Consider the following 72,089-nt stretch of genomic DNA (forward strand, 5'->3'; position numbering starts at 1 on the left):
TTCACTCCCAGTAGGCGGCGGCTTAGCGTGTGCAAAGCTGCTAAAAGCAGCTTGCGAGCGAACAACTCGGAATGAGGGCCAAAATTCTTTAATCAGAGAAACTCTAGAGAGCTCCCCTGTAGTGCACCCAGTCTCCTCTGGCACAAAATCTAACTGAGATCTGGAGGAGGGGCATAGAGGGAGGAGCCAGTGCACACCCATACTAAAAGCTCTTTATAGTGCCCATGTCTCCTGCGGAGCCCGTCTATACCCCATGGTCATTGCGGAGTCTCCAGCATCCTCTAGGACGTAAGAGAAATATTGTAGTTACTTATATTTTTTGGGCTGACGTTATCAACACAAGCATCCAAGTGCCGCCCCAAAACAAGTGCCGCCCATATGCACATACCTCACGTTCATAATGGGAAATGTGGCACTGCCGGCACCTACTACCATACCGCTGCCACCTGGCCCCCTCTTTGTCCAGACCCAGATGGGGGCCCTGAGAGTGTGTGTGTGTGTGTGTGTGTGTGTGTGGTTTTTTTTACCACACATTCTTACATAGCTAATGTAATCTCTTGTTGTATTGCATTTTTGGACAAAGGGTGACACTTGCAGCAACGTACACTAAATTTTGCTAATATGCCACAACGTAAAGTGACCCATAACGGCCAAAGCAATTAGTTTACATATGTCTTGTTCAAATTACATAATGAATGGAAAATAAATGCCTAAAAGCGTATTTGCCCCATGTTATGAATAAATCATTAGGGAAACAAATGTTCAGGTCTGTAATTACACGCCACCTCCTCCATGCAGAAGGACTGGCAGATGATACATGAGATGAGAACACATCATCCAATGTGCATGTAACACTAGCAGCAATGATTACAGGTGTTCTGGCCATTCCCTTCTCAGTGCAGCAGCAGCAGCAATCTGCAGACATCCCCCGCCCGCTGCTGCTGCTGTATAACACGGGGGAGATAGAGCCGCCCCCTGCCTCCAACCACACCCGCCATCGCTATCTATCTCCTTCTTGGCACACCCGCTTCTTTGGCCGCACCTCCTGCATCCCATCTATCTCACCCGCCCAGCAGTTCTATCCTTACCATAACCATTCATGTTCAGCAGCGCTGGCCGGAGCTAGGGGAGCCCCCTGTCTTCCCTCCCCAACACCCACCTTCCCAGGGCACATCGCAGGGGTCACCACCGTCTCGCAGTCTCTGACAGGCAGTCTGCCGTGAATCTGCCTCCATCTGTATGTTATCCAGGGATCTCCCGCTACTCGGTCCTTGTCTCTGTGACATCTGTGGAACCATGCCGCAAATGTGAGGTGCTCCCTGTGATCGTTCACTCATTAATATCAGACATCCTCCTATATGATCCCTGCAACTACCCTGCTTCATATCAGGCTGTGCATATCTGTGATCTGTACAACTGCCCTCTAATAACAAGAGCATCTGAGACCGTGATCTGTGGAGCTGTACGCCTCCTCATCAGGAACCCCCTGGAATTTTTGGATCTACTCTCCTTCATACCAAGAGTACCCTGTGATCTGTGGAACTGCCCTCCATCATACCATAAGTACACTGTGATCCGTGGAACTGCCCTCCATCATACTAGGAGTACCCTGTGATCTGTGGAACTGCCCTCCATCATACTAGGAGTACCCTGTGACCTGTGGAACTGCCCTCCATCATACCATAAGTACCCTGTGACCTGTGGAACTGCCCTCCTTCATACCATGAGTACCCTGTGATCTGTAGAACTGCCTTCCATCATACCATAAGTACCCTGTGATCTGTGGAACTGCCCTCCATCATACCAGGAGTACCCTGTGATCTGTGGAACTGCTCTTCATCATACCAGGAGTACCCTGTGATCTGTGGAACTGCTCTTCATCATACCAGGAGTACCCTGTGACCTGTGGAACTGCCCTCCTTCATACCAGGAGTACCCTGTGATTGTGGAACTGCCCTCCATCATACCAGGAGTACCCTGTGATTGTGGAACTGCCCTCCATACCAGGAGTACCCTGTGATCTATGGAACTGCCCTCCATCATACCAGGAGTACCCTGTGATCTGTGGAACTGCCCTCCATCATATCAGGAGTACCCTGTGATCTGCGGAACTGCCCTCCATCATACCAGGAGTACCCTGTGATCTGCGGAACTGCCCTCCATCATACCAGGAGTACCCTGTGATCTGTGGAACTGCCCTCCATCATACCAGGAGTACCCTGTAATCTGTGGAATTACCCTCCTTCATATCAGGATCCTCCTGTAAATTGTGGCATCACCTTCCTTTCCTTTCGGGAACCTCTGCTGGATCCCCCTGTGATCTGTGGAGCCAGCCTACTTCATATAAGGAACCCCCGTGATCTCCCCCGATATGTGGCTGTGACTTGCTAGGCTTTCCAGGAACTGCACGTTTCTCCTTTACATACCGCATATATAAATCCTCTTCCCTGCCATGAGGAAGCACCTCCTGATACCAAACCGTTCCCTGCTGGCCGTCCTCTTTCTCTTCTCATTGTCTTCTTCCTTCCTTTATTTCATCTACGCTGCTCCAGGCATAGGTAAAAGCCGTATGGTTTACATTTTCTTCTCTATAGTGCTGACATGAATATTGTGTGTGTGTGCATTAATGGCAGACTATGCTGCTACTGGAAAGAAGGAAGCATTTAACAATTGCATTTAATATTACTAGACTCAGAGCAATGCTCTTTATATGCTGCATGAGTATAAACCTCTATTATAGGTAGACATAGAACCCTTTCCTGCAATATAACTAGATGTAGGGCCTTGCACATTACATACTGCTTGTCAAATAATTGCCCTTTGCAGTATGTACAGCTGGCAGTGTGTACTGAATGTTATATATTGCCTGAATTATTGTTACGGGGAACATTTATCAATAACTACATTTGCAGTGTGTTCTGGGCACAATATCAGTGTCCAAAATTGCATTACAATTTGCGATTATACCGCTGGAATTTGTGAATGAACGCATTGAGGGGCAGGGCCTCAGAAAGGCGCCCGACTCGGTGATGTGCTCACTCCTGTGCCTGGACTTCCTATGCGGTCAGCGGACCACGCACGACCAGCGTTCATTGCAGGGACGTGCGGTGAGCTAAATAGCTCAGGAGGCACTGACTAGCACCAGAGCCAGATTTACATGCAATATATGACCCAAAGCGTACATCTGGGCATTATACACAGGTGCAGCAGTATAAACTCCTGGAAATTTGGTGAGTTTTGATCAGAGATGTGCGGAAAAGTTAGCCAGGTGAGGCACTGCCTCACCTGCCATAGAATTTTTACTCCAGAGTTTTGGCTATAAAAATTATTACAATAATGCAAAGAAGATATTTCAAACATATTCTTTGTATTTTTTATATACTTGATGTAGTCAAAACTCTAGCACAAACGTTAGTATGACAGGATAGGTTCTGCCTCACCCCACCGCACGTCACTGGGCCATGGGAGGTCTTTTGGAGGAATCCCTTAAAGTGACTTCTGTGAATTGTAGCCCATAGGCCACAGTAGCACAACTCCATCTTCAGATGGCGTTTGTTGTGGAGCCACATTATAAAATGCTTTGCATTTCGGAGCTTGGTAAATCTGATCTCATTGCATCTCCCATAGAAACCTATGGGGTATGCAGTGAGGTGCTTCAAGATACAGACAGCAGCATCCCGGCTGTCAGAAAGCCCTTCGTGCTCGCTGCAGGCCCAGGCTATATTTTCCCTCTTTGGGTGTCTTACGGTGGGTACACACTAATAGATTTATCTGCAGATCAATTGATCTGCAGATATATCTATGGACGGATCGGGCAGTGTGTTAAGCATACACACTGCCCGATCCGTCGGGGACTGACGTCATGAACTGGGCGGGCGTGTACACACGCCCACCCAGTTCAGCTGTCAATCACCGCCGGCCGCCGCAGCATGTGTACGGCTACACACAGCGATGCGCCAATATATCGGTAGATATATTGGCCGTCGGCTGTGCTGCGGGGACGACGCGATACGTCTGTGAACGACGGAGTTCACAGACGTATCGGACGTACACACTGGCTGACCGTCCCGCGATATATCGGCCGTTGAAGAGAACGGCCGATATATCGACCAGTGTGTACCGGCCTTTAGATACCCACAGAGGGAGAAAAGCCCGTGGTGCCAGTATTCTGGCAGCAACTTTTCACCGCCTGTTGGGATTCTGGCATCGGCATTGTGACCGTCGGAATCTCGACAGGCTGTCTCGTGATTGCCTCTCATATCCTTCTGTGGGGGCTGCGACTGCTGTCAAATATGGAGGGACCGATGCAGATATCGGAATCCTATGGGGACTGTAGCTGTTGTTGGTTATGGAGGAACCGTGGCTGATGTCCCTCTGCCATACATTTGGGTGATACTGTACTTAATTCTTGCTGGTATCTCCAAAAACTGGTGTTTTTGTGGAAAATGCCACAAATACTTAATGATAAATATAAAGTCTGAAATATTACCAGATGTGGTCATGATATACTGTCTATAATTTAACAAGGGTGGTCTTCAGTATGCCGACTGTCGGGATCCCGGCGCACAGTATACCGGCGCCAGAATCCCGACAGCCGGCATACTGACACTTTTTCTCCCTCGTGGGGGTCCACGCCCCCCCTGGAGGGAGAATAAAATAGCCACCGTGCCCGCAGCGTGGCGAGCGCAGCGAGCCCGCAAGGGGCTCATTTGTGCTCGCCATGCTGTTGGTATGCCGGCGGTCGGGCGCCGGTATGCTGGTCGCCGGGAGCCCAGCCGCCGGCATACCATACTACACCCATTTAACAAGACATAGTGTATAACCATGCGCATTATGGCCCTCATTCCGAGTTGTTCGCTCGTTGCCGAATTTCGCTATATTGCGATTAGTCGCTTACTGCGCATGTGCAATGTTCGCAGAGCGCATGCGCTTAGTTATTTTACTCAAAAGTTAGGTATTTTACTCACGGCATTACAAGGATTTTTCTTCGTTCTGGTGATCGGAGTGTGATTGACAGGAAGTGGGTGTTTCTGGGCGGAAACTGGCCGTTTTATGGGTGTGTGTGGAAAAAACGCTGCCGTTTCTGGGAAAAACGCGGGAGTGGCTGGAGAAACGGGGGAGTGTCTGGGCGAACGCTGGGTGTGTTTGTGACGTCAAACCAGGAACGAAACTGACTGAACTGATCGCAGTGGCAGAGTAAGTGTCGAGCTACTCAGAAACTGCTAAGACATTTCTATTCGCAATTTTGTGAATCTTTCGTTCGCAATTCTGCTAAGCTAAGATACACTCCAAGAGGGCGGCGGCTTAGCGTGTGCAATGCTGGTAAAAGCAGCTAGCGAGCGAACAACTCGGAATGAGGGCCTATATACTGTCTAATTATATAACTAGACGTAGTGCCAAGCACATGATATCTCATGTATAATATTACTAGAAGTAGAGCCATGCACATTATATACCATCTATGATATTACTAGACATATAATATAGCGATGCACATTATATACCATCTGTAATATTACTAGACGTAGTGCCATGCACATTATATACCTTCTATAATATTACTAGACTAGACACATAGCGATGCATATTATATACCATCTATAATATTACTAGTCTTAGATCCATGCACATTATATACCATCTATAATATTACTAGACATAGAGCCACACACATTGTATACAATCTATGATATTAGTAGACGTATAGCCTTGTACATTATATACCATCTATAATATTTCTAGTCGTAGAGCCATGCATATTATATACCATCTATAATATCACTAGACATATAGCGATGCACATTATATACCACCCATAATATTAGTAGTCTTAGATCCAAGCACATTATATACCATCTATAATATTATAGGGCCAAGCACATTATATACCATCTATAATATTACTAGGCGTAGAGCCAAGCACATTATATACAATCTATAATATTGATAGACATAGAGCCAAGCACATTATATACCATCTATAATATTACTAGTCGTAGAACCATGCACATTTTAAACCATCTATAATATGACTAGACGTATAGCCATGCACATTATATACCATATATAACATAACTAGACATAGAGCCATGCACATTATATACCATATACAATATCACTAGACATATAGCGATGCACATTATATACCACCCATAATATTACTAGTCTTAGATCCAAGCACATTATATACCATCTATAATATTACTAAACGTAGGGCCAGGCACATTATATACCATCTATAATATTACTAGTCGTAGAACCATGCACATTTTATACCATCTATAATATGACTAGACGTATAGCCATGCACATTATATACCATATATAACATAACTAGACATAGAGCCATGCGCATTATATACCATATACAATATCACTAGACATATAGCGATGCACATTATATACCACCCATAATATTACTAGTCTTAGATCCAAGCACATTATATACCATCTATAATATTACTAGACGTAGGGCCAGGCACATTATATACCATCTATAATATTACTAGGCGTAGAGCCAAGCACATTATATACCATCTATAATATTACTAGACGTAGTGCCTTGTACATTATATACCATCTACAGTATAATATTACTAGTCGTAGAGCCACGCACATTTTATACCATCTATAATATAACTAGACGTACCTGTGTAAGACACAAGCACTTATTTTTGTAGAGTTTTGTCACGTTTCGTTTTTTTGTTTGGGGTTTAGGTGAGACCCTTATGGGCCACCCTCTCCCCTAAGTTGCTGAGGTCCTCTCCATTTGGGGAGGACCAGACGCTGTTTTCGGTCCCAGGGGGACGCTTCGGCCAACCCTGGGGATACCCGAGGGTCCCTCTGCGCTTCGGCAAGGGGGGACCCACAGTCCCTTTTTCCAATCAGTAGACCTTTTGGCTCTGAGGGGTAGGGGAGTAACGGGGCCCTTCTCCTTTCGGAGAGGGTCCAAGAACCTATGCCCCCAGCACGTTTGGTCACAGACACTGGGTGAAGAAGCACCGCACCTCGGGCTTCAAGTAAAAAATGAAATAAATAACTAGACGTAGAGCCATGCACATTATATACCATCTATAATATTACTAGACATATAGTGATGCACATTATATACCATCTATAATATTACTAGACGTAGTGCCATGCACATTATATACCATCTATAATATTACTTGATGTAGAGCCATGCACATTATATACCATCTATAATATTACTAGACATAGAGCCATGCACATTATATATCATCTATAATATTACTAGACATATAGTGATGCACATTATATACCATATATAATATCACTAGACATATAGCGATGCACATTATATACCACCCATAATATTACTAGTCTTAGATTCAAGCACATTATAGTGTTCACTCTAGCGGACGGGCAGGGCAGGGCGCGGGTCCGTTAGGGGCACAAGCGCGCGCCAAAAAGGGGTGTGGCTATGCAACTAGGGGGTGTGCCCACTTGCACGTAATGCAAGTGGGCGGTTCAGTCCACAGACGGGGGCGTGGGCGGCCGGCGCAGTCACTGTTGGGGGCGTACCCAGCACCTACGAAGGTGCTGGGCTTCCCCCAAGCTCTCTGACAGCATCAATGGATGCCGCGCGCATGTGCGCGGCATCTTTACACGCTGAGAGGGGCAAAAAGCGGCGGCTGTTTTAGCAGAGCGCCGCAGAAGGGCAGGGCGGGTTTTGCCCTTAAAAAAATCGGGCAGGGCATGGTGCCCTGCTAAAACAGCCTAGCGTGGACACTACATTATATACCATCTATAATATTACTAGATGTAGGGCCAAGCACATTATACACCATCTATAATATTACTAGGCGTAGAGCCAAGCACATTGTAATAGGTAATAATAGATTTGATGGCTTCATTAGTTTAATTATATAAATCATGTTGAATAGAAATATTTGACATTGTATTAGTCAATCAACAATGTTAGCTGAAGATAGTTTGACAATGACTCAGTGGCGAGTTGAAAATATGCTGGCTGTGCGTTTTTGACATATTTTTTTAAAAACTTTACATGGCCATAATTTGGAAACTGCATTGTGCGGAGTTTGTATATTCTCCCCCGTACTTGCGTGGGTTTCCGCTGGGTACTCCAGTTTCCTCCCACAATCCAAAAATATACAGGTAGGTTAATTAGTTCCTAACAAAAAATTAACCCTAACGTGAATGTGTGTGTACATGTGGTAGGGAATATATAGATTGTAAGCTCCACTGGGGCAGGGACTGATGTGAATGGCCAAAGATTCTCTATAAAACGCTGCGGAATATGTGTGCACTATATAAATAACTGGTAATAATAAACTGCATGAGATATTAAATAAAATTTTGTATTTTTCTTAGACTACATATATACTCTCCATAAACCAAATCTGAACAAAATCTGAGCTGGTGAGGTAAAATTTTAACAAAAAGTGTGTTGATTTGACACGGAATGACCTCACTACTGTATAGTGTAATGTGACTAAGATTGCACTATTGTGCGGTGTAATTTTAATTGGGGGTACTATTGCATGGCCATGCCCCTTCCAGCAAGACAAAACACCTTTTATGGCGGCATGTGCCCCTGTCCCGTCGACTCTGTAATAATACATTTGGGTGATACGGAATCCTTAATATTGGGGGCTGGCCACATACATTAATAAATATTATTTTATAATGTCTGGCTATCTCTTTCGTTATATCTCTATTTTGCTTGTTTTACACTGCAGCCTCCACATTTGTAGACTTACACACCCTAAAATTACGACTCGCTCCCTGCCCTTTCACAACTACATTTTAGGTTCACATAAAGTCAGCAAAATACATAGAGGCCTCACAGGTTAGGGTCATCCTTTGTCCACTTATACACCTTTCAGACATAAACCTCGACTTTAACCTGGCTAGGACCCCGGACACTGAACATCGGTTAAAGCCGGGGTTTTAGTGCTTACCCCCATCACACCTGGCTGACAGACGCGGGCTATTCACGGATCATCGCCGTTTACACCAGACTGGGTCTTCCAGTGACACGGGTCTTCTGTCTCGGTGGACGTGGGCACAGTGGACAGATGATGTCACCTCCAAGCGCTACTGTCCCCACTCATCAGCTCCTTTTAGTCATGATCCGGGTCATGACATTCAGACCGCAGGCGACAAGGTTCTGTTCACACGTAATAGGGCCATTCATTATTAGGAGCCTGATAGGGCCATCTAGTATCCAGCAAACTCTAGAAACAAAGTGCGAGAACCAACAATATCTTCAGATGCTGCTGGTTCTCTGAGCCCTACTCCTTCCCATGGGATGGAAGTTTGGGGTTGCAAGAGCATACCCTCCAAATGTACCTTTTTGGCAGGTACAGTACCTTTTTTTTATGGTCTGTACCGATTTTTGGCTCTCCAAGCTTCCATTGAAAGTATAGGAAAAGGGGCATGGCCACATCCCCTTTACCTGTGGCCACGCCCCCTTCCCTAATTTGTATCGATTTTTAGGTTTAAAATGTTGGAGGGTATGCAAGAGGGACCCAAGTGGATCCAATACTGGGATCCAAGTGGATCCAAGAGCATGCCCTCCAACCGTACCTTTTTGGCAGGTACAGTACTTTTTTTATGGTCTGTACCGGTTTTTGGCTCTCCAAACTTCCATTGAAAGTATAGGAAAAGGGGCATGGCCACCCCCACACCCCCTTTACCTGTGGCCACGCCCCTTTCCTAATTTGTACCGATTTTTATGTTTAAAATGTTGGAGGGTATGCAAGAGGGATCGGGATTCAAGTAGATCCCTCTACAGGCACCGCACTGTGCTACCTTTGGCTATATGCGTGCGGGACCTCAGGGCACAGGTAAGTATCTGCAGCTGTCCTTGCACCGGAGGAATACTGAGTTGCTCCACTAATGTATCCACTTCTGCAACTCACGGCGAGTTGTATACTTAATAAACGGTGCCAGTTCAGCCCCCAGTGATGAGTAGCCCCTAAAGCATGATCTTTACAGTATTTATACACTCTCTCTCTATAATCCTTCAGTCTGTTTCTCCCCACCTCTCTCTCTCTCTCTGGGGGAGATGTACTAAGCCTGAAAAGTGATACATTTCACAGTGATAAACTGCAAGCCAATCAGCTCCTAACTACCATGCCACTGGCTGTGTTTGAAAAATGACAGTTAGGAGCAGATTGGCTGGTACTTTATCACTGTGATATTTATCACTTTTCAAGGCTTAGTACATCTGGCCCTCTGTCTCTGTCTCTCTCTCTCTCGTGTTCAGGAGATCACTTTAGTATTTGTACAGTCTTCTGGACATATTTCTTTTAATATATACACTCAATACATAACACATACTGTATGTTTTTAATCCTCCTCCCTCCCACCACCAACAAACTGGGGATGCTTGTAGATGTCTCTTCTTGCAGTTGCAACAGTGTACAGTTACCCTTCAGTATAGGCAAACATGTTTGAGGTCTGTGTTACAGTCTGCATGTACACAACTCTCACTTTTTAGATGCATTTACTATGATTTCTGGCTATTTCAATACACTTTACGTGGTTTCCGTCTTTTTTCAATGTATTTACTATGTTGCTGGCTTTAACCCTCTTTTCCGTTAGGAAGTCTGTGACCTCGGGCTATCCCTGCAATAACTTCTTCTTGTTTTATAAGGACAACACACATGACTTTGCTGTCACCCCCTTCATTCTGCTGGGAAACATATTGTTAGAATTGTCAGTATGCCAGCTTGTGGGCTCCTGCGGTCTGAATGCACCCTGCAACAGCACAGCAGAGAGTGGCATGTTTCCTTCTGTGCAGAAATATACTCCCTGACAATGGTCTGTATGCAGGAACATAAAATCCAGGGCACCTTCCCTTAGTATCCTGAGGGGCTTTATGTTGGGTATGACCGTACTCTGACTTTCTGTGACTAACTGTTCACTTTTTTATTCCTTTGTTATTTTCTTTTTAAAGGGCTTGTGCAGGACTGTCTTTTCGTATGGGCTCAATAGGCAGTTGCCCAAGGGCCCCGGGAGTATAAGCTGATAGCTGCGGGTCCCCTTTTACCAGAGGTACCAGATTTTTGAAAATCAGCCCTGGGAAACCAGAGATATCCGAATTCAAAGCAGTGGTCCCCATCCGAGCCTGTTACAGGTTGAGAATCCCTTATCCAAAATGCTTGGGACCAGAGGTATTTTGGATATTGGATTTTTCCGTATTTTGGAATAATTGCATCCCATAATGAGATATCATGGTGATGGGACCTAAATCTAAGCACAGAATGCATTTATGTTTCATATACACCTTATACACGCTGCCTGAAGGTCATTTAATACAATATTTTTTATAACTTTGTGCATTAAACAAAGTGTGTCTACATTCACACAATTCATTTCATATACACACAGCCTGAAGGTCATTTAATACAATATTTTTAATAACATTGTGTATTAAACAATGTTTGTGTACATTGAGCCATCAAAAAACAAAGGTTTCACTATCTCACTGTCACTCAAAAAAGTCCGTATTTCGGAATATTCCGTATTTCGGAATATTTGGATATGGGATACTCAACCTGTATTTGCTCTTCTCATACAGATATCTCAGGTTCTGTCTGTAGAGTTTTTCTGACAGTATACTCCAAAAGCTGGGACTCTCCCCTTTTGGTGGACACTGTCAGTTTGTCTCTACTATGAACCAGAGATATCAGCCTTCCAGCAGTTGGTCCCTGCCACCACAGATGTGGGTTCAACATGCAAAATTTCTAAAGAAGTGGAGACAAGAAATCTGTATTGGTGCACAGAAATACTTTCTGCATAACAATTACAGTATAACTTTTATAAGCAACATATTTTTAAGTTTTTAGAATATTTCAATGGGTTATGATAATAAATGTTATATTGTAATTGTTAAGCAGAAAGTATTTATGTGCACCAATACGGATTGCTTGTCTCCACTTCTTTGGAAATTTAGCAAGAACCAGTCCCCTCCAGCCATTACTGCAGAGTTCGGCAGTTGGCATGTGTACCCAGCTTAAGTGTAAAGACTGGGATGTTTTATACTGAATGTTAGTGGCACTCCAACCTGCCGGGAAGTGGAGGATTACAAAAGCCGCTGCTTCTTAAACATAGCCCACAGAGCTGCCCTCTGGATACTCATTCAGTTATATCCCAGGCAATGAAATGAGATCAGTCTAATGCTATAAAGACATGGCTGAAAAATGCAAGCTAGACAGACCTCAGAGGATTCATTGCACAGCATTTTATCGATTAGAACCTTCACATTTTTCATTCACAATAATTATGACAGTATCTACAGATGCTGTGTATCAAGACTGCATACTGGTGGGTAGCAGACTACCAGCAACCTCTTTCTATAGTCCTTAAACTTTCTGAAGTTCAGTGTTCCCTTTCTGTCAGTCGGCTATATCTGATTTTAGCCAACGGAGCTGTATATATGTGGTAACAAGTGATATGACCTTCACAGAATTGATTTGCCCATTTTCATGAGGCAGATTAAACAGATTAATATAGTGCGGATTGCTGGCCTGTCTGCTCGACTGACGTCAGCCTTCTGGAAGACCTTCAAGCATGACGTTTTGTGAATTAATATTCAGTGAGTCAGTGAGCGGATGCAACTGACCTCTCACTCCCTGCTCTCTATATGATACTTTTTTATTTGTTATTCTATTGCCCTGTGTAGTGTTTCCCTACAGTAAGTGTGCATTCTTTAGTTGATAAACACCACTCTGTCCTCTATACCAGGCATAGTTCTACACATCTACTTATTCAGTGTTTATGGAAGACAACTTTTATTCCGCATGCACGATGTCATTCTTAGTATCTGTTCTTGTAGGATGTCTTCTGTATGCCTGGCGTAATTCTCAGTAACTATTCTTATAACATTTAAGGTTACATAAATATTTGTACTAGATATGATTCCAGATTCTGTAAAATAGTTTGGTGCAAGACCCCTTACAGCTGTTTCAGTTTTGTTATTTGAATGTATATATATATATATATATATATACACCGTATATACTCGAGTATAAGTCGACACGAATATAAGCCGAGGCACCTAATTTTACAACAAAAACCTGGGGAAACTTATTGACTCGAGTATAAGCCTAGGGTGGAAAATGCAGCTCTAGCCGTACACAGCCCTCATAGTGCCAGATATGCCCTCATGCTGCCAGATATGCCCTCATACTGCCAGATATGCCCCCACAGGGCCAGATATGCCCTCATGCTGCCAGATATGCCCCACAATGCCAGATGTGCCAGATATGCCCCACAGTGCCAGATATGCCCTCATGCTTCCAGATATGCCCCACAGTGCCAGATATGCTCTCATGCTGCCAGATATGCCCCACAGTGCCAGATATGCCCTCATGCTGCCAGATATGCCCCACAGTGCCAGATATGCCCCACAGTGCCAGATATGCCCTCATGCTTCCAGATATACCCCACAGTGCCAGATGTGCCACATATGCCCTCATGCTGCCAGATATGCCCCACAGTGCCAGATATGCCCTCATGCTGCCAGATATGCCCCACAGTGCCAGATGTGCCAGATATGCCCCACAGTGCCAGATATGCCCCAGATATGCCCCACAGTGCCAGATATGCCCTCATGCTTCCAGATATACCCCACAGTGCCAGATGTGCCACATATGCCCTCATGCTGCCAGATATGCCCCACAGTGCCAGATGTGCCAGATATGCCCTCATGCTGCCAGATATGCCCCACAGTGCCAGATATGCCCCACAGTGCCAGATGTGCCAGATATGCCCTCATGCTGCCAGATATGCCCCACAGTGTCAGTTACTTACCCTCCGTCACTCCCGCGCTGTCTTCTGAAGGAGGGACACGGAGGGCACAGTGCGCGGCTCTCCTGTGTCCCTCCTGCGTCTCCGGCGGCAGCGGCGTGTGTGTGTTAAAGGAAGTGCCGGTTCGTGCACTTCCTTTAACACACACACGCCGCTGTCGCCGGAGACGCAGGAGGGACACAGGAGAGCCGCGCGCTGTGCCCTCCTAAATACTGACTCGAGTATAAGGCGAAGGGGCTTTTTCAGCACACAAAAAAGTGCTGAAAAAGTCGGCTTATACTCGGGTATATACGGTAGATATCTTTTAACCTTTTGCTTTATTAACCACTTAACTGGCATGGTCATATCACATGCAACCACCCGACCCCTCTGTGTCCCCCAGTTTTTGAGGAGGAGATCCGTTCTGCAGATGTGCATAATGTAATATTTAAATATTTAAAAAAATACTTTTTAACTATATGAAATTAATATTTGAAAAACAACCATGTTTTGAAGGGAAAAATCATCAGTTACGTGGTCAAAGCTTGTAATACTTGTGACAAGCAGTGTATATTAGAGAAGTGAATAGGACATTTGTGCCTATAATTGTGCACGAAGACAACTGATTATCCTGGGGTACTGTTGAATCTGTGAGTTCAGATTACACAGAGAGTGTCAATCACATTACGCTGGGTTAGCCTGTGCGATGCCATATAGTAGAGCAGCGGTTACCGTGACTGATGTGAATATTATAAGAGGAACCTGTTTACGGAGGCCCCCCATGATACCTGTGAGGTGGTGTGCCCCCCGCCACCTGTGATACCTGTGAGGTGGTGTGTCTCCGTCACCTCCCAGGGGTCTCCACACTGCCCACACGCCGGGAAGCAGCAGCAGGCTGCCCCCGGCGCCTCCTCCTCCCCCCTGCACCCGGAAGGACCTCCGGATACGTTGCTAGGGGTAGGAGGAGATTACCTTCCGGGACCAGGGCTGCCTGGAGGAAGGTATGCCGGTGGGGGGGAGGCGTCTGTGGTGGGTTGCGGCGGGCATCGATAAGAAGCCCATAGGCTTCTATAGGGTATCGCCATCCAGAGATGGCAATACCCTGGGCGGCGAAAAACCGGCGGTGGGGTCTTAGTACATTTGAAAATGCGGTAAAACCCCTGAAAACGGGGGTTTTACCGCATTTTCCCCTTAGTACATCCCGCCCTCAATCTTTAGATAAGTGTCTATAATGATCAAAAACACTATAAGGAAATGCTGAAAATATGTACTGTAAAATAATGCGGTGGTAGCCTAATTGTCAGTAATCAAGTTTGGGCAGAAAGGGTCCAACACTTTGCTATGTTTGATCAATGCTTTATATGTAAGCAGATGATGCTTATATTCGGTATAGTCTGTACCTGATGAGCAAATTTAAATTCCTACTTTATCCCTTAGGAGCTTCTGGTACTCGGTACCTATATATGGGATCTAAAGAGAGACGTATTGCAACATGGGAAGGGTTAAGCATTTTGACTGTATAAGGACAATTGCTGCAATAGTTTTATATTAGTCTTAGATTATTGTATTACGATGATTAGAGATTTCCTTGTTAATCTGGGTGACCGTTTGTAAACATGAATCTGTATTTGTGTTAAGATTCTTATTTTTAGAGGTCTTTTTAAAAGTGAACAATGCAGCTGCTTTTAGGGGATTGCTACGTTTTACAGTACTAGGGTTATGTAAGAAGGAGATGGGGGCCGCTCTGTTTTCATTTGCAAAATTTGTCCCCACAGCTTATTGTGCCCAATTTACCAAGCTCCTGAAAGCTCGCTTTTCGGTGTTTGCCCATTAGCCATTGTAGTATATAGGTTTTTTGGGTTTTTTTTCCAGCATTTTTTTTTCTTCAGGAAGATGCCCATTCCCAGCACCTTACATGATGGCTCTCCGTGTGGTCTCAGCAAGCCTGATGTAAACCTGGCAGTAAAATAACAGCATATTGAAAAAATAAATAAGGGGTCTATTTTCTAAGCCTTGGATGGAGATCAAGTGCATGTCAGCTCCTAACTGCCTTGTTACAGGCTGTGTTTGAAAAATTACAGGAGCTCATTGGCTGGTACTTTATCTCCATCCAAGGCTTAGTAATTAGACCCCTAAGTTACAAGGGAAGTTTGTGAACCTTTATAAATCAGCCCATAAGGCAAGATGCAATTAGGCTTGATACTTACCACGCAAGAAAAAAAGATTATAGCCTCTGACCTTTATCCCAGTTATTGTATTCAATCAGAAGTCATTTTCCTTTGGCGATCTGTCCATGCCTAATGCACGTTAACCCATAGATTCCGGGAGGGGTGCCCCAAGCAATGCATGGATGTGATAAGGGCAGAAATCCCTACTTACAGTAAATCTCGGTTTGAGCATCAGGAGGTGGTGAACAGAAATCCATGTGCTGCCTGTGGGTTTATTGCAGACTGCAATTGAATAGCCCTGGGCATTGCTGTAAGGCTTACTCAAGCTTGAAGGCTAACTTTATTTGGCCCTTAGTATCCCAATTCAATGATATAATAAAACCTATAGTGTCCCTATAGTGTCCACTCTGAAACTGATATGCATGGTTATATACAAAGCATGTATCCATGACATCTACATCAGGCAAGTCCATTACCTACAGAACAATTCATCTCTCTCTCCTGTGTAGCGCTTTGTGTAATCTGTTTTGCTTCGCTTTGTGTGTTGTATGAATCCTGGAAAACAGGTTGATGATCACGGCTGTGGGATTACACTAAAAAGAACAGGTTTCCCCGGAGACAGGCTTGTTTTGTGTCCTGGACGTAAGTTTCCATTACTATGCTATGCAATCCCTTGTGCCTGTCAGTGTCTTTAGGGTAATAAATAGTTATGAGAAAACCTTTCTCATCCAGTTACTGTATTGTATTATAGAGTACTTGACAGGCATATTTTGGGAAACTATCTGTAACATGTGGTTTAAGGGATCTTACAGACAGAACGAACACACAAGTTATAGCTTTACACAGAGGCTAATTCAGACCTGATCGCTGCTGTGCGTTTTTGCACAGCGAACGATCAGGTCTGAACTGCGCATGCGTATGCACAGCAATGCGCAGGCGCGACAGTCCGCAGTGACGAGGAGCACCGGGAAGCCAAGGGATGGTGCGAAAAATCAGATCGCACCAGCAATCGCAAGAAGATTGATAGGAAGAGGGCGTTTGTGGGTGGCAACTGACCATTTTTAGGGAGTGTCCGGAAAAACGCAGGAGGGACCCGGCATTTTGTGGAAGGATTCGTGACGTCAGCTCCGGACCCGATCATCGTAGTGGCTGAGTAAGTAATGGGCTGTGCAGAGACTTCTGTTTGTGCAGCTCTCCTGCACATGCGATCGCACACCTGCACAGCGAATTCCCCGTCCCCCTGTGGGCGGCGACTATCTGATCGCAGGGCTGCAAAAAACGCACCCAGAGCGATCAGGTCTGAATTACACATCCTATGTATATTTCTTATCAACTATTTATGGCGACTTAGGGATAACTTGAGATAACTGAACTTTTTTCCTGTTAAGATTGAATTACTTTGTGCCCTGCATTGGTAATAAGGCATTAATTTTAATTCATTGTTCCCACCCCTCACTATGGGACCCATATAGTGTTGAATGTAATGCAATTTTTTCCCACAAATTGCATTTTTTACTTCTGTGCATCTATTTTGCTCTTACGACTCTGCACTCAGAAAGGCAGAATGGACGCTGTAGGAGGCTTGTAGGCTCGAAAACATCTTAATCTGACCTCAAGAAATGCACGTGTGCCTATCAGGAGACAGATCACTTGGGGATGCTGAAAACTATTTGCAAAATATAAAGTGATGATCGGTAAATGCATATGATTACTGAGTGCATCTGATACTCTTATCAGGGTGTCTTCTGCAGTCTATTTGAAAATTGATACTTGAAATCAGCCTGCAGCACAAAAGCAGATTCTCATTTTTTTTTTATATGGTAAAATGTACTCTCTAATTTATTAATAAAAATGTCCAGACCTCGACAAACTATGTTGTGCATGAACAGAGCCACCCATAACAATTATGGCCCTCTAATAAGGGGGGGGGGGGGGGGGGAGATGTACTAAGCAATGAAAAAAGTGGAGAAGTGAGCCAGTGGAGAAGTTGCCCATGGCAGCCAATTAGCATTGATGTAACATTTGCAATTTGCATACTATAAAAGTATAGAGCAGCTGATTGGTTGCCATGGGCAACTTCTCCACTTTAATCACTGCTTAGTACATTTCCCCCTAAATCTTGAATCCCCCAACTGCCCTCCTTTGACATTTCCCTCGGATTGTAGTTTTGATAACCGTATTGCATTACCATCCAAACCCTGTGCCTAGGTCCTATTTGTAGTATTATGGCATTATTACACTTGTATAAAAATCACAACAGTCTGTTGTAGAAATCTACAGCCTTTACCTTTATCGATGATGCAACAAAATTCTGGATACCTTACTGTTTGATTACAGTTAATCATTGGGACTTAAAGTACTATACTATATACATTTACTATATTCTTCTTCTGGTAAGCCTGCTACCAGTGAGAAGTTCTGGTTACTCTTGAGTCTATTCATGAAGCACTGAAAATAGTGGAGAAACAGACCACTGGAGAAGTTGCCCATGGCAACCAATCAACATCTACCTTACATTTTATAGAATGTACTTGATAAAGGCTTCCCTCAAAGCTAATTGGTTGCCATGGACAACTTCTCCACCGGTCATTTTCTCCACTCTTTTCACTGCAACACGAATAGACCTATCTATGAGAGAACAGTACTATAGGCACCTGATTTACTCTAGGAGAGAACAGTAGTATATGTGCCTAGTTTGCTCATGGTGGAAACAGTTGTACTTTTACCTTGTTTACTAAAGGAGAGAACAGTCGTCTAGGTGCCTGAATTACTCCAAAAGAAAATAAGAACAAGGTCCCACACTTGACAGTGCATGTCTGAGCATAAACCAAACATGAAGTCAAAGGAATTGTCTGTAGACCTCCGAGACAGGACTGTCTCGAGGCACAAATCTGGGGAAGGGTACAGAAAAATATCTGCTGCTTTGAAGGTCCCAATGAGAACAGTGGCCTCCATCATCCGTAATGGAAGAAGTTCGGAACCACCAGGATTCTTTATAGAGCTGGCTGACCATCTAAACTGAGGTGACCAGGGGAGGAGGGCCCTAGTCAGGGAGGTGACCGAGAACCCCATGGTCACTCTGACAGAGCTACAGAATTCCTCTGTGGAGAGAGGAGAACCTTCCAGAAGGACAATCATCTCTGCAGCAATCCACCAATCAGGCTTGTATGGTAGAGTGGCCAGATGGAGGCCACTCCTTAGTAATAAGCACATGACAGCCTGTCTGGAGTTTGCCAAAATGCACATGAAGGAACTTCAGACCATGAGAATAGTCAGGATAGAGGGAAAGATGAATGCAGCAATGTACAGAGACATCCTAGATGAAAACCTGCTCCAGAGCGCTCTTGACCTAAGGCTAGGGCGACGGTTCATCTTTCAGCAGAACAACTACCCTAAGCACACAGCCAAGATATCAAAGGAGTGGCTTCAGGACAACTTGAGTGGCCCAGCCAGAGCCCAGACTTGAAACCGATTGAATATCTCTGGAAAGATCTGAAAATGGCTGTGCACCTATGCTTCCCATCCAACCTGATGGAGCTTGAGAGGTGCTGCAAAGAGGAATGGGCGAAATTGCACAAAGATAGGTGTGTCAAGCTTGTGGCATCATATTCAAAAAGACGTGAGGCAGTAATTGCTGCCAAAGGTGCATCAACAAAGTATTGAGCAAAGGCTGTGAATACTTATGTACATGTGATTTCTTAGTTTTTTATTTGTAAAAAAACTTTTTTCACGTTGTCATTATAAGGTATTGTATGTAGAATTTTGAGGGGAAAAAATTTATTTATTCTATTTTGGAATAAGGTTGTAACATAACAAACTGGAAAAATAAGAATTTACTCACCGGTAATTCTATTTCTCGTAGTCCGTAGTGGATGCTGGGAACTCCGTAAGGACCATGGGGAATAGACGGGCTCCGCAGGAGACTGGGCACTCTTAAAAGAAAGATTAGGTACTATATCTGGTGTGCACTGGCTCCTCCCTCTATGCCCCTCCTCCAGACCTCAGTTAGGGAAACTGTGCCCGGAAGAGCTGACATTACTAGGAAAGGATTTGGAATCCAGGGTAAGACTCATACCAGCCACACCAATCACACTGTACAACTCGTGATAACCATACCCAGTTAACAGTATGAACAACAACTGAGCCTCAGTAACAGATGGCTCATAACAATAACCCTTTAGTTAAGCAATAACTATATACATGTATTGCAGAGAGTCCGCACTTGGGACGGGCGCCCAGCATCCACTACGGACTACGAGAAATAGAATTACCGGTGAGTAAATTCTTATTTTCTCTGACGTCCCAGTGGATGCTGGGAACTCCGTAAGGACCATGGGGATTATACCAAAGCTCCCAAACGGGCGGGAGAGTGCGGATGACTCTGCAGCACCGAATGAGCAAAGGCAAGGTCCTCCTCAGCCAGGGTATCAAACTTGTAGAACTTAGCAAATGTGTTTGAACCCGACCAAGTAGCAGCTCGGCAAAGCTGTAAAGCCGAGACCCCTCGGGCAGCTGCCCAAGAAGAGCCCACCTTCCTTGTGGAATGGGCTTTTACTGATTTAGAATGCGGCAATCCTGCTGCAGAATGAGCTTGCTGAATCGTGTTACAGATCCAGCGCGCAATAGTTTGCTTTGAAGCAAGAGCACCTAGCTTGTTGGGCGCATGCAGGATAAACAGCGAGTCAGTTTTCCTGACTCCAGCCGTCCTGGCTACATAGATTTTCAAAGCCCTGACTACATCTAGTAACTTGGAGTCCTCCAAGTCCCTAGTAGCCGCAGGCACCACAATAGGTTGGTTCAAATGAAACGCTGATACCACCTTAGGGAGCAATTGGGGACGAGTCCTCAATTCTGCCCTGTCCATATGGAAGATCAGATAAGGGCTTTTACACGACAAAGCCGCCAATTCTGACACACGCCTAGCCGAAGCTAAGGCCAATAGCATGACCACTTTCAACGTGAGATATTTTAGCTCCACGGTCTTAAGTGGCTCAAACCAGTGGGATTTCAGGAAATCCAACACAACGTTAAGATCCCAAGGTGCCACTGGAGGCACAAAAGGGGGCTGAATATGCAGCACTCCCTTAACAAACGTCTGAACTTCAGGCAGTGAAGCCAGTTCTTTTCGAAAGAAAATAGATAGGGCCGAAATCTGGACCTTTATGGATCCTAATTTTAGGCCCATAGTCACTCCTGACTGTAGGAAGTGCAGGAATCGACCCAGCTGGAATTCCTCTGTAGGGGCCTTCCTGGCCTCACACCAAGCAACATATTTTCGCCATATACGGTGATAATGTTGTGCTGTCACGTCTTTCCTAGCCTTTATCAGCGTAGGAATCACTTCATCTGGAATGCCCTTTTCCGTTAGGATCCGGCGTTCAACCGCCATGCCGTCAAACGCAGCCGCGGTAAGTCTTGGAACAGACAGGGCCCCTGCTGTAACAGGTCCTGTCTGAGAGGCAGAGGCCATGGGTCCTCTGAGATCATTTCTTGTAGTTCTGGGTACCAAGTTCTTCTTGGCCAATCCGGAACGATGAGTATAGTTCTTACTCCTCTCTTTCTTACAATCCTCAGTACCTTGGGTATGAGAGGAAGAGGAGGGAACACATAAACCGACTGGTACACCCACGGTGTCACTAGTGCGTCCACAGCTATCGCCTGAGGGTCTCTTGACCTGGCGCAATATTTTTTTAGCTTTTTGTTGAGGCGGGACGCCATCATGTCTACCTGTGGCCGTTCCCAACGATTTACAATCAGCGTGAAGACTTCTGGATGAAGTCCCCACTCTACCGGGTGGAGGTCGTGCCTGCTGAGAAAGTCTGCTTCCCAGTTGTCCACTCCCGGAATGAACACTGCTGACAGTGCTAGCACGTGATTCTCCGCCCATTGAAGAATCCTTGTGGCTTCTGCCATCGCCAACCTGCTTCTTGTGCTGCCCTGTCGGTTTACATGGGCGACCGCCCTGATGTTGTCTGACTGAATCAGCACCGGTTGGTTTTGAAGCAGGGGTTCTGCTTGACTCAGGGCGTTGTAAATGGCGCTTAGTTCCAGAATATTTATGTGAAGGGAAGTCTCCTGACTTGACCACTGTCCTTGGAAGTTCCTTCCCTGAGTGACTGCCCCCCAACCTCGGAGGCTTGCATCCGTGGTCACCAGGACCCAGTCCTGTATGCCGAATCTGCGGCCCTTGAGAAGATGAGCACTCTGCAGCCACCACAGCAGAGACACCCTGGCCCTCGGGGACAGGGTGATTAGCCGATGCATCTGAAGATGCGATCCGGACCACTTGTCTAACAGATCCCACTGAAAGATCCTGGCATGGAACCTGCCGAAGGGAATTGCTTCGTAAGAAGCTACCATCTTTCCCAGGACTCGCGTGCAGTGATGCACCGACACCTGTTTTGGTTTCAGGAGGTCCCTGACCAGAGATGACAATTCCTGGGCCTTCTCCACCGGGAGAAACACCTTCTTCTGTTCTGTGTCCAGAATCATGCCCAAGAACAGCAGACGCGTCGCAGGAATCAGCTGCGACTTTGTTTCGGCCATTACCTTGGTAAATACCCTCGGTGCCGTGGACAGACCAAACGGCAACGTCTGGAATTGGTAATGACAGTCCTGTACCACAAACCTGAGGTACTCCTGGTGAGGTGGGTAAATGGGGACATGCAGATAAGCGTCCTTGATGTCCAGTGACACCATAAAATCCCCCTCTTCCAGGCTTGCAATAACCGCCCTGAGCGATTCCATTTGGAACTTGAACTTCCTTACATAAGTGTTCAAGGATTTTAAATTTAGAATGGGTCTCACCGAACCGTCTGGTTTCGGTACCACAAACATTGTGGAATAGTAACCCCGTCCCTGTTGAAGGAGGGGAACCTTGATTATCACCTGCTGAAGGTACAGCTTGTGAATAGCCGCCAGCACTACCTCCCTTTCCCTGGGAGCCGCTGGCAAGGCTGATTTGAGGTAACGGCGAGGGGGAGTTGCCTCGAACTCCAGCATGTATCCCTGAGATACCACTTGTAGAACCCAGAGATCCACCTGTGAGCGAACCCACTGGTCGCTGAAGTTCCGGAGACGCGCCCCCACCGAACCTGGCTCCACCTGTGGAGCCCCAGCGTCATGCGGTGGACTTAGTGGAAGCAGGGGAGGATTTTTGTTCCTGGGAACTGGCTGTCTGGTGCAGCTTTTTTCCTCTACCCCTGCCTCTGGGCAGAAAGGATGCGCCTCTGACCCGCTTGCCTTTCTGAGGCCGAAAGGACTGTACTTGATAATACGGTGGTTTCTTAGGCTGTGAGGGAACCTGAGGTAAAAAAGTCGACTTCCCAGCTGTTGCTGTGGATACGAGGTCCGAGAGACCGTCCCCAAACAATTCCTCACCCTTATAAGGCAAAACCTCCATGTGCCTTTTAGAATCAGCATCACCTGTCCACTGCCGAGTCCATAATACTCTCCTGGCAGAAATGGACATTGCATTAATTCTAGATGCCAGCCGGCAAATGTCCCTCTGTGCATCCCTCATATACAAGACGACGTCCTTTATATGCTCTATGGTTAGCAAAATAGCATCCCTGTCGAGGGTATCAATGTTGTCTGACAGGGTATCAGACCATGCTGCTGCAGCACTACACATCCATGCTGAAGCAATAGCAGGTCTCAGTATAGTACCTGAGTGTGTATATACAGACTTCAGGATAGCCTCCTGCTTTCTATCTGCAGGCTCCTTTAGGGCGGCCGTACCCTGAGACGGCAGTGCCACCCTTTTAGATAATCGTGTGAGCGCCTTGTCCACCCTAGGGGATGTCTCCCAGCGTAACCTATCCGTTGGCGGGAAAGGGTACGCCATCAGTAACCTCTTAGAAATCACTAGTTTCTTATCAGGGGAACACCACGCTTCATTTAATTCATCAGATGGGGGAAAAGTCACTGGCTGCTTTTTCTCCCCAAACATAATACCCTTTTTAGTGGTAACCGGGTTAATGTCAGAAATGTGCAACACATTTTTCATTGCCGTAATCATGCATCGGATGGCCCTTGTGGACTGTACATTTATCTCATCCTCGTCTACACTGGAGTCAGACTCCGTGTCGACATCTGTGTCTGCCATCTGAGCTAGCGGGCGTTTTTGAGCCCCTGATGGCCTCTGAGACGCCTGGGCAGGCGCGGGCTGAGATGCCGGCTGTCCCAAGGCTGTTACGTCATCGAACCTTTTATGTAAAGAGTTGACACTGTCGGTTAATACCTTCCACATATCCATCCACTCCGGTGTCGGCCCCGTAGGGGGCGACATCACACTTATCGGCTCCTGCTCCGCCTCCACGTAGCCCTCCTCATCAAACATGTCGACACAGCCGTACCGACACACCGCACACACACAGGGAATGCTCTGACTGAGGACAGGACCCCACAAAGTCCTTTGGGGAGACAGAGAGAGAGTATGCCAGCACACACCACAGCGCTATATAACACAGGGATTTTCACTATACTGAGTGATTTTTCCCAATAGCTGCTTATTTACACAAATTGCGCCTAAATTTATGTGCCCCCCCCTCTCTTTTTTACCCTTGTTGTACTGGATACTGCAGGGGAGAGCCTGGGGGCGTCCTTCCAGCGGAGCTGTGAAAAGAAAATGGCGCTGGCTGTGCTGAGGAAGATAGCCCCGCCCCCTCAGCGGCGGGCTTCTCCCGATTTTTATAATGTTAATGGCGGGGGTTTTTGCACATATACAGTGTTATACACTGTATTATGTGCTATTTGTGCCAAAAAGGTAAACTAATTGCTGCCCAGGGCGCCACCCCCCCCAGCGCCCTGCACCCAACAGTGACCGGAGTGTGTGGTGTGCTATGGGAGCAATGGCGCACAGCTGCAGTGCTGTGCGCTACCTTATTGAAGACAGGAGTCCTCAGCCGCCGTTTTTCATCTTTATCTTCCGTCTTCTGGCTCTGCAAGGGGGACGGCGGCGCGGCTCCGGGAACGGATGATCGAGGTCGGGCCCTGTGTTCGATCCCTCTGGAGCTAATGGTGTCCAGTAGCCTTAGAAGCACAAGCTAGCTGCAAGCAGGTAGGTTTGCTTCTCTCCCCTCAGTCCCTCGTAGCAGTGAGTCTGTTGCCAGCAGATCTCACTGAAAATAAAAAACCTAACAAATACTTTCTTTTCTAGTGAGCTCAGGAGAGCCCACTAGGTGCATCCAGCTCTGGCCGGGCACAGATTCTAACTGAGGTCTGGAGGAGGGGCATAGAGGGAGGAGCCAGTGCACACCAGATATAGTACCTAATCTTTCTTTTAAGAGTGCCCAGTCTCCTGCGGAGCCCGTCTATTCCCCATGGTCCTTACGGAGTTCCCAGCATCCACTAGGACGTCAGAGAAAAGTGAAGCACTATGAATACTTTCCGGATGCACTGTAGAGTGTGAGGCGCACTGTGTTTTGCACTTAATATTAATGCCACTTTAAATTATGAGCTCAAATATAGCGAGACAACTGCCACTTCATAAATGCACCTAACAGTCTGCATGTCTGCAGTGATCTTATTCATAGTGTCACATTTACCATGTCATATGCAATTCAAGTTAGATGCAAATACTAAATTACAGTGCTAATTTAGTTCAAAGCATTCAGCCCGCTCCTGTCATTTTCTAAACTGTGCTAAATATCTAAGATTCTTCACTTTATCTCTCTAGATGGTTTGATACATCTCCCCTTAAATGAGCCCCAAATTGCACAAATCAAACTTTATTTACTCATGTTGTAGCTTATAGCAGATAAGACATTGCTCCATTCTCTTTAGTGTCCACACAGTTGACTAGTAAAAATATGTTGCATGTCAGTAAATTGTCTCTCCTTGTTGTGTGTCCGCAGTAAACACTTACCTCTTTAAGATGCAAGCTCATGGTATCCTCATCCGGAAGAATATGCGGTCAATAGGAGCACAAGTATATGAACAAGTGGTGCGTGGAGCATATGCACGGAGAAATAGCAGTATTAATGACACAGGTATGTACATAGTGATAACCCAGTATTCAGGGTATGCTGGTCTCTAAACCTTTTCAATTCACAAACTTTTTTGAATCACGGCGCCCTAGAGTATCGGAATTTTTTCACACGGCACCGCTAGGCCAAAAGTTTCTTACTGAGAAATTTAGAAAGAAATATTAAATTGAGTGAATGTTATCTATATGTCATCCTTAGGGTCAGTTGTGTGGTGAGGGACAAGATTTGCTGCTGTTTGTCCACATATATTATGATTGGCTGATACCAGCACTGGTTTTGTCTACTATATTGACCATAAATAATTTGAATTGGTCCTGGACCACCAACCCAGGGCACCCCAGTAAGTGTCCTGAGGCACCCCAGGGTGCCACGGCATACAGTTTGAAAACCACTAGTCTATCGTATTCTTTTTCTCACAAGCAGATAGGTAGCAACTGTATTAAGAGTATAGATGTAACCTTTTATCTTTCGTGTGTGCTTTATTGGCAACTGACACAAAAGCAATGACAATGATTTGCAACTCCTCTTAATACCAGTTAGGGGTTGTGAATAAAAACGCAAGGCAACACTTTTCATCCATAAAAGCAGCTTGCAGTTTGCCAAGTGTTGATGTACTGCCTAATGAAATCATACACACTGTTCTCTTTCCCGCTGAATGAAATGAGGACAGTGTTTTTCCTAATGATTATTTTACAGATTTACTTGTTTGTTTGTATTAAATTCTTTATCATTTGGTTACAATTATAATAAAATAAACTATAAAACTGTATATTAAATACCATATAATAAAAGAAACTTTAAAACATTTTCTAGAGGAGATGGTATTGATATCCTGCCAGTCACCAACCCTGGTCAGACGGCGAACAGCAGCATGTCTACAGTCAGAATCCTGACGGATTATTTAAACCCTTATCCTAACCCACTGCGTCCATAGCCTAACCCTAGCTCAGGCCTGGCCAACCTGTGGCTCTCCAGCTGTTGTGAAACTAAACATCCCAGCATGCCCTTCCAGAGTTACAGAATTCCCTAATAGCCAGACTAATACCAGGGCATTCTGGTACTTGTAGGTTAATAATAGCTGGAGTGCCACAGTTTGGCCAGGCCTGTCCTATCTGTTCCCTTCCACAGCCTAACCCTCCCCCTAGTGCCTAACCCTAGCACTTATCGCTGGGATTGTGACTGTCACGATGCCAGTGTCAGCATTCTGACCATTGGGATAGTGACTGCCGAAATATTAACTACATCCCTTGTAGAGCTTCTACTTAACTTTTATAACCAGGGTGAACTTAAACAGAAGACAGGAAGAGGGTGGGGAGAGAGGAAGAGAGGAGGTCCAGGCAAGCAATTTAAGAAGTATATCGGAGAGGTTCCGATGTTTAAGTAGTTGCTTGTATGGGTTTTGGTTGCAGAAGTCCACAGGGCAGATGGGTGGAAATGGCACTCCCAGTATGTGAAGAGGTTGAGGGTTTCCAAGAAGTCCAGGTGGTAAGTTGAATGAGGAGATGTATTCTCACAACAGTGTAATTAGGATGGGGTTCAGCTTTTTTACAAATATTTGCCCCCTTGTCATAGAGATGGTATGTGATTTTCCATGGCTGCTACATACCAGATGTGTATTTGAAGTTGTTGGGCGGCGGATAGGTCTGGATTTTCCAGTTCCCAGCTAGTATAAATTTAAGGGATGCTGTTAGTGTATAAGAGACATGTTTTGGCTTTTTTTTTTTGTGGGAATGTGTGCAGAGTTTGGGAGTGATACAGTGATTGCATAGCAGGAAATTCCATGGGTCCATCTGAATTGAGCTGCCAGCATAGAGTTCAGGAGGCTATGGACCATAAAAGGCAGGAAATGGTTATTAGTCATATCCACGATATAGGTATCTTCATTTCCACACATCCAAAATTCTGCCAGCATTGCAGAATAGGCTTTATAAGAATTCTCCTTTATTTTAGTATATTTTGACAGTTTCCTCCTCATAACATTTTGGTACAGGGACAAGTGCATCCAAAAATAGCCCATGAAGGTGGAAGATCAAGGCCTTGCATAAGGAGCGGTTATAACATACTGTTTCCAAAGTGAAGAAAGATCTGAGAATTTGAGCTGTGGTGAGGGATGAGAACCACTGTTACAGTTGGATGAATGTGAAGGGTATTTTTTAATAACAGGAGTATGTCATGCTTAGCCAATATGACCTATATCAACATAGCTTTAAACCACTGTGCATGCACAGCTATGTAAAGTTACTGTACAAGTCTCTGGAAGTCACATACAAAGCTGAAAATGTTTAATGTGCAGTCCAACACCTGATTTGCACACCTTATTTTCTCTTACGTCCTAGAGGATGCTGGGGACTCCGTAAGGACCATGGGGTATAGACGGGCTCCGCAGGAGACCTGGGCACTATAAAGAACTTTTAGTATGGGTGTGAACTGGCTCCTCCCTCTATGCCCCTCCTCCAGACCTCAGTTAGATCTTGTGCCCAGAGGAGATTGGGTGCACTACAGGGAGCTCTCCTGAGTTTCTCTGTTAAAAGAATTTTGTTAGTTTTTTTTATTTTCAGGGAGCACTGCTGGCAACAGGCTCCCTGCATCGTGGGACTGAGGAGAGAGAAGCAGACCTACTTAAATGATAGGCACTGCTTCTTAGGCTACTGAACACCATTAGCTCCAGAGGGAGTCGGAACGCAGGTCTCACCCTGCCGTTTGTCCCGAAGCCGCACCGCCGTCCTCCTCGCAGAGCCAGAAGATAGAAGCCGGGTGAGTATTAGAAGAAAAGAAGACTTCAAGGCGGCAGAAGACTTCAGATCTTCACTGAGGTAAGCCGCTGCGCGCCATTGCTCCCACACAACACACACAGAGCAGGCACAGATGGGTGCAGGGCGCAGAGGGGGCGCCCTGGGCAGCAATAAACCTCAAGACTGGCATGTTGGTGTATATTAGGCTGCGGAGGCAGTAAATAGATAAACCCCCGCCATTTTTTGTAAATTGAAGCGGGACCGAAGCCCGCCGCTGGAGGGGGGCGGAGCTTGATCCCTCAGCACTAACATTTTCTCCACAGAAGCTGCAGAGACGCTGGCTTCCTGGACTCTCCCCTGCTGAACACAGATCAGAGGGCTGAAAAAGAGGAGGGGGGCACAATATTGGCGCAGTGAGTGGGGAAATTCTTATTTATAACATAAAAGCGCTATCTGGTTTTCCAGTATAAGTGGGCGCTGGGTGTGTGCTGGCATACTCTCTCTCTGTCTCTCCAAAGGGCCTGGTTGGGGAAGTGTCCCCTTATAGTTATATCCCGGTGTGTGTGGGGTGTCGGTACGTGCGTGTCGACATGTTTGAAGCGGAAGGCTCTTCCAAGGAGGAGGTGGAGCAGATGAGTGGTGAGTCCCCGTCGGTGGTGCCGACTCAAGAGTGGATGGATATGTGGCATATGTTAAATGCAAGTGTGGCATCACTACATAAGAGACTGGACAAAGCAGAGTCCAGGGAGACAACATGGGGTCAATCCACGGATTGGACCGACTCACAGGGCCCTTCAGGGTCTCAGAAACGTCCCTTGTCACATATAGTAGACACAGATACCGACACGGAGTCTGACTCCAGTGTCGACTACGATGAAGCTAGATTGCACCCTAGGGTGACAAAAAGAATTCCGTGTATGATTATTGCAATAAAAGATGTTTTGCATATCACCGATGAACCCTCTGTTCCCAACACGAGGGTACACATGTTTAAGGGGAAGAAGCAAGTGGTAACCTTTCCCCCATCTCATGAACTTAACGAGTTATTTGAAAAAGCTTGGGAAACTCCAGATAAGAAACTGCAGATTCCCAAAAGGATTCTTACGGCGTACCCTTTCCCTATGCAGGACAGGGTACGTTGGGAATCCTCTCCCACAGTGGACAAGGCTTTAACACGCCTGTCCAAAAAGGTGGCGCTGCCGTCTCCAGACACAGCAGCCCTCAAAGATCCTGCGGAACGCAGGCAGGAGACTACTTTAAAGTCTATGTATACACATACTGGTGCTTTGCTCAGGCCGGCAATTGCGTCGGCATGGGTATGTAGCGCAGTTGCAGCATGGACAGATACCTTGTCAGCTGACCTTGATACCCTAGATAGGGATACCATTTTATTAACTTTAGCCCATATTAAGGACGCAGTCTTATATATGAGAGATGCTCAGAGAGACATTGGACTGCTGGGTTCCAGAGCCAATGCCATGGCTATTTCTGCGAGACGAGCCTTATGGACCCGTCAGTGGACAGGTGATGCGGACTCGAAAAAGCATATGGAGGATTTACCTTACAAGGGTGACGTGTTGTTTGGGGAGGGGCTTGCGGATCTGGTTTCCACAGCTACCGCGGGTAAATCTACCTTTTTACCTTTGTTCCCCAACAACAAAAGAAAACTCCACAGTATCAGATGCAGTCCTTTCGGTCGCATAAGCCCAGGAGAGGTCGGGGCTCCTCCTTCCTTGCCAGAGGTAAGGGTAGAGGAAAAAGAGCACCTGCTTCGGCTAGTTCCCAGGAGCAGAAGTCCTCCCCGGCTTCTGCGAAATCCACCGCATGACGCTGTGGCTCCCCTAAGGGAGTCCGCACCGGTGGGGGCGCGCCTTCGGTTATTCAGCCAGGTCTGGGTTCGGTCAGACGTGGATCCTTGGGCGATGGAAATTGTTTACCAAGGCTACAGGCTGGAATTCGAAGAGGTGCCCCCTCGCCGATTTTTCAAGTCGGCCTTACCAGCTTCTCCCCCAGAGAGGGAAGTAGTGTTAACTGCAATTCAAACACTGTGTCAACAGCAAGTGGTTGTCATGGTTCCCCTGGTCCAACAGGGAAAAGGGTATTATTCGACCCTGTTTGTGGTCCCGAAGCCGGATGGTTCGGTCAGACCCATTTTAAATCTAAAATCCCTAAACCTGTACTTGAAAAAATTCAAATTCAAGATGGAATCGCTCCGAGCTGTAATATCCAGCCTGGAAGGGGGGGATTTTATGGTGTCGCTAGACATAAAGGATGCTTACCTTCATGTCCCCATATATCCCTCTCACCAGGAGTACCTGAGATTCGCTGTACAGGACTGTCATTACCAGTTTCAGATGTTGCCGTTTCTTTCCACGGCCCTGAGGATTTTCACCAAGGTGATGGTGGAAATGATGGTGATCCTGCGCAGACAAGGAGTCACAATTATCCCATACTTGGACGATTTCCTGATAAAGGCGAGATCAAGAGATCAATTGCTGAAAAATGTGTCGCTCTCCCTGAGAGTGCTCCAACAGCACGGTTGGATTCTCAATCTGCCAAAGTCGCAATTGGTTCCAACGCATCGACTATCGTTTCTAGGCATGATACCCGACACGGAATGAAAGAAGGTCTTTCTCCCGTCGGAAAAAGCCCAGGACATCCAGAACATGGTCAGAGACCTGCTAAAGCCAAAAAGAGTGTCAGTTCATCAATGCACTCGAGTTCTGGGAAAAATGGTGGCCTCATACGAGGCCATTCCCTTCAGCAGGTTTCATGCGAGAACGTTTCAGTGGGACCTTCTGGACAAGTGGTTCGGGTCCCATCTACAAATACATCAGAAAATAACACTGTCCCCCAGGGCCAGGGTGTCTCTCCTATGGTGGCTGCAAAGTGCTCACCTTCTAGAGGGTCGCAGGTTCGGCATACAGGACTGGGTTCTGGTAACCACGGACGCGAGCCTCCGAGGGTGGGGAGCAGTCACGCAAGGAAGAAATTTTCAGGGACTATGGTCAAGCCAGGAGGCTTGTCTGCACATCAACGTGCTGGAATTAAGGGCCATATACAACGGCCTTCGGCAAGCGGAGAATCTTCTTCGAGACCTACCGGTTCTGATTCAATCAGACAATGTCACAGCCGTGGCTCATGTGAACCACCAAGGCGGGACAAGGAGCAGAGTCGCGATGGCGGAGGCCACCAGGATTCTTCTCTGGGTGGAGAATCACGTAAGCGCTCTGTCAGCTGTCTTCATTCCGGGAGTGGACAACTGGGAAGCGGACTTCCTCAGCAGACACGATCTCCATCCAGGAGAGTGGGGACTTCATCAAGAAGTCTTTGCAGAGATAACGGGTCTCTGGGGAATTCCTCAAATAGACATGATGGCGTCACGCCTCAACAAAAAGCGGAGGTACTGTGCCAGGTTCCGGGACCCTCAGGCAGTAGCAGTAGACGCCCTGGTGACACCATGGGTGTTTCAGTCGGTCTAGGTGTTTCCTCCTCTTCCTCTCATCGCATACATTTTGAGCATCATAAGGCAAAAAAGAGTACAGACAATACTCATTGTTCCAGACTGGCCTCGAAGGGCCTGGTACTCAGATCTTCAGGAAATGCTCACAGAAGATCCTTGGCCCCTTCCTCTCAGGGAGGACCTGTTGCAGCAGGGGCCCTGCGTGTTCCAAGACTTACCGCGGTTACGTTTGACGGCATGGCAGTTGAACGCCGAATCCTAGCTGGGAAAGGTATTCCGGAGGAGGTCATACCTACTCTGATAAAGGCTAGGAAGGAGGTGACGGCGAAACATTATCACCGTATCTGGAAGAAGTATGTCTCTTGGTGTGAAACCAAGAATGCTCCTACGGAAGATTTCCATCTGGGCCGTTTTCTCCACTTCCTACAGACAGGAGTGGATATGGGCCTGAAGTTAGGCTCCATTAAAGTACAGATTTCGGCCCTATCTATATTCTTTCAGAAGGAATTGGCTTCTCTACCAGAAGTCCAGACTTTTGTAAAGGGAGTGCTGCACATCCAGCCTCCTTTTGTGCCCCCAGTGGAACCCTGGGACCTTAACGTGGTGTTACAGTCCCTTAAATCTCACTGGTTTGAACCCCTTCAAACGGTGGAATTAAAATTTCTCACCTGGAAGGTGGTCATTTTATTAGCCTTGGCATCTGCAAGGCGAGTGTCAGAATTGGCGGCTTTGTCTCACAAGAGCCCCTACTTGATTTTTCATGAGGATAGAGCGGAGTTGAAGACTCGTCCTCAGTTTCTGCCTAAGGTGGTGTCTTCATTTCATATGAACCAACCTATCGTGGTACCTGTGGCTACCAGTGACTTGGAAGAATCCAAGTCCTTGATGTAGTCAGGGCCTTGAAGATTTATGTAGCCAGGACGTCTAGAGTTAGGAAAACAGAGGCACTGTTTGTCCTGTATGCAGCCCACAAGGTTGGCACGCCTGCTTCTAAGCAGACTATTGCTCGCTGGATCTGTAACACGATTCAGCAGGCTCATTCTACGGCTGGCTTGCCGTTACCAAATTCGGTAAGGGCCCATTCCACTAGGAAAGTGGGCTCTTCTTGGGCGGCTGCCCGAGGCGTCTCGGCATTACAGCTTTGCCGAGCAGCTACTTGGTTGGGTTCAAACACTTTTGCAAAATTCTACAAGTTTGATACCCTGGCTGACGAGGACTTCGCATTTGCTCAGTCGGTGCTGCAGAGTCATCCGCACTCTCCCGCCCGATTGGGAGCTTTGGTATAAACCCCATGGTCCTTACGGAGTCCCCAGCATCCTCTAGGACGTAAGAGAAAATAAGATTTTAAACCTACCGGTAAATCTTTTTCTCCTAGTCCCAGTGCGGACATATTTCTGCAAGGCTTATATATAGTTGTTGCTTACATAAGGGTTATGTTACAGTTAAGATCAGTCTTTGGCTGATACTGTTCTTTGTTCATACTGTTGACTGGTTACGTGTATTCCAGGTTATATGGTATGATTGGTGTGGGCTGGTATGAATCTTGCCCTTAGATTAACAAAATCCTTTCCTCATATTGTACATCTCCTCTGGGCACAGTTCTCTAACTGAGGTCTGGAGGAGGGGCATAGAAGGAGGAGCCAGTGCACACCCATACTAAAAGTTATTTATAGTGCCCATGTCTCCTGCGGAGCCCGTCTATACCCCATGGTCCTTACGGAGTCCCCAGCATCCTCTACGGACTAGGAGAAAAAGATTTACCGGTAGGTTTAAAATCTTATTTTAGGCAAATATGCCTAGATTTCCACTGTTCACTATGGTTTTATGGAGTAAGTAGATGTTAGGGGGGGTGAGTGCGTACCTTGCTATGTACAGAGTTGGGGTACCTCATTTTGTGGAGCTGGTACACAGATAGCAATTTGTGAAATTGTGGTCACAAAGTACTATGTATGATTACGTTTCGAGGCGTTGTATCATGAAAGGAAAAAAGTTCCTCCACCAATCACATGCAAGCTCTCTCCTTTCTAAAATGACTATACATAAGGATCAGACGTAGACATTTGGTATCATGCTTTTGATTGGTGGAGAGTACCATATGAGATGAAGGAGGAGGAGGAGGTACTGTGTGGCACAGTGTGACTGATCACTCTGCCATGGACCTACTTCTATAGGTGGCCAGCATACTAAGGAGGTCACTGACAGGCAGAGTTAGAATTCACAAATAAGCCGGAATTCCTAAACTTCGGATGAAAATCACAGTGGGGAGATGTATCAACCTTGGATAGAGATAAAGTACCAACATAACTGTCATTTTATAGTCTGTTGCAAAGAATTAATAGAGGCGCTCATGAAATCCACACACCATGTTTTCACAGTTTCAAAAACAACCAAAAAATCAATTAAATTAATAAAAAGTATATATATTTATTATTCACAATAATTGATAAAAATACCCTCTAATATAGATGATTATTAATAATAACTCTCTAAATTACCACATACATATGTTTAGAAGTATATAGAATTACATAAATTGTCTAAGCTATAACCATTATTATGTGTAGCATTCAAACTTCCACTGAACTAGATGATTTAAAAGTTCACAGTGTAACGATATGTTACAGTCATTTAGAAACACTGTTGCTAAAATTTTGAATATAGTTCCAGGATATGACACAGTGGCTGTACGTTTTAGAACTGAGCTTCAATAAAGATTAGTGGCATAAATTGACGGTGTGAAATGAAAGAATTACCTCTCCAAAGGGGCTGGTGAACCCGAGCGTCCCCGGGTGAGTCCAGAATTTTGCCCAGTGAATTGTGCAACTGGAGGGTACGTGGTGTGTATGGATAAATCCACTAGCCGCTAAATTTTGCCCAATTAGCCTGCTATTGAGCATCCGGTGTATACCGTGCAGACAGGGGCGGGCGGCGGACGTAAAGCCGTTAGATGAAAAAGCCGTCCACAGAGATCAGGCTGCGCTGTGGTATTTCCTTTCGGACTGCCTGGAAGTGCACCGTCCGCCGACAGTCAGTAGTATGGAGGATGATAAGGCCGGTAATTGCCGCTGTACAGATCCCACAGTTCGATTAAGTGCCAATGGGTGGTCGCCCGTCACTGCTGTTGATGAGATGCAGGCTGGGAAAACTGCGTCCCAAAACTACCTGGAAAGGTGTTCAGTGGAAAAACGTGGGGGAGGAGTCCTGACGCGTTTCGTCACGTGACCCGTGACTTTTTCAAAGATCTTACTTTATAGTCTGTGCTTTAAAAATGCCAGTTAAAAACCTGATCCGTTGGTACATATCTCTCTCCACTTTACATTTCTCTCCAATATGTGATCCATCTTCCCCATTAAGTGGTGTACATTTATAAGTTGTGTTGTATATATTCCATGTGAAGAGAAGGTGCACTAACTACAGTCAGGTCATAAACCGGTCACTTCTAAGGATGGTTACCCATCAGCTTGCATCACTACACCCATAAAGGCTGTATCATGAGTGTTTGTTATAGAGGGGTAGATTTATGATCCTTCTTTATGGGCTAATGCGCTATCTGCACACGTTATGTGACGCAGATTGCGCATCCCCTGATGTATGAACCTGGCGAAGTGTTATTGAAGGCTGTTGCGATATGCTGCCACTGCCTTTTCGGCGCCTCTGTGTTAGATCAGCTCCCTAACTTATGAATGTTCGCTGTGCCCGAACGTTAGTCACTCCTACCCTGTTCCTCTTCACCTCACAGAACCGGTGCTGCGGGTCTCCAAGCAGTTCCTCTTTTTTTTTTCTCTGTCTTTCAATAAACGTTATTGTTACAAAATATAAAATACAAGGGCTCCAGCGTCCAGCAAAACAAACTGCACATGCGCCAGCATTACTCCTGCAAGGCACGCTGGGAGTGAATACACGGCACAAGCGCGGAAGTGACAACTGCGGCCGAGGGAGACGGACGTTATGGGAGGACACGTATCACCAGAAGGGTGAGATAAATGCAACGGAAAAGAGGACACACTTTACCACGATAATGTGGTGAAGCGGGTCCCTGCATATAAGGAACGAAAACTGCATTTTAATAAATCTACCCCAGAGTACCTAGCTCCTAACTTTTGAAGACAGTTCTCCAGGCCTGCCCATACATTGGAAATACCAGTCACTAACACACACCATTGACAATCAATATCACCACACTAGTGAGACATACCATGTGCTGCATTTGTGCTCACTGCACCAACCTTCTGCTTGCACATACCAATCAAAGCCAAACCTTATATGTAAAGTCTAGGACAAGGCTGGTATCTCAATATACTGTATACCGAAATATACTGCATCCACCATAGGTCTATACACATTCCAATCTGTGCCTCTTGTGCATAGTATACTAGACCTGTGAACCCATAGACTCATTTACCAGCCTATTCCCATAAATTCTGCACTTATGAAGTGGCCATACACGTTATATACCAGTTGGGATTTCATACGCATTCTAATGTGCGAAAATATGCCAATACTACCACTGCCTGTATTGAGACACCCTCTGGCGGCCTCACTAATATCAGCAACAGCACATGCATCGGTGCTCACAGATCCTTCACTAATCAACCATCTGAGTTACTGAGAATGGCTGCGGGAATTGAGAAGCTGGAACCATGTTCCCCCCGTAGAAGATTTTGCAGATGTAGGCAGAGATGCTCCCTTCAAACGGCTGCGACATGCCTGCGGTTTTTTACACCACTCCCTATTACATTCCACAAAGGGGCCTCCTCCTGTCAATCCTTTGCAATTGATTCTTTGCAAAAGTACCATGGTGCATGCGGAGTTCAATCACGATGCATTCGGCCAATAATCGCTCCACTGTGTCAATATTGGCATAGCGTCTGCATCTGAATTAGGCAAACTGGGCACCATCTGCACTCCATGCTCCTGCTAACTCTTTCCCACACATGATAAATCAATGTGCACAATATTAAATGACGCTTAGCTGGGGGTTATCATTTTTCCATTTCTGGGTTATATACTGATACTTTAATCTCAAAGCACAGTCTATGTTTACTAATGTCACTTTTTCTTTTCTCCTTCCAGAATATCCTGTTTATTTTAACCATAATGAGTCTTATCTTCAAACAACCACTTTCCTTCCTGAAGACTTCACCTATCTTCCCCACCTCCAGTGCCCAGAACGTCTACCCTCTATGAGTAAGTCATATACACATACAAGGGTTGATCAAGCTATTAGCATTACAAGAACCTGGAAAATGGGATTTGGTCTGTCAATGCTACATAATAAACATACAGCTGCGGCTCTTATATAGGTCCCCTATCCACAGGGGGCAGCGCTCCTACTGCAACACACTAGAAGACCTCCAGAAGTCCTCCTTGATAAATTATCTTCATCTCTCAGGATTTACTGTTGGGGTGCTTCCTCTGAAGATAGGATGTCTGGTCAGATGATGTTGCTGAAAGACTGCTCCTCATATACTTTTCTTTCATATTTAGAAGGCCCTATAGATGTGAACACGAGTGAAGTGCGAATGAGTGATGTCCACCAGCTGTTTGCTAAAGACGCCATCAGAATGGGAGGTCACTGGAAGCCAACTGATTGCATTCCACGGTGGAAGGTAAAGATTGTGTCCTATGCATGGCGTACTGATTTTTTCCCCACTGTAACATAATAGAAACAGAAATTGTAATCTAAAATAATAATATAGAAGTTGGATAAATTCTAGAAGCAAATATTTCCATGGATGACTTGTACCTGTCTGTCCAGGTGGCTATTCTCATCCCATTCCGGAATCGACACGAGCATCTCCCTCTTTTGTTCAAGCACCTCATCCCAATGCTCCAGAGACAGCGCCTGCAGTTTGCGTTCTACGTTATTGAACAGGTGAGTGACCCAATGACGATGGCATAAGCAGCGCATATCTGTACAATGCCTTCTCTCCCAGTATAATTTCTGCATGATACAAGCAGGAGCTATGGCAGGATCCATAACTTTCCTTGCATTAATGCTACTTGGTGCCTCTCTATAGAGGGGTCTAATACTTTCATTCAGTTGTAAGTCTGCCTCTGGGTAGCTGCTCTGCTTGTCTCTATTATAGCAGCCATGCTTCTGGAGTCCACTTTAAATTCATATACATTGTAGACCAAGATAAAGTATAGTTTCTAGATTTCATCTCATATATGCTGATCAAATATTGTACCTGCCAATGAACCAATATTTGTTTCCACACTGTCATTGTTCACTTTACTGTGTTCTGTGATTGTACTTATCTTTATTATCATTAAATTAGATATAAATACTTTACAGTAAAATGTAAGAAGAGGTTTATTAAAGAGTTTACACCCCACTGTCTAGTTGCCTGCCATTAGGGGTCGGTGTGCTATGGCTGGTCCTGCAGAGTGACTATAAAGGGGCAGATGTTTTAAGCCTGGAGAAGTGATAAAGCAGTGATAATTGCAAGGTGATAATGCACCAGCCAATCAGCTCCAATATGTAAATTTACAGTTAGGAGCTGATTGGCTGGTGCATTATCACCTTCCATTTATCACTGCTTTATCACTTCTCCAGGCTTAATACATCTGCCCCTCTATCCCTCCAGTCTTAGTTATAGCTGACCTATAGCTAAATAGAACTGGTGGAATTTTTCTGCAGTGTTAGCTGCAATGTCTGCCTACACATAAACTGTGAGGATCAGCTACAGGTACAGGAGGAGGGGGATCCTGGTTGGGGGTGCCTTTCCCCCTTTTCAAGGATTCAAGGTAAGGCAATCCGCCAAAGAGTATAACCTTTTTATATGGTATAGCACAACAGTGACACCTGCTGGTAGCTTACTTACACAACTGGTTTTATTCGCAAACCTAGTGCCACATGTGTATAAATGACATAAGTTTGATGAAGATTTTCACATTAATGTTATCCTCTTAGTAAACAATGGGGGTAATTCCAAGTTGATCGCAGCAGGATTTTTTTTAGCAGTTGGGCAAAACCATGTGCACTGCAGGGGGGACAGATATAACATGTGCAGAGAGAGTTAGATTTGGGTGTGGTGTGTTCAATCTGCAATCTAATTTGCAGTGTAAAAATAAAGCAGACAGTATTTACCCTGCACAGAAATAAAATAACCCACCCAAATCTTACTCTATCTGCACATGTTATATCTGCCTCCCCTGCAGTGCACATTTTTACCCAACTGCTAAAAAAAATCCTGCTGCGATCAACTTGGAATTACCCCCAATGTTAATAAAAACAAAAAAACGTACTCTTGCTCATTGCAAGTTCTAGTTTAGTAATGATGGAAAATACATGCGATCCCTCTGCCAGTGTAAACCCTGCAGTGTTCTGGTGTAGCTGTGCAAGGCACAGAGTCTATGGGGGTCATTCCGAATTGATCGCTCGCTAGCAACTTTTTGCTGTGCTGCGATCAGATAGTCGCCGCCTATGGGGGAGTGTATTTTCGCTTTGCAAGGGTGCGAGCGCTTTTGCAGCCGACGGGACAAAAAAGTTTGTTGCAGTTTCTGAGTAGCTCTGGACTTACTCAGTCGCTGTCACTTCAGACTTTTTGGTCCCGGAATTGTCAGTTGACACCCATAAACGCCCTCTTTCTGTCAATCTCCTTGCGATCGGCTGTGCGAATGGATTCTTTGTTTAATCCATCGGCCCAGCAACGATCCGCTTTGTACCCGTACGACGCGCGTGCACATTGCGGTGCATACGCATGCGCGGTTTTGCCGTGTTTTAACCTAATCGCAGCACTGCAAAAAGTTGCTAGCGACCGATCAACTCGGAATGACCACCTATGTACACTACTGCCTCCCTCTTGCTGTAACCATCACTAAAGTTCTAGCCAGTTACAACTCTGGCCAAGGAAGTGCTGATAAGAACCTGTCTCCGAACCTCAGTTTGATTTTGGAATGTGTAAGGACACTGAAAATATAACACTTTAAGTACATGTAAAGGTTAATTTAAGTAAACAAAATCAATACTTAAAAACTGTTTATTTTTTTATTTTTATACCAGCACTATTTTTCATGTTTTGTATTGCGTTTAGACACGAGAGAATTTGTTTATCTTATGTTTATGGGCGGTGTCAATGTTGCCACCTTTGGTAGTTATTGTATTAATAACTGTACCCGTTAGGTATTAATGAAATCATGTTAGTTACCTTAGCCTTGGCTGTGCAGGGTCTATTTAGTAAGTGAAGTATCACACTGCCCCCTAGTGTTTAGTGATGCCCATGCTGTGGCTTTCCTTGATATCACAGTAGTGCAGTGGTTCTCAAACTCGGGCCCTCATTCCGAGTCGTTCGCTCGGTAATTTTCTTCGCTTCGCAGTGAAATTCCGCTTAGTACGCATGCGCAATATTCGCACTGCGACTGCGCCAAGTAATTTTACAATGAAGATAGTATTTTTACTCACGGCTTTTTCTTCGCTCTGGCGAACGTAGTGTGATTGACAGGAAATGGGTGTTACTGGGCGGAAACACGGCGTTTTCGGGGCGTGTGGATCAAAACGCTACCGTTTCCGGAAAAAACGCAGGAGTGGCCGGAGAAACGGGGGAGTGTCTGGGCGAACGCTGGGTGTGTTTATGACGTCAAACCAGGAACGACAAGCACTGAACTGAACGCAGATGCCGAGTAAGTCTGAAGCTACTCTGAAACTGCTAAGTAGTTTGTAATCGCAATATTGCGAATACATCGGTCGCAATTTTAAGAAGCTAAGATGCACTCCCAGTAGGCGTAGGCTTAGCGTGAGCAACTCTGCTAAATTCGCCTTGCGAGCGATCAACTCGGAATGAGGGCCTCGGTCCTCAGGACCCCATACAATGCATGGTTTGCAGGTAACCCAGCAGGGGCACAGGTGTATTAATTACTCATTAACACATTTTAAAAGGTCCACAGGTGGAGCTAATTATTTCACTTGTGATTTTGTGAGGAGACCTGCAAAACATGCACCGTGTGGGGTCCTGAGGACCGAGTTTGAGAACCTGTGCAGTAGTGAACTTATAGCTTTGTTGGTATTACCAAGGTGTCTGGCTGATATTTGTGCGATGGTGACTTTGTCTTATTCTTCAATAATGAAAACAAAACTTTGTTTAATCTCTAAGTGCAGTCAGCTTTTTCTTTAAATGAAGCATATAAATATTTTGAATAAGATCCCACAGTCATGCCTTGAGTTTTGGTGTGAAGCAGCCAGTTCCGCCAACGTCTGTCAGTATTATCAGTCACTGAAACTACAGTAAAGTGTGTGACCAGTCGTCCTGCTGTATGTTGGACATATGCAATGAATGGGAAGTGCACAGTGGTCAGCTAGTAGCTCTTAGGTTCAGGCTTATCTGGTAACTTACTATTTGAACTTCAAATAAACTGTTATTTTATGTCGCCTGTTGGCTGCTGCATGATGATGGAAATATTACTTTATAAAGCTATCGGTACACTGGTCTGTTGGTTCCGCAATAACTACTGCAGCCAATCCAGCAACATTTAGTGGACTATTGTGAGGTCTGTTATCCAGCAGCATCTGAGGGAGGATTAGGAATGTGATACCTAGTTGCAGACTGTGCCACCATCTGTATCATATTGTGTTGTGTTTACAGGCAGGGAGTCAGCCATTTAATCGAGCAATGCTCTTTAATGTCGGCTTTATGGAAGCAATGAAGGACCTGGATTGGGACTGTTTGATATTTCACGACATTGATCACATTCCCGAGAATGACCGTAACTATTATGGCTGTCAGAATATGCCACGGCATTTTGCTGTCAAGCTGGACAAATACATGTACCTGTAAGTTGAATTCCCATCTGGCCCGTCTCACTGAATGTTTTCCCACCTATATGTATGATGATGATGATGATTACTCTTTTCCCTTTTTATCCCCAGGCTGCCATACAAAGAGTTTTTTGGAGGAGTCAGTGGCCTAACAGTGGAACAGTTTCATAAAATTAATGGATTCCCCAATGCATTCTGGGGTTGGGGTGGCGAAGATGATGATCTCTGGAATAGGTAAAAAAATGGGGAATGTCCAGTGTCTTCAACCTCTTATACTGGCATTGGCAGTTTTTCTTGTGGGAGGCAGAACTAAAACATGTACATTTGTATATAGCATAAATCAGAACTGCAATGGTATAACATTTCTGATAGATGCTGTTATCCTCTAACACTAGGGTGCAGTACGCAGGGTACAATGTAACGCGGCCAGAAGGAGATATTGGAAAATATAAGTCTATTCCACACCATCATCGAGGGGAAGCCCAGTTTCTTGGCCGGTAAGTGTGTTAGTGCTTTTATAGAAACATCGGGCCTAATTCAGACCTGATCGCAGCTGCAAAATCTTTCTCTAATGGGCAAAACCATGTGCACTGCAGGTGTGGCAGATGTAACATGTGCAGAGAGTTAGATTTGGCCCAGTTCGTGTTTGGAGCTTTGGTGCGGTGTGTCCAGTAAATTATACACCATTCATGTCAGGAACCTTATTGCACTGTGAGGTAAAGTAAAGGAGCAAAGTAGTTTATGATAATATAGCATTGTTTCCTACCTGCATGGTTCACATGCAGGCTTGATATATGTTTGCATGTAAAGCAAATTATCAAGCAACTGTTCAAAACAATGTTGCACTGCATGTGGGGCAAATGTAACATGTGCAGAAAGATTAAGATTTGGGTGGGTTATATTGTTTCTGTGCAGGGTAAATACTGGCTGCATTATTTTTACACTGCAATTTAGATTTCAGTTTGAACACACCCCACCCAAATCTAACTCTCTCTGCACATGTTGCTTCTGCCCCACCTGCAGTGCACATGGTTTTGCACAGATGCTTGATCATTTTCTTTACTTACAAACATGAATCAGGCCCTATGTTGTATAGTACTTTTCTAATCTGTTATTTCTCTGACGTCCTAGTGGATGCTGGGACTCCGTAAGGACCATGGGGATATAGCGGCTCCGCAGGAGACAGGGCACAAAATAAAAGCTTAAGGATCAGGTGGTGTGCACTGGCTCCTCCCCCTATGACCCTCCTCCAAGCCTCAGTTAGATTTTTGTGCCCGGCCGAGAAGGGTGCAATCTAGGTGGCTCTCCTGAGCTGCTTAGAATAAAAGTTTAGTTAGGTTTTTTTTATTTTCAGTGAGTCCTGCTGGCAACAGGCTCACTGCATCGTGGGACTAAGGGGAGAAGAAACGGACTCACCTGAGTGCAGAGTGGATCGGGTTTCTTAGGCTACTGGACACTAGCTCCAGAGGGACGATCACAGGTTCAGCCTGGATGGGTCACCGGAGCCGCGCCGCCGTCCCCCTTACAGAGCCAGAAGAGACGAAGAGGTCCGGTGAAATCGGCGGCAGAAGACATCCTGTCTTCAGACTAAGGTAGCGCACAGCACCGCAGCTGTGCGCCATTGCTCTCAGCACACTTCACACTCCGGTCACTGAGGGTGCAGGGCGCTGGGGGGGGAGCGCCCTGAGACGCAATATAACAGAATACCTTAGGTGGCAAAACAGAATACATCACATATAGCTCCTGGGCTATATGGATGTATTTTAATCCCCTGCCATTTTACACAAAAAAGCGGGAGATAAGGACGTCGTGAAGGGGCGGAGCCTATCTCCTCAGCACACAAGCGCCATTTTCCCTCACAGCTCCGCTGGAAGGACGGCTCCCTGACTCTCCCCTGCAGTCCTGCTTCAGAATCAGGGTAAAAAAGAGAAGGGGGGGCATTGTTGGCAGCAAATAACAATAATTAACAGCAGCTATAAGGGAATAACACTTATATAAGGTTATCCCTGTATATATATATAGCGCTGGGTGTGTGCTGGCAGACTCTCCCTCTGTCTCTCCAAAGGGCTAAGTGGGGTCCTGTCCTCTATCAGAGCATTCCCGGTGTGTGTGTGCTGTGTGTCGGTACGCGTGTGTCGACATGTATGAGGAGGAAAATTATGTGGAGGCGGAGCAGTTGCCTGCGTTGGTGATGTCACCCCCTAGGGAGTCGACACCTGACTGGATGATTGTATTTAAACAATTAAGTGATAATGTCAGCAATTTGCAAAAAACTGTTGACGACATGAGACAGCCGGCAAATCAGTTAGTGCCTGTCCAGGCGTCTCAGACACCGTCAGGGGCGCTAAAACGCCCGTTACCTCAGTGGGTCGACACAGACCCTGACACAGATGCTGAGTCTAGTGTCGACGGTGACGAGACAAACGTAATGTCCAGTAGGGCCACACGTTACATGATCACGGCAATGAAAGAGGCATTGAACCTTTCTGACACTACAAGTACCACAAAGAAGGGTATTATGTGGGGTGAGAAAAAAAAACTACCAATATTTTTTCCTGAGTCAGAGGAAATAAATGAGGTGTGTGAAAAAGCGTGGGTTTCTCCCGATAAAAAACAGCTAATTTCTAAAAAATTATTAGCATTATATCCTTTCCCGCCAGAGGTTAGGGCGCGTTGGGAAACACCCCCTAGGGTAGATAAGGCGCTCACACGTTTATCTAAACAAGTAGCGTTACCGTCTCCTGATACGGCTACCCTCAAAGAACCAGCTGATAGAAGGCTGGAAAATATCCTAAAAAGTATATACACACATACTGGTGTTATACTGCGACCAGCAATCGCCTCAGCCTGGATGTGCAGTGCTGGAGTCGCATGGTCGGATTCCCTGACTGAGAATATTGATACCCTGGATAGGGACAATATTTTGTTAACTATAGAACATTTAAAGGATGCATTATTATATATGCGTGATGCACAGAGGGATATTTGCACCCTGGCATCAAGAGTAAGTGCTATGTCCATCTCTGCCAGAAGAGCGTTGTGGACGCGACAGTGGTCAGGGGATGCGGATTCCAAACGGCACATGGAAGTATTGCCGTATAAAGGGGAGGAGTTATTTGGGGCTGGTCTATCGGACCTGGTGGCCACGGCAACGGCTGGAAAATCCACCTTTTTACCCCAGGTCACTCCACATCAGCAGAAAAAGACACCGTCTTTTCAATCTCAGTCCTTTCGTTCCCATAAGTACAAGCGAGCAAAAGGCCACTCCTTTCTGCCCCGGGGCAGAGGAAGAGGAAAAAGACTGCACCATGCAGCCGCTTCCCAAGAGCAGAAGCCCTCCCCTGCTTCTGCCAAGTCTTCAGCATGACGCTGGGGCTTTACAAGCAGACTCAGATATGGTGGGGGCCCGTCTCAAAAATTTCAACGCGCAGTGGGCTCACTCGCAAGTGGATCCCTGGATTCTACAGGTAGTATCGCAGGGGTACAAACTGGAATTCGAGGCGTTTCCCCCTCATCGTTTCCTGAAGTCTGCTTTACCAAAGTCTCCCTCCGACAGGGAGGCGGTATTGGAAGCCATTCACAAGCTGTATTCCCAGCAGGTGATAATCAAGGTACCCCTCCTGCAACAAGGAAAGGGGTATTATTCCACGCTGTTTGTGGTACCGAAGCCGGACGGCTCGGTGAGACCAATTTTAAATCTGAAATCCTTGAACACTTACATAAAAAGGTTCAAATTCAAGATGGAGTCACTCAGAGCAGTGATAGCGAACCTGGAAGAAGGGGACTATATGGTGTCTCTGGACATCAAAGATGCTTATCTCCACGTCCCGATATACCCTTCTCACCAAGGGTACCTCAGGTTTGTAGTACAAAACTGTCATTATCAGTTTCAGACGCTGCCGTTTGGATTGTCCACGGCACCTCGGGTCTTTACCAAGGTAATGGCCGAAATGATGATTCTTCTACGAAGAAAAGGCATTTCAATTATCCCTTACTTGGACGATCTCCTGATAAGGGCAAGATCCAGGGAACAGTTAGAAGTCGGAGTAGCACTATCTCAGGTAGTGTTACGTCAGCACGGGTGGATTCTAAATATTCCAAAATCGCAGCTGATTCCAACGACACGTCTACTGTTCCTAGGAATGATTCTGGACACAGTCCAGAAGAAGGTGTTTCTCCCGGAGGAGAAGGCCAGGGAGTTATCCGAGCTAGTCAGGAACCTCCTAAAACCAGGACAGGTCTCAGTGCATCAGTGCACGAGGGTCCTGGGGAAAATGGTGGCTTCTTACGAAGCGATTCCATTCGGAAGATTCCATGCAAGAACATTTCAGTGGGATCTACTGGACAAATGGTCCGGATCGCATCTGCAGATGCATCAGCGGATAACCCTGTCGCCAAGGACAAGGGTGTCTCTCCTGTGGTGGCTGCAGAGTGCTCATCTACTAGAGGGCCGCAGATTTGGCATTCAGGATTGGATCCTGGTAACCACGGATGCCAGCCTGAGAGGCTGGGGAGCAGTCACACAGGGAAGGAATTTCCAGGGCCTGTGGTCAAGCTTGGAAACGTCTCTTCATATAAACATTCTGGAACTAAGGGCCATTTACAATGCCCTAAGTCAAGCAAAACCTCTGCTTCAGGGTCAGGCGGTGTTGATCCAATCGGACAACATCACGTCAGTCGCCCACGTAAACAGACAGGGCGGCACGAGAAGCAGGAGGGCAATGGCAGAAGCTGCAAGGATTCTTCGCTGGGCGGAAAATCATGTGATAGCACTGTCAGCAGTATTCATTCCGGGAGTGGACAACTGGGAAGCAGACTTCCTCAGCAGACACGACCTTCACCCGGGAGAGTGGGGACTTCACCCAGAAGTCTTCCACCTGATTGTAAACCGTTGGGAAAAACCAAAGGTGGACATGATGGCGTCACGTCTAAACAAAATACTGGACAGATATTGCGCCAGGTCAAGGGACCCTCAGGCAATAGCAGTGGACGCTCTGGTAACGCCGTGGGTGTACCAGTCAGTGTATGTGTTCCCTCCTCTGCCTCTCATACCAAAAGTACTGAGAATCATAAGAAGGAGAGGAGTAAGAACTATACTCGTGGTTCCGGATTGGCCAAGACGGACTTGGTACCCGGAACTTCAAGAGATGCTCACGGACGAACCGTGGCCTCTACCTCTAAGAAAGGACCTGCTACTGCAGGGGCCTTGTCTGTTCCAAGACTTACCGCAGCTTCGTTTGACGGCATGGCGGTTGAACGCCGGATCCTGAGGGAAAAAGGCATTCCAGAAGAAGTCATCCCTACTCTGGTCAAAGCCAGGAAGGACGTAACCGCAAAACATTATCACCGCATTTGGCGTAAATATGTTGCGTGGTGTGAGGCCAAGAAGGCCCCTACAGAGGAATTTCAACTGGGTCGTTTCCTTCATTTCCTGCAAACAGGACTGTCTATGGGCCTAAAATTAGGGTCCATTAAGGTTCAAATTTCGGCCCTGTCGATTTTCTTCCAGAAAGAACTGGCTTCAGTACCTGAAGTTCAGACATTTGTAAAAGGGGTGCTGCACATACAGCCTCCTTTTGTGCCTCCAGTGGCACCTTGGGATCTCAATGTGGTGTTGAGTTTTCTAAAGTCACATTGGTTTGAACCACTTTCCACTGTGGACTTAAAATATCTCACATGGAAGGTGTCGATGCTGTTAGCCTTGGCTTCAGCCAGGCGTGTGTCAGAATTGGCGGCTTTATCATATAAAAGCCCTTACTTGATATTTCATTCTGACAGGGCGGAATTGAGGACTCGTCCTCAATTTCTACCTAAGGTGGTTTCTGCATTTCACATGAACCAACCTATTGTGGTACCTGCGGCTACCAGGGACTTAGAGGACTCTAAGTTGCTTGACGTTGTCAGGGCCTTGAAAATATATGTTTCCAGGACGGCTGGAGTCAGAAAATCTGACTCGCTGTTTATCCTGTATGCACCCAACAAGCTGGGTGCTCCTGCTTCTAAGCAGACGATTGCTCGTTGGATTTGTAGTACAATTCAGCTTGCACATTCTGTGGCAGGATTGCCACAGCCAAAATCAGTAAAAGCCCATTCCACAAGGAAGGTGGGCTCATCTTGGGCGGCTGCCCGAGGGGTCTCGGCTTTACAACTTTGCCGAGCAGCTACTTGGTCAGGGGCAAACACGTTTGCTAAATTCTACAAATTTGATACCCTGGCTGAGGAGGACCTGGAGTTCTCTCATTCGGTGCTGCAGAGTCATCCGCGCTCTCCCGCCCGTTTGGGAGCTTTGGTATAATCCCCATGGTCCTTACGGAGTCCCAGCATCCACTAGGACGTCAGAGAAAATAAGATTTTACTTACCGATAAATCTATTTCTCGTAGTCCGTAGTGGATGCTGGGCGCCCATCCCTAGTGCGGATTGTCTGCAATACTTGTATATAGTTATTGTTACAAAAATTCGGGTTATTATTGTTGTGAGCCATCTTTTCAGAGGCTCCTTTGCGTTTATCATACTGTTAACTGGGTTCAGATCACAAGTTGTACGGTGTGATTGGTGTGGCTGGTATGAGTCTTACCCGGGATTCAATATCCTTCCTTATTATGTACGCTCGTCCGGGCACAGTATCCTAACTGAGGCTTGGAGGAGGGTCATAGGGGGAGGAGCCAGTGCACACCACCTGATCCTTAAGCTTTTATTTTGTGCCCTGTCTCCTGCGGAGCCGCTATATCCCCATGGTCCTTACGGAGTCCCAGCATCCACTACGGACTACGAGAAATAGATTTATCGGTAAGTAAAATCTTATTTTTTTCCTCAGCTATGTGTTGCTCAGAAGATCAAAAGAGCGTCAAAACATAGATGGGCTAAATAACCTGAACTACTCACCGAATATCACATATGATGCATTGTATAAAAACATCACTGTAGATCTGACTCCCGAGCTGGCTCTGGTGAGTGATTATTAAGTGCAGTAGAGATCTTGCTGCCCTTGTATCTATCAAGCCAAGAGAGCAAATCCACAGGATATTCACATCAATCCAGAACAGTAGAAAAAAGGTCTTTGGATCTGTTACTATGTTGAGGCCTGGCACGGTGAAGATTTTAGTACATTCCTTGCTGCTTTCACTCCACCGCCATTGACACAACATTTAATGACGATCTGCGAGACCCACAAGGCAGCTGTCTCTTATCGAGATCAAAGACTTTTCTTGAACTTTTATTTTCTGCTTGAAGTATAAAGATATATATATATATATATATCAAGACAAAAGGGGGGGTAACCCTTAGCGCTGTGTGTATATAGAACGAGCTGCACACCAGAGGGATATAATATGCACAGATATTTATCACTTCTTAAAGAAGTGCTGGTGTAAATAATCTTCATTTCCTGTTTACTTTCCCAGTTATGAAATACTGGGTCCAGATTTGTATGTTACTCATGTACTCAGATGCCCGGGGACAGAAGACAGTATTGTGTGCAATTATTTCCAACTTCTAATGTGCGTCCCTTTAAATGTATTCTCTCTCTCTACAAAATCATCTAGCAGGGACTGAAAGAATACAATCTTAATCCCACACATGGAGCCGGATGTAATGCAGGGCAAGACGGCCGCAGCTTCGAGATTCTGACCAAACTTGTACGTTTTTTTAAAGCGGCAATCCTTTACAAGGCAAAACCAACCATGGAGCAGTAATAGATGTGTCCTCATGCATATTGCCTCAATACGCCAAGCAGCAGGAGATGCCTGGCGTGAGTGAGTTTACAGGTCCTGTACAACGTCGGGCGTCTTTTTTTGCCAGAAATGCATGTTATTCGCATTGCGAAATGCTACGTTATAGTGTTTTCTAGGGAAAAACTGTAGCCAAGCATTTCGTATGCAGATACAGCTAGACTCGCACACAGAATATAGGCATGCCACATATCATTTTAATCCGCAAAAGCGGCTTGTGCTTCCCATTCGCATAATTTAGCAAATTTTTGGAAAAAGCTGCAGGAAAAGACACTCGACGCCACCAAGTCACTCCACTGCATGACGTGACTAGAGGGGTTGTTTAACGTGCAGGGAGGTTAGATGTAAGTGGACACATCTGTATCTGTCCTGACAATATACAATTGTTATTGGAAAATATTAACGCTAAAGATACATGGGATCCAATAATTGTTTATTAAAAGTGGGTAAAGAAGCCTTTTTTACATTCTGTATGTGTAAAATGCATTTGTACTATGCTACAGTTATGTCAGAAGAGAAGAGGCCCTGGTTGACCATTCCTGCAGTTAGTTCCCTGTGTTGCCTTTTCAGGGAAAGAAAATGAAGCCAATTTAGTTTTTTGGTTAACAATATAATATTTATAAGTCCTGTACTGTGACATGGGGGTAAATGTACTAAGATGGGAGTTCTATTTAATATGGGATGTTGCCCATAGCAACCAATCAGATTCTATTTCTCATTTATCTAGCACCTTCTAGAAGATAATACCTGGAATCTGATTGGTTGCTATGGGCAACATCCCATCTTAAATAGAACTCCCATCTTAGTAAATTTACCCCATGATGAGAAGTGTTCTACTTACTATTCAACTGCTGGTAAGACTTTAATGAAGCTGGGTACTACCTGGACTGCATACGTACGTACGTACATACGAGGTTAGCCGGTTCTACAGACTGAAAATATTGTGTTTTAGACTGACTAGCGGACATTATATAAATGGTGTTGTGCATATTAGATCTACTATATCTTGTTAGTAATACGTCTGCCAAGACCATCGTATTTTGGCCAGACTCAAACCCACAGAACACTGATTGTTATTTAGGTGAAGCCATACTTCTCCAAAGGTTATATTGCTGAAACATTGGGTTTATAGATGGTTCTCGATGATGGTAAGTAAGGGATTAACACAGAGTTCTGCCTCTCTTCAGCCTACTACTTGTTGCCTGAATCAGCCTTTAGAACCAGGGAATTATTGGAGATGGGGAATGTATGTGTTTGTGTGTGTATGTTTTCTCAGAGGACATGCCATTATTTTGCCTTACAGTATCGCTATGTACTATTTTATTTAAATGTCTAAATTATTTTTGAATTTACTTGGGCAAATGATCCTTCTGTTGCAAGCGTGATCTGCCTCAGTTTATTGTAGGGATTCTTATCAGCTAAGATGAAAGGAGTGACCCTTGATAAAGTTGGTATGTTTTAATTCATACGTGTGTGTGTGTGTGTGTGTGTGTGTGTGTGTGTGTGTGTGTGTGTGTGTGTATATATATATATATATATATCCGATACTGAGTTTATATACATACTGTATTTGTTTTGTTTTTTCCTTTGCACTTATGACTAGCCTTTAAAATGAAATGTAAATCTTACAGTACTTCTGAGTCAGGCACTTTGTCAATAGTGACTCAGCTGTTAGATCCCTATGAAACAGAGGGCCCAATTCAGATTCAAACATATTTTTGTAAAGTCCATCTGTGGGGTATCCAAGGAAAAATTAGCCCTATCTATGCTGTGAATATAAATGTAATGACCATCATACAATTACTGGTAATTATTTTTCCCATTTGTCTTTGTTACATTTACTTTGAAATTTGGAAGTTTCAGATTTCTACAAAGAATGTATTAGACTGTAACTATAATGCAAGATCTTTATAGTGTGGAGGTTATTTAAGGCATTATGAACAAACCTCGCAGTATTTTTGTCCATCCATCAAGGCAAAAAAAAATGTCTTGAGTAACAGCAGTTAGGCTAGATGCATCATCACTTGGAAAGTGATAAAATGGAGAGTGAAAATTACCAGCCAATCAGCTCCTAACTGCCATATTTCAAACACAGTCTGTGACATGGTAGTTAGGAGCTGATTGGCTGGTACTTTTTCACTCTCCATTTTATTACTTTCCAAGCGTTGATGCATCTAGCTCATACATGCTGGATGGGTGGTATTCATGTGACCGGCGGTCAGCTGACCGACAGTCACATGACCTACCCCACCATCCCGACGGTTCACTATCCCGATGGTCGGCATGCCGACCAACAGGGACTATTTCCACTTGTGGGTGTCCACGACACCCATAGAGTGCGGTCGCCACCGAGCCCGCAGCGTGGCGAGCGCAGCGAGCCTGCAAGGGGCTTGCTGCACTCGCCCCTCTCCGCCGCGATCCCGGCGTCGGTAAGCTGACCTCCGGTCTCCTGACCGCCGGTCAGCCGTACTACACCCATGCTGGATAATAATATAGCTTTAAGTGAAATTCTGAATTGGGTCTGCCACATTTCATGTTGTTACATACATCTTTTCATGTGAATTTTATTTTTGTATTTTGTCTGAGTTTTTATCATTATAAAGTTAATTGATTTCTGTGAAACTGCTGCATTATTATTACATTTTTATTTGGTAAATGTTTCTACATCCTACACTGGGCCAGATGCTGCGTGAATCACATATGGTAGACATTATCCAAAATATCCTTCCTGTAATTACTGTGAATATGGGGGGGAGGGGGGGGGGGGGCATATTCATCATTACTTCATTTCTACAAAAGCAGGTGAAAATGAAAATTTTCACCTACTTTTGTAAAAATTACGTTTTGGCTACATTCATCAACAAGGTAACGCAGGAGGTATGACAGATATCTCCTACTTATCTTTCTCTTCCGATCTGGCCCATTGTCCCCATACACTAGTATGGGGACCTCGTTCATCAAGCTCTGAAAAGACAGTATCTCCGCCCCTGCCGGGCTTCTTCCACCGGATACCGGGGGCTTTGTGCGCCTGCGTGTACCCTAGTTCATGTATGCGCACCAGTGCTAGCCCTGACAAATTTTTCCACCTCAAAAATTTGAGGTGACAGCTGATTTTCGCATCAGCTGTCTCTGCGCCGGAGCAATGATGAATTGATATGACGCTCGGTGAGAGTCAAAGGGCCAGATGCATCATCGATTGGAAAGTGATAAAATGGAGAGTGAAAAACTACCAGCCAATCAGCTCCTAACCGCCATGTTTCAAACACAGCCTGTAACATGGTAGTTAGGAGCTGATTGGCTCGCACTTTTTCACTCTCCATTTTATCACTTTCCAAGCGATGATGCATCTAGCCCAAAATGTTAATTATATTAACATGATGAATATGCCCCTTATTCTTAACTGGCATCATTGGTTCTCTATGTAACTTTTTTAAGTTTTACTTTATAACCCGTTGAATATACAGGTTGAGTATCTCTTATCCAAATATTCCGAAATACGGAATATTCCGAAATACGGAATTTTTTGAGTGAGAGTGAGATAGTGAAATCTTTGTTTTCTGATGGCTCAATGTACACAAACTGTTTAATACACAAAGTTATTAAAAATATTGTATTAAATGACCCTCAGGCTGTGTGTATAAGGTGTATATGAAACATAAATGAATTGTGTGAATGTAGACACACTTTGTTTAATGCACAAAGTTATAAAAAATATTGGCTAAAATGACCTTCAGGCTGTGTGTATAAGGTGTATATGTAACATAAATGCATTCTGTGCTTAGATTTAGGTCCCATCACCATGATATCTCATTATGGTATGCAATTATTCCAAAATACGGAAAAATCCCATATCCAAAATACATCTGGTCCCAAGCATTTTGGATAAGGGATACTCAATATGTATTATCATAGTACAAAGTACATAGTACATTGTGCAAAGTGTGTCTACATTCACAGAATTCATTTATGTTTCATATACACCTTATATACACAGTCTGAAGGTCATTTAATACAATATTTTTAATAACTGTGTGTATTAAACAAAGTTTGTGTACATTGAGCCATCAGAAAACAAAAGTTTCACTATCTCACTCTCACTCAAAAAAGTCCGTATTTCGGAATATTCCGTATTTCGGATATTTGGATATGGGATACTCAACCTGTACTACATGTACATTCATATGAAAGTGGTTGGCGGAATTATCGGGCACTGCATACAAAATGGGTTAATTTAATAAAATGGCACATAATGTAATGACGTGCTGTAACCCACAGCAACAATCATATAACACCTTTTAGTGACCTAGTGCAATCAGGCAAGTGACAGCAAAGTTCTGATATCTATTGAAGCTGAGTTGGCAGTAAAATGAGCATATGATACTCCAAAGCATGTACGGAAAAAATACATATATAGGCCCATATCCATATGCAGCCACCCCCCAATGTGAGCGCCTAGCTTGCAGCTGATCATCATCAGTGAGCACTTGCATCTAGCCTGTATTAGGTGCTGCAGATATGCCTTCAGACATATATATGTTAGCTTATGCCCTACTCTGCATAGGCTGCAGTTGCTTTATCACACCCTCACTGACCTTTATCTATATGATAACTGTTATGTTATAAGTGTAGATGTGATTGACTTGCCCCTTATTTGCATACACTCAGTTATGGCAGATTTGCAGTGGGAAGATATTATGCTCCACACAGAGACGCACTGTCACTTCTGCATCAGTCCCTATGTATTCTGCTTGTACTGTTTATGTATCAGTCACCTATCTTGCATTGATGCCATCCCTCCAGAACATGGTAAATGAATGTGGCAAGCAGTTGAAGGTATAGCAGACACAGAAATAACCGAGTCACAAAATCCTCAGCACTAGCTCAGAGTGAACCATCTTGATCCCGTCCAGGATACAGCAGAGGCTGCAGTGCTGAAACAAGCCATAGGTCACATGTCCTTATGTAACAGGAAAAGCTGGGCACATTTCTGCTGAATGGGTGCAGGTCATTTCCTGTGCGAGGTATAGAACAAAGAACATTTACTTCCACCGGTGACTGTCCGGAGAAGGCGGTGTTCCACTTATTGATGCTGCTCTTAATTACTGCATACTGTACTGTGTGCTGATGTAACACATTTAAAATGCCAGAAAAATATCATTGCATTGTTGTCCTATGCGTTTGTACATTTTTATATTTATTAATTTATGAATGATTTTTCAGTAAAAAAAAATACATTCACAATGTGCAGCGTGTGTGTTTATATTGTTTGTTTTTTAATAATCATTTTCATTTATTACACTGCTACCAATATATTTTTTGTTAATGTTCTGGGTGTGTCTCCTGGTTTCTTGTACCTGAGTCATATGCAACTGAAAAATGTGATTTTTCCGCACTGCGTATGCTCCCAAGCTTGCGTTCGCAATACTGTAAAATGAATACAGGTTGAGTATCCCATATCCAAATATTCCGAAATACGGACTTTTTTGAGTGAGAGTGAAATAGTGAAACCTTTGTTTTCTGATGGCTCAATGTACACAAACTTTGTTTAATACACAAAGTTATTAAAAATATTGTATTAAATGACCTTCAGGCTGTGTGTATAAGGTGTATATGAAACATAAATGAACTGTGTGAATGTAGACACACTTTGTTTAATGCACAAAGTTATAAAAAATATTGGCTAAAATGACCTTCCTGCTGTGTGTAAAGTGTAAATGTAACAAAAATGCATTCTGTGCTTAGACTTAGGTCCCATCACCATGATATCTCATTATGGTATGCAATTATTCCAAAATACGGAAAAATCCCATATCCAAAATACCTCTGGTCCCAAGCATTTTGGATAAGGGATACTCAACCTGTACTTGGCTTGTATCCATGTACATACTAATTAGGTATGCCTTTTAGAGTTTTTTTTATTTCTCTGACGTCCTAGTGGATGCTGGGGACTCCGTAAGGACCATGGGGAATAGACGGCTCCGCAGGAGACTGGGCACATCTAAAGAAAGATTTAGGACTATCTGGTGTGCACTGGCTCCTCCCCCTATGACCCTCCTCCAAGCCTCAGTTAGATTTCTGTGCCTGGCTGAGCTGGATGCACACTAGGGGCTCTCCTGAGCTCCTAGAAGAAAGTATAGTTTAGGTTTTTTATTTTCAGTGAGACCTGCTGGCAACAGGCTCACTGCAACGAGGGACTAAGGGGAGAAGAAGCGAACCTACCTAAGTGGTGGTAGCTTGGGCTTCTTAGGCTACTGGACACCATTAGCTCCAGAGGGATCGAACACAGGACCCGACCTCGTCGTCCGTTCCCGGAGCCGCGCCGCCGTCCCCCTTACAGAGCCAGAAACAAGAAGGTGGTCCGGAAAATCGGCGGCTGAAGACTTCTGTCTTCTCCAAGGTAGCGCACAGCACTGCAGCTGTGCGCCATTGCTCCTCATGCACACCACACACTGCGGTCACTGATGGGTGCAGGGCGCTAGGGGGGGGGGGGCGCCCTGAGCAGCAATAATAACACCTTGGCTGGCAAAACTAACACCATATATAGCCCCAGAGGCTATATAGGTGTATATTAACCCCTGCCAGAAACGATAAAATAGCGGGAGAAAGCCCGCCGAAAAATGGGCGGAGCCAACTCCCTCAGCACACTGGCGCCATTATTCCCTCACAGCTTCGCTGGAAGGAAGCTCCCTGGCTCTCCCCTGCAGTCCTGCACTACAGAAAGGGTAAAAAAGAGAGGGGGGGGGCACAATTTAGGCGCAGTATATATATATATTATAGGCAGCTATAGGAGAAAACACTCTGTATAGTGATATCCCTGTGTTATATAGCGCCCTGGTGTGTGCTGGCATACTCTCCCTCTGTCTCCCCAAAGGGCTTTGTGGGGTCCTGTCCTCTGTAAGAGCATTCCCTGTGTGTCTGCTGTGTGTCGGTACTGCTGTGTCGACATGTATGATGAGGATAATGATGTGGAGGCGGAGCAAATGCCTGTGAATGTGATGTCACCCCCTGCGGGGTCGACACCAGTGTGGATGGACTTATGGAAGGAATTACGTGACAGTGTCAGCTCCTTACATAAAAGGTTTGACGACATAGGACAGCCGGCTACTCAGCTTGTGCCTGTCCAAGCGTCTCAAATGTCATCAGGGGCTATAAAACGCCCGCTACCTCAGATGACAGATACAGATGTCGACACGGATACCGACTCCAGTGTCGACGATGATGAGACGAGTGTACCCTCCAATAGATCCACCCGTTATATGATTGAGGCTATGAAAAATGTATTACACATTTCTGATGATACCCCAGGTACCACAAAAAAGGGTATTATGTTTGGTGAGAAAAAACTACCAGTAGTTTTTCCTGCATCTGACGAATTAAATGAGGTGTGTGAGGAAGCGTGGACTTCCCCAGATAAGAAATTGATCATTTCTAAACGGTTAATGGCTGCGTACCCTTTCCCGCCAGAGGATAGGTCACGCTGGGAAACACCCCCTAGGGTAGATAAAGCACTGACACGCTTATCAAAGAAGGTGGCACTACCGTCTCCGGATATGGCCGCCCTAAAAGAACCTGCTGATAGAAAGCTGGAAAGTACCCTAAAAGCTATATACACACACACTGGCATTATATTGAGACCCGCTATTGCATCAGCTTGGATGTGCAGTGCTGCTGCTGCGTGGTCAGACTCCCTGTCGGAAAACATTGATACCATGGATAGGGACAATATTTTGCTAACGATTGACCATATAAAAGACGCGGTCTTATACATGCGTGATGCACAGAGGGATATTTGCCGGCTGGCATCAAAAATAAGCGCTATGTCCATTGCCGCCAGACGGGGGTTATGGACTAGGCAATGGTCAGGTGATGCCGACTCCAAACGGCACATGGAAGTTTTACCCTATAAAGGGGTGGAACTTTTTGGGGAAGGTCTTTCAGACCTCGTTTCCACAGCTACTGCTGGGAAATCGACTTTTTTGCCACAGGCTACCCCACAGCAAAAGAAAGCACCGTATTATCAGGTACAGTCCTTTCGGCCCCAGAAAAATAAGCGGGCTAGAGGCTCATCCTTTCTGCCGAGGGGCAGAGGAAGGGGGAAAAAGCTGCAGCACACAGCTAGTTCCCAGGAGCACAAGTCCTCCCCTGCGTCCGGTAAGTCCACAGCATGACGCTGGGGCTGCTCAGGCGGAATCGGGAACGGTGGGGGCACGTCTCAGGTTTTTCAGCACACAGTGGGCTCTCTCACAAGTGGATCCCTGGGTCCTTCAAGTAGTATCTCAGGGGTACAGGCTGGAATTCGAGACGTCTCCCCCCCGCCGTTTCCTAAAATCTGCCTTGCCGGCAACTCCCTCTGCCAGGGAGGCAGTGTTGGTGGCTATTCAAAAACTGTATTCACAGAAAGTGATCGTCAAGGTACCCCTCCTTCAGCAAGGAAAGGGTTACTACTCCACAATGTTTGTGGTACCGAAACCGGACGGTTCGGTGAGACCCATCTTAAATTTAAAAGCCTTGAACACTTATATCAAAAGGTTCAAGTTCAAGATGGAATCGCTCAGGGCGGTTATTGCGAGCCTGGAGGAGGGGGATTACATGGTATCCCTGGACATCAAGGATGCGTACCTGCATGTCCCCATTTACCCTCCGCACCAGGAGTACCTCAGATTTGTGGTACAGGACTGTCACTATCAGTTCCAGACGCTGCCGTTTGGGTTATCCACGGCACCGAGGGTCTTTACCAAGGTAATGGCCAAAATGATGATACTCCTTCGCAAGAAGGGAGTTTTAATTATCCCGTACTTGGACGATCTCCTGATAAAGGCGAGGTCCAAAGAACAGTTGATAGTGGGGGTGGCACTTTCTCAGGAAGTGCTACAACAGCACGGCTGGATTCTAAACATTCCAAAGTCACATCTGGTCTCGACGACACGTCTTCTGTTCCTGGGAATGATTCTGGACACAGACCAGAAAAGAGTGTTTCTTCCACTGGAAAAAGCAGAGGAATTGTCATCTCTGGTCAGAGACATCCTAAAACCAGGAAAAGTGTCGGTACATCAATGCACACGAGTCCTGGGAAAAATGGTAGCTTCGTACGAAGCAATTCCATTCGGAAGGTTCCACGCAAGGACGTTCCAGTGGGACCTGTTGGACAAATGGTCCGGGTCCCATCTCCAGATGCAACAGCGGATAATCCTATCGGCCAGAACCAGGGTATCGCTGCTGTGGTGGCTGCAGAGGGCTCATCTACTAGAGGGCCGCAGATTCGGAATACAGGACTGGGTCCTGGTGACCACGGATGCCAGCCTTCGGGGCTGGGGGGCAGTCACAAAGGGAAGAAATTTCCAAGGACTGTGGTCAAATCAGGAGATTTCTCTTCACATAAATATCCTGGAGCTAAGGGCCATTTACAATGCCCTAAGCCAGGCAAGACCCCTGCTTCAAAACCAGCCGGTACTGATCCAGTCAGACAACATCACGGCGGTCGCCCATGTAAACAGACAGGGCGGCACGAGAAGCAGGATGGCGATGGCAGAAGCCACAAGGATTCTCAGATGGGCAGAGAATCATGTGTTAGCACTGACGGCAGTGTTCATTCCGGGAGTGGACAACTGGGAAGCAGACTTCCTCAGCAGGCACGACCTCCACCCGGGAGAATGGGGACTTCATCCAGAAGTCTTCCAAATGCTGGTCAACCGGTGGGAAAAACCACAGGTAGACATGATGGCGTCCCGCCTCAACAAGAAGTTGAAAAGATATTGCGCCCGGTCAAGTGACCCTCAGGCGATAGCGGTGGATGCTCTAGTGACACCATGGGTGTACCAGTCGGTTTATGTGTTTCCTCCTCTACCTCTCATACCCAAGGTACTGAGAATAATAAGAAGGCGAGGAGTGAAAACCATACTCGTGGTTCCGGATTGGCCAAGAAGAGCTTGGTACCCGGAACTTCAAGAGATGCTTACAGAGGACCCTTGGCCTCTGCCGCTCAGACAAGACCTGCTGCAGCAGGGACCCTGTCTGTTCCAAGACTTACCGCGGCTGCGTTTGACGGCATGGCGGTTGAACACCGGATCCTGAAGGAAAAGGGTATTCCGGAGGAAGTCATCCCTACCCTGATCAAAGCCAGGAAGGATGTCACCGCAAGACATTATCACCGCATTTGGCGGAAATATGTTGCTTGGTGTGAGGCCATGAAGGCCCCGACGGAGGAATTTCAACTGGGTCGATTCCTGCACTTCCTGCAAGCAGGGGTGACGTTGGGCCTCAAATTGGGGTCCATAAAAGTCCAGATTTCGGCTCTGTCGATTTTCTTCCAAAAAGAACTGGCTTCACTGCCCGAAGTTCAGACTTTTGTCAAAGGAGTACTGCATATTCAGCCTCCTTTTGTGCCCCCAGTGGCACCTTGGGATCTCAATGTGGTTTTGGCATTCCTGAAATCACATTGGTTCGAACCACTTAAGACTGTGGAATTAAAATATCTCACGTGGAAAGTGGTCATGCTGTTGGCCTTGGCGTCGGCCAGGCGGGTTTCAGAATTGGCGGCTTTGTCTTGTAAAAGCCCTTATCTGATTTTCCATATTGGATAGGGCAGAATTGAGGACTCGTCCTCAGTTTCTCCCAAAGGTGGTCTCAGCTTTTCACTTGAACCAACCTATTGTGGTGCCTGCGGCTACTAGGGACTTGGAGGATTCCAAGTTGCTGGACGTAGTCAAGGCCCTAAAAATTTATATTTCCAGGACGGCTGGAGTCAGGAAGACTGACTCGCTGTTTATCCTGTATGCACCCACCAAGCTGGGTGCTCCTGCTTCTAAGCAGTCTATTGCGCGCTGGATTTGTAGCACTATTCAGCTGGCGCATTCTGCGGTAGGCTTACCGCAGCCTAAATCTGTAAAAGCCCATTCCACACGGAAGGTGGGCTCATCTTGGGCGGCTGCCCGAGGGGTCTCGGCTTTACAACTTTGCCGAGCAGCTACTTGGTCGGGGGCAAACACGTGTGCAAAATTCTACAAATTTGATACCCTGGCTGAGGAGGACCTGGAATTCTCTCATTCGGTGCTGCAGAGTCATCCGCACTCTCCCGCCCGTTTCGGAGCTTTGGTATAATCCCCATGGTCCTTACGGAGTCCCCAGCATCCACTAGGACGTCAGAGAAAATAAGAATTTACTCACCGGTAATTCTATTTCTCGTAGTCCGTAGTGGATGCTGGGTGCCCATCCCAAGTGCGGATTGTCTGCAATACCTGTACATAGTTATTGTTACAAAAATCGGGTTTTGTTGTGAGCCATCTCTTCAGAGGCTCCATTTGTTATCATACTGTTAACCGGGGTTCCTATCACGTGTTATATGGTGTGATTGGTGTGGCTGGTATGAGTCTTACCCGGGATTCAAAAATCCTTCCTTATTGTGTCAGCTCTTCCGGGCACAGTTCCGGGCTTGGAGGAGGGTCATAGGGGGAGGAGCCAGTGCACACCAGATAGTCCTAAATCTTTCTTTAGATGTGCCCAGTCTCCTGCGGAGCCGTCTATTCCCCATGGTCCTTATGGAGTCCCCAGCATCCACTACGGACTACGAGAAATAGAATTACCGGTGAGTAAATTCTTATTTTTTATTTAAGGACAATGATTTCTAGTGAATTTTGCAAATTATAAAGTGAATGTAGAAAAAAGAATAAGGAAGACAAAGGGATCAGGTATGATAACCACACAAATGTATATAAAAAGTACAGTATACATGAGAAGCAACATGCGAGCCCTGTAAATAAAACAGAGGAAAAGGAATCTCAATGGGAATGATAAGAATATAGTAGACCTCCCTGTCCACTTTAGTTTTAGAGAGAGTATTAAAGTTAAAATATACTCATTCACATATCTACTACACGCAGGGCTTGCCATTTTTTTCCAAAATCTAAGAGTCAGGATGAAAGTGTAAGAGCCAGTAAAACTAGGACATGCCTGGAAAGCAACACCAGCTCTGATAGTCTGAGCCTGATCACATAGTAGGGAAATTCCTCAAAATAGTGGCTTGCACATCTATTCTAGTCATCACGGGCCTGGAGTACCCAACTAAGAGGCCCCCACATAGAAAACCTACACTGAAAACTGCTTGGGCTCTCCATGGTACCCCTGCTGTCTCTGGGTAATAGAATAAAATACCCTTGGAATGGCAACTTTACTACCCCAGTGCTACTGGTATTATTATGGTAAGGCTGCCCATTATGATAGGAATAATATATGATAGTATAATTCAGTTAATTGAATACTGACACAGTTTTGAGTAGACTTTAATTAAAATACGAAAAACGCTGATATTACTACTTTGAAAGGAAAGAGCCCTACAGTACATCTAATGGGAATTCTTTCTTCATAAACTACGGGGAATAAATATATTACTGCTCTTTCGGAGCCCTAGTAGTAAATGACAGTCCCTGAACAAATGGATCTATAGTCAGGGAAGTAGGCATAAACATTTCTCTTAGAATTTGTGGAACTCAATGTATGGATATCGGGGCCTATTTAGCAAGTCCATCATTAATGGGGACTAGAGTCTGATCCCTATGTCCCGAAACATTTTGGTCCAGTTGAATGGCATAAACCAGTGGTCTACAACTTTAATTAGGGCGTGAGCTACTTTTGAAAATAAAACCTCTGAAAGAGCTAACCCCAATGCGCGCGCGTTCCTGCGAAAGTAGATTCGGCCTCACAAAAGTGGGTGTGGCCTCACAAAAATATGTATTACCCCCCCCGCATAGTGCCAGATACACAAATAATGCCCCCCAGCAGTGCCAGATACTGAAATAATGCCCCCCCCAGCAGTGCTAGATACACAAATAATGCCCCCCAGCAGTGCCAGATACACAAATAATGCCCCAGCAGTGCCAGATACTTAAATAATGCCCCCCCCCCCAGCAGTGCTAGATACACAAATAATGCCCCCCAGCAGTGCCAGATACACAAATAATGCCGCCAGCAGTGCCAGATACTTAAATAATGCCCCCCCCAGCAGTGCTAGATACACATATAATGCCCCCCAGCAGTGCCAGATACACAAATATTGCCCCCTGCAGTGCCAGATACACATATAATGCCCCCAGCAGTGCCAGATACACATATAATGCCCCCCAGCAGTGCCAGATACACATATAATGCCCCTCAGCAGTGCCAGATACACAAATAATGCCCCCAGCAGTGCCTTATACACAAATAATGCCCCCTGCAGTGCCAGATACACATATAATGCCCCCAGCAGTGCCAGATACACATATAATGCCCCCCTGCAGTGCCAGATACACATATAATGCCCCTCAGCAGTGCCAGATACACAAATAATGCCCCCAGCAGTGCCTTATACACAAATAATGCCCCCTGCAGTGCCAGATACACATATAATGCCCCCAGCAGTGCCAGATACACATATAATGCCCCCAGCAGTGCCAGATACACATATAATGCCCCCCAGCAGTGCCAGATACACATATAATGCCCCTCAGCAGTGCCTGATACACAAATAATGCCCTCAGCAGTGCCAGATACACAAATAATGCCCCCCAGCAGTGCTAGAAACACAAATAATGCCCCCCAGCAGTTCCAGATACACCAATAATGCCCCTCACCAGTGCCAGATACAATGCCTCTATCACTGCCAGATACAATGCCCCCCACAGTGTCAGATACAATGCCCCCCGCAATGCCAGATACAGTGCCCCTACCAGTGCCAGATACAATGCCCCCCGCAATGCCAGATACAGTGCCCCCACAGTGCCAGATATAGTGCCCTCACAGTGCCAGATGCAATGCCCCCACAGTACCAGATACCGTGCCAGATACAATGCCCCCACAGTGCCAGATACAATGCCCCCACAGTGCCAGATTCAGTGCCCCCACAGTGCCAGATACAGTGCCCCCACAGTGCTCACCGCTGCTGGCGCCGGTGCTGCTCCTCCTGTATGAGGGATGGTAGGGGAGGACAGCGCAGCGCGCGCCTCTCCTGTGAAGTCTGGACTCCGTAGAGCAGCTACGGTGAGGGTGGCAGAGTCTCCGGCGGCAGTGGCGGTGGGCATTTGAAATATGGCACCGGTAAGTGAGCCAATCAAAGCTTGCGGTCCGGCAGCCAATCAGGTGCCGCCACTGCCGGTCCGCGAGCTCTGATTGGATGACGGCCGGCACCATAGTAAAAATGAAGGGAGGAGGGGAGGAGTGCCAGTGGCTTGCCAAGCCCGTCCGCTCTGCGAGCTACCGAAAATACTACGGCGAGCTACCGGTAGCTCGCGAACGACGGGTTGTCGATCACTGGCATAAACCACTTTCTGTCTATTTAGTCATTTTCGTAGGACCGGGATCTTTCAATCCCTTTCCCACAGTCTCCATCCTGCTCCAGAATCTGACACTGTGCGCAATGTCAAATGGGGCATTTTTAGCAGAAAAAAAATAAATAAAAATGTCAGTCACGTACTAATAAAAAGGGGTATTTTTAGGGGATAGGCCACAAATATACTTTAATAGGCACCTAAATGTCTAGTTGCAGAAGTTAAAGCATTGTTTAGGTTGGCCATGTATCCAATTTACATTACAAAGTAGTGATATACAATCATTATAAATACTTGCCAGCTGTACCCGACCGATAGAATCAAGTCCTAGTTGCAATGATGAGAACTACAGACAAGAGGTGCTCGACATGCGGCTCAGTCACACGATAGGGTCCCAGAATAGGTCATTGGGTTTCCCTGATTGTCCAATATGCAGTATTCTATTGGAAACAACCTCTTTTGGAGTCTCAAGGAGAGATTTATCAAATTTTGGAGAAAGATGAAGTGGAGAGAGATTAAATACCAACGAATCAGCTAATGTCTGTCATTTTTGTAGCACAGCCTATAAAATGATAGAAGCTTATTGGTTGGTAATTTATCTCCAACAGTTGATAAATCTCCCCCCACCCCCTCGGGACCGCTGCACTAGAGCGTAGTGCTACCACCTTGTGACACATTTGACTCTTCAGTTGGATGCAGAACAATAAAGTTGGGGACATTTACAAAGCTGAAATGGGTTCGATAAGCAATACCGGCGGTCCTGACACCAAAGATTCCGACACCGTAAGGGGTAAGTATTTTAACCCTCTCCCCTGCCCTAACCCTCCGGGGGTGGCGGCTATGGCTAACCTCCAGGGGTGGCGGCTACAGCTAACCCTCAAGGGGCGTCTGCTACTGCTAACCACCTCCCCCCCTAGTGCCTACCCCCTTTCCCCACAGGCCCTAACCCATACCCCAATGCTTACCTTCGGGATGCCGATGTTCCGGATGCATCCCGCTGAAATCAATATGCAGCACAAACACCATTTTGGTTTGTTTAAATGTGCCTAGATATCCACTGGGGTGCATAGCTTTGTTGTGTGTTGCCCAAAACTTGCTGGAACCAAAACATAAAAATGCTACTGAATATTTTTAGTTTTAAAACTAGGTCTGCAATATAATATTTGTCAAATAGACGTGAGATGACTATTATTCCCAGAAACAGCTGCTGAATAAAATGTGAAGGATATATGAGAACATGTAGTGAATAGGTCACATTTATTAATAACAGTAAAATATACATGCAAATAAAACATCCACGACAAGAAATAATCATGTCACCGGGAGGCATTCGATATGTCGACTGTCGGGATCCCGGCGCTCAGCATACCGGCGCCTACATGTGCAGTGTAACCCATGAATAATGTGTACAGTTAAATACAAAGCAGGTGAATCATTTAAAAAAAGATGGCGTACAAATATTACTTCCTTCTGTGGGATTCCCTTTTAGCAAAAATATTGTGCATCTGGGCCCTCATTCACCTTCAGTTGCAGTTTTGCTAATTTAGGTTGGGGCCACACATCGTGTTTTAGCTTGGCAGGAAGGGGCATTTTGGGTGCTGCATCGGCAGATGCCGCAGAACGGCATCCAGCCAGTGCCACGACCGGATTTCAACTAGAAAACAGTCCAGCACAGCCGCACTGTGCAAACACATACATTCCAATGTATGTGTTCTCCTTGAAATCCGGTCATCTTGTCAGCCAGCTAAACCACAGCATGCTGCTGTTGGGTCCGGTGGATACAGCGCCGCCACATATGTGTGGGCGGCTGGATAGAAGCCCATGTGCAGGCTCCTTCCTGCCAAGTAAGTCCCGTTGAACAGGACCCGCTAAAATGTTATGTGTGGCCCTAGCCTTAGCAAAACTGCAACTGCTATCACTCACATGCTGGGGGCCAGCGATGCGATCGCAATTCAAGTGCTGAATAAGTGAAGCCCCCTGCGCAGCTCTGACCTGCCCTGCGAACGCCTCTGCCTGTCAATCATTACTGAGATGCATCTCTCTGTCTACAAACGCACAGTGCGCGCACATCTCAGATGCTACTCATACTGAATAAGGCCCCTGGTCTGGTCACCTGGATTGTGTACATCAGCCTTTGATTAGTATATATAGCGTTGAAAAGACCATGGGCCAGATATAATGACGCCCAAGATCGCCGGAGTAACGAGATGCCAGCCAATTTCGAATATTTTTTAAAAGGTCAATCACAAGACAGCTAGATGCGCCATCGCTCAAAGAGTGATAAAATGGAGAGATAAAAAGCACCAGCCTTACTGATTGGCTAGTAGTTTCTGTTTCCCCATTTTATCACTCTCTGGGGCAGATGTAGTAACCTGGAGAAGGCATAAGGAAGTGATAAACCAGTGATATATGCAAGGTGATAAATGCACCAGCCAATCAGATCCTAACTGTTCATTTACATATTGGAGCTGATTGGCTGGTGCATTTATCACCTTGCACATATCACTGGTTTATCACTTCCTTATGCCTTCTCCAGGTTACTCAGGGACGTGCAGTCAGGGGAGGCAGTGCCTCCCCTGTCATTCCTGATTAAAAGAATACAAAGAAGATAGTTATCACACATATTGTGTGTCATAAGTATCTTTTTTATATCATGTTAATGTTTTTACAAGTAAAATTGCTTTGTAAAGGCTTTTGTGCGGCACCGAGAACAGTGCCTCCCACTGTGCACTGTAAGCGGGCGGAAGCAGGGGGCGGGGCCATGTAAAGGGCTGTAAAAGCCCATTGAAAAAAGTAATGCAAGCGGCACCTATGTAAGTGCCGCAGAACAACAGGGGGCACTGTGATTGGGCAGCACTGACAGTGACTGTATCCGGCTGTCACTGCCAGTGCTGTACGGGGGAACATCTAAACGACCTGCACAGAAGTGGAAGTGTCTGGAGCAGCCAGCGTCTGGTAAGTGGACGAGTCAGTGTGTGTGTGTCTAACTCTATCTGTCCGCGTCTCTGTCTCCTAGGCCCCGCTGTCAGTGCCCCCTGCCCCTCCGGCATTAACACCCCCACTCTCCGGGCCGCAGCGCCAGTGTAACAACTACTGCTGCGCCGCGGCCAGTTTGTGATAGCGGCGCAGCGGAAGGCTTTCATAGCCCTCCCTGCGCCGCATACTCACTGGGACCCGGCGCCTTCTCCCCCACGCGTGATGTCACTGCCACCGCCACCGGCGCGCCCAGATCCCCGGACTCCACATCCCAGCACCTGCCCTGCTGTCTGTGCCTGGAAGACAAAGAGATGAAGAAGGAACAGGCAGAGCGGGTGCCGCTGCGGGGTGGTGATGTTTGGACGCCGCACAGATTTAACAGGTGAGTGCTTCACTGTTGCTTCTCCCTATGCCCTCCCTACCGCCCCTCATATCTATGCTCTCCCTACCGCCCTACATCTCTATGCCCTCTTTACCGCCCCACTTCTCTATGCCCTCCCTACCGTCCCGCATCTCTATGCCCTCCCTACCGTCCCGCATCTCTATGCCCTCCCTACCACGCCGCATCTCTATGCCCTCTTTACCACCGCGCGTCTCTATGCCCTCCCTACCGCCCTGCGTCTCTATGCCCTCCCTACAGCCCTGCGTCTCTATGCCCTCCCTACCGCCCTGCGTCTCTATGCCCTCCCTACCGCCCTACGTCTCTATGCCCTCCCTACCACCCTGCGTCTCTATGCCCTCCCTACCACCCTGCGTCTCTATGCCCTCCCTACCACCCTGCGTCTCTATACCTTCCCTACCACCCTGCGTCTCTATACCTTCCCTACCACCCTGCGTCTCTATACCTTCCCTACCACCCTGCGTCTGTATGCCCTCTTTACCGCCTCACTTCTCTATGCCCTCTTTACCGCCCCGCGTCTCTATGCCCTCTTTGCCGCCCCGCATCTCTATGCCCTCCCTACCGCCCCACGTCTCTATGCCCTCCCTACCGCCCCGCGTCTCTGCCCTCCCTACCGCCCCGCGTCTCTCTGCCCTACCTACTGCCCCACGTCTCTCTGCCCTCCCTACCGCCCCGTGTCTATATACCCTCCCTATGGCCCCACGTCTCTCTATGCTGTCAATGCCGCCCTGCTTCTCTCTATGCCCTCCCTGCCGCCCGCGTCTCTATACCCTCCCTACCGCCCCGCGTCTCTATGCCCTCCCTACTGCCCCACGACTCTCTATGCTGTCAATGCCGCCCTGCGTCTCTCTATGCCCTCCCTGCCAGGACAGTCGGGAGGTATGTAATAGGCCCTGCAGAAATTTCACTCCAGGCCCATGAGGATCTTAATCTGGCACTGTGTAGGGATACACACTACATGTGTAAGGCAGGTGAGACCTCTCCTCTCCCGTATAGCTCCCTGCAGCCCAGCTCATTACCAGTTCATTAGTAGCCTAGCAATTAATAATAGGAACCACAGGCAGAGCCGCGGAGAACATGAAACTAGCATTTCTGCCTTAAAATGTTTTTCTTTAAATTGTGATCACTTTCCTCTCTCGACACTTCACCTCTGTTGCACCTCTATGCCAGATGCTCCGTCGGCTCTCTGCAGAATCAATCCCACTGTCTCTCCCCCTGTCTCTCCCCCCTTCTCCCTCCCCCCTCTCGCTCTCTCTCCCACCGGCGTGGGATGTAGGTAAGTATGTGTGAGTGTGTAAGTGTGTGTTAATAAATTTTTACTATCACGGTGTGTGTGTTGTGTTTTTATTTGGGTATTTTTGTTGTTGTAGAACTACAGGTACCAGCGGGCCCGTTATTTCCCTGCATGCTGGTGCTTGAGGTTCTCCAAGTACCAGCAAGCGGGGGAGGCTTGCTGGGCCTTGTAGTTCCACAACAAAAAACAATATTCCTTTGTTTTACACACTTATGGCTATCAGCCCGGCACCCACCGCCCAGGGGTGCTGGGGACAGCCTCGGGCTTCACCTCTGGCCCTTGAGTGCCTGGAGGGGGGGACCTCTAGATTTAAGGGGTCCCCACTCCTCCAGGGAACCCCGGCCAGGGGTGACTAGTTGGGGGGGGGGGGGTAATGCCACGGCCGCAGGGACCTACATGAATGTCCGCCCCGGCTGTGGCATTATGTCCCTGGCTAGTGGAGCCCGGTGCTGGTTTTAAAAATATGGGGGACCCCTACATCTTTTGTCCCCCATGTTTTTGGAACCAGGACCGGACTGAGCCCGGTGCTGGTTGTCTAAATACGGGGAGCCCCTGTCCAATTTTTTCCTCTGTATTTAAACAACCATGACCGGCTCAAAGAGCCCGAGGCTGGTTATACTTAGGAGGGGGGACCTCACGCATTTTTTTTTCCATTTTTTAACCCATTCAGACCCTTTTCCATTAAGTTAATGAAAGCCCTGGACAGCAAAATTGCATTCATGTCCTCCTCCCACTCCCTTCCCAGTCCCAAACACTAATTTTATTTTTTTTCTATAAAAATGTACAATATATCACAAGTATGATGAGCAGGCAGGCAGCGGGCATTGGCGGCATCGGACTGAGATGCAAATTAGTGGCGGAGGGCTGGGTCAGTTGATGGTGGGCGAGTTTGTAAGCCATTGGTGGTGGCAGCGGGCATCGGCTCAGGGGCAGTAGCGGGCATTGGCTCGGCGGCGGTAGGGGTCATCGGCAGGATTTGGCGGACATTATGGCTGTAGTGCCTCACCAGCCACTGACGTCACCGCACGCCACTGAGGTTACTACATCTGCCCCTCTGTGTGATGACACATCTAGCCCATGTATGGTTTTAAGAATTATGGATTCTACAGCAAGCAGAAAAACATCTGCTATTATATAGAGAACATAAAATGCAGAAACAAAATAAAAAAAGGGGAAAGGGGGGTGTCCAGGAGGAGACATATTGACAATGCAGTTAATACAGTACAATAGCTAGAACATTTCAAAGTCAAAGTTGAGACCTGTCTCATTGGGTGGTATTCATGTGACCGCCGGTCAGCTGACCGACAGCCACATGACCTCCTCCACGAGCCCGACGGCTCATTTTCCCGATGGTCGGCATGCCGACCAATAGGGACTATTTCCACTCGTGGGTGTCCATGACACCCATAGAGTGGGAATAGAACCCGTGGCGACCGCAGGTCGCCACCGAGCCCGCAGCGTGGTGAGCGCAGCGTGGCGAGCGCAGCGAGCCCGCAAGGGGCTTGCTGCACTCACCCCTCCCCGCCGGGATCCCGGCGTCGGTATGCTGCCGGGATCCCAGCGTCGGTAAGCTGACCGGCGGTCAGCCATACTACACCCGTCTCATTATGGGAGCATTTGGGACAGTGGTGAGAGTTTGAGAGCCCCATCAGATAACACCCCATCTCCTTGGTGAGAGATAGGTGTGATAGAGGATATTAAGGAACAGTTCTATAAACATACTGATAATAGTTAACAAGAATGGTAGAATGAACAAACTATTTGTGGTTTGGACTGGGAAGGGAAACGTGGTAACCATTGAGACGTACCATTCTTAATTAAGGAGTTATCAACCATCTCCCTTAAAATCATATCATGAATAGTAAGAGCTTTCCCTGATGGTAAGGATCAGCTAAAAACGGTCAACTCGTTTTATGCCAATACAGTTCTGAAAAAGCTCTGCATAGTATAATTAACATAATATTGGAGTAAGATTTTAATGTCTCAAATTTGTCAGCAGGCTTGTCAAAGGTAAGTAGATGTTTAAGTGCAATATTAACTAAGGCCTGATTCAGAGATGGATGAAAATGCCATGCTGTATGCAAGCAGCATTGTATTTCCATCCGCTCTCCAGGAGGGGCATGCAGGAGTCTTCTCAGTAGAAGAGATGCCTCCTGCATGTAGCTGCGATACCAGCACTGCGATCAATGTCGCAACATCACAACCATCGGCTTACTCAGATGACCGACGGAAGTGGGGTCTGCGGGGCCAGGAAGTCTGCATGATGACACACGGACCCCTGGCTTTCCCCTCCCAGTGTTTCTGGGAACACTGGTGGAAATGCTGAGGCAGGCGAAACAAAATTCCAGATAAACTGCAGCCGCCACCATCATATTGGGGCTAATCTCCCCAGGGAGAAGGTTGCCTGCAGTAATTTAATGCGGGTAACTGGATACCCCCCATAGTGGAATCCAATTGGTACCTTCCCCTAAAAAAATGAGAGATTAGTTGGTTTAACATATTGCAAAATTATGCAGATAACAGATGACAGATGCACTGAATAGTTAGTAATAGGATGAAAATAACCCCATGTACCTCTGGGCGACAGCAGCCCTATACAAATAATGTGGTGCAAAAGACCAAGAATAACCCAGTCCCCCACCCAAAAAAATTAAAATGTATAAGCAGTATGATCACAGTGATGCAAACCTAAGTAATTTGCACTACCGTGGAGACTAAGAATTTACAACAGCAATTTATAACCATACCAGATTATGGGGGAGATGTACTAAGCGGTGATAAAAGTGGAGATGTGAGTCTCTGGAGAAGTTGTCCATGGCAACCAATCAGCATTGAAGTAACATTTAAAATTTGCATACTATAAAAGTATACAGAGCAGCTGATTGGTTGCCATGGGCCACTTCTCCACTGGCTCACTTCTCTACTTTTATCACTGCTTAGTACATCTCCCCCTATATGAATTAAAAAAGATGCACTGTGGCACAATTAAATAAAAATGTATATATATAAAAAAAAGAATTCAATAAATGTGATGTGCCCTTTAAGCCACAAGGTGGCAACGTGATGACACCTCCACGATAGCAGATGTGACGTTTGTAATCAAACCAATTCTCAAGTGAAGACTAATGTGAACAGTTACTGTAAATAAACACAAAGATGCTCCTAAAATTCCCAGTCACACCAAAATTTGCACTGGAGAAGATATAGTAACTGTTGTGTAAACGTGGGATCACAAGTGTTGCTTCTTCAAAGTTCCCAGATACGCTCGCTGAAAAAAGGGTAAGGTGCAGTGTTCAATGAGGTTACCAAGGAGTCGGGGACTAGTGGAAACCAGTAGTTACCGTAATTAAAACAGGCACTGTTCGTGGCAGAACCTCAGTAACACAGTAAACAGGAGCGACTCTACACAAACTGATGTGCTCCAGATGAGGGGGGGAATGCAATAGGGTGTGAGAAAACTGTTTTGTTTGTTTTTTAAGTGGCAATCATTTACACGGGATCAG

At 46.1% G+C, this 72,089-nt stretch overlaps 1 protein-coding gene across 1 annotated transcript; it reads left to right on the forward strand.

Annotated features, from left to right (window-relative positions):
• The first annotated feature begins 916 nt into the window (after positions 1-916).
• B4GALT5 (beta-1,4-galactosyltransferase 5) lies at positions 917-50,342 on the forward strand. Its single transcript, XM_063958885.1, has 9 exons — positions 917-2,558; positions 25,808-25,942; positions 37,208-37,321; positions 37,622-37,743; positions 37,893-38,009; positions 41,719-41,906; positions 42,003-42,125; positions 42,287-42,388; positions 48,707-50,342. The coding sequence occupies exons 1-9, from the start codon at positions 2,453-2,455 to the stop codon at positions 48,852-48,854; spliced, it is 1,155 nt and encodes a 384-aa protein (XP_063814955.1). The 5' UTR covers positions 917-2,452; the 3' UTR covers positions 48,855-50,342.
• Positions 50,343-72,089: the final 21,747 nt, after the last annotated feature.

The sequence above is a fragment of the Pseudophryne corroboree genome, chromosome 3 (genome assembly GCF_028390025.1).
Source record: "Pseudophryne corroboree isolate aPseCor3 chromosome 3, aPseCor3.hap2, whole genome shotgun sequence".
Taxonomy (NCBI): domain Eukaryota; kingdom Metazoa; phylum Chordata; class Amphibia; order Anura; family Myobatrachidae; genus Pseudophryne; species Pseudophryne corroboree.

What these genes read in the sequence shown, in the direction of transcription:
- B4GALT5 (XM_063958885.1), top strand. Translation starts at nt 2,453, where the DNA reads ATGAGGAAGCACCTCCTGATACCAAACCGTTCCCTGCTGGCCGTCCTC. An exon ending in TAGCAGTATTAATGACACAG is followed by an intron (nt 25,943 to 37,207) that starts GTATGTACATAG and finishes TTCTCCTTCCAG; the next exon opens with AATATCCTGTTTATTTTAAC. An exon ending in GATGATGATCTCTGGAATAG is followed by an intron (nt 42,126 to 42,286) that starts GTAAAAAAATGG and finishes CTCTAACACTAG; the next exon opens with GGTGCAGTACGCAGGGTACA.